Source organism: Protopterus annectens, chromosome 8.part0 (assembly GCF_019279795.1).
Source record: "Protopterus annectens isolate FY-2018-M chromosome 8.part0, PAN1.0, whole genome shotgun sequence".
NCBI classification, from domain to species: Eukaryota; Metazoa; Chordata; order Ceratodontiformes; family Protopteridae; genus Protopterus; species Protopterus annectens.
The window spans coordinates 568,251,982-568,324,070 of record NC_056741.1 but is presented as its reverse complement, the minus strand read 5'-3'; positions in this window follow the sequence as shown (position 1 = coordinate 568,324,070).

The window sequence follows — 72,089 nt, the reverse complement described above, 5'->3', positions numbered from 1 at the left end:
ACAATGCACATAGCAGCACTACTCACTCTGTCTGTAGGTCTGGAACTTCTTACGATTGTGTAGTTGCCCTGTGTCTGCAAGCCCCATTGTAATAGGTACTGCAACCTGCCGTCTGTAACACTGCTGCCCACATACAGGAAGGATGTCCTCCATACTGGAAAGGTAACGCCCACATGAGTAAGCAATTTATAGTACTGGGTTGCCATGACAACGGTTAAATGAATCACTACACAGCAGGCTGAACACAGTCAGCAACTGTTGCACACTGATTGCTACAGAGCCCATTACTTGATCATGTGCATCACCTACAAAAGCCATGCTGCAATCCATTCAAATCAACTTAATCACTCTACTGGAGAGGGAGAGGGACAAAGAGAAAGAGGTAAAAAAAAAAAAAGAAAGAAGAGATAAAATGAAACTCACACACAGTGGGAAACAAAAACCTACAAGCCAAAGCTGTGAAGGCGTCACACCCGTCCAAAAAATAAAAGGTATGTAAAACTTAACTGTATGTAATTTAATGTAGTATAGATTAATAAGATATATGATGTTGAATGTTTGATATGTGACATCTGTAGTTGTCCCTGTAATGATGTCCTGCTGAACAACTGCTCTGGACAATACTGTCTGTCCCTGTAAGCAGTGGGACATACCCAACTGTGCAGATCAGCAATGAATGACAAAGGTGTCAGCCATAATATCTGTGTATGTTATGTTAGTGTGGACAATAGCTGGTGGTGGAAGTACTGCCATCATGAAAGACACATGGGTGTCAGAGCACACCACTTGCAGGACATTCATGTTAATGTGTAATGTAGCATGCACAAATGCCATAGGTGTGTAATAGGCATACCAGCAATCTCACACCATATTTACCACCCAAATGTTAGTCTGTGTTCACATGTGGCACCTGTCTGTGTTGCAGCAAGGCAGAACAGTGCAGCTGTGAATGAAAGACAGTTACAGAATGCAGACCAGATGTCTGTATGCACTCCACATATCTGTGTGATACAGAATGTGATGTGTATGTGTACAGATACACAGACACTCATATAGACATAGGTATATCAACAACGTACCACATATATCTACACATATATGTACATAGATGTATATTTATACACACATATATATATAGTGGCACTGACAATGGCATGCAGGTGAAATAGTCTGTAACAGGACAGCAAAGTTAAGTGCCCCCACAGGGAGCATGGCTGCAAACACATAGCACAATGTGTGGCACATACACATAGCACAAAGCCTGGTACAATACAACATATGTCCCAATGGTAGGTAAGCAGCTGACATAGCAATTGCAGTCTGTGAACGGTTTGTTGTTGCTGATATGGTGGGGGGAGACAAATATGTGTATTAAGAACTATGGGAAACCCTGCTGTATTGGTGGCTCAGACCTGTTTCCATCTTTATGTCTTCCAGAAAACATGTCACATAGTCGTCTTCCCGCAAACAGCACTGCTGAGACAGAGATCATTATTGACCACCTGGTACAGCACTACGAACTACTGTTTGGGTAAACAGCCCATGACCAGCAGGAGAGGACTGCCCTGTGGAACGAGCTAGTCCACAGGGTCAATGATGTTGAACTGCATAACCGCAGCTATGAGCAGGTCCGGCATCATTGCACCGACCTGCTTCGCCATGTACGTTGGCATCCAGCTGTCATAAGGGGGGACCACCTCGCAATGGGGGGGCAACCCACCCATCCACCCATCACCCGTGTGGAGGAGCTTCTCAGCAGCCTTGTGACACCTGGCCGCCTGCAGCATCAACACCTGGCAGGGCACATCTTGGAGGTGGGTGCCAGTGACACGCCACCTGAGGAGCATGCAGGTAAGGTGCCAGGGCACATCGGTACCCCACTCTTGTGTATGCATCTGCATCTGTAAATGTACAGCATGCAAATCTGAGATTTCATATACATAGTCTGCTGCTGTGTAGTAGTAATAAACAGTTGTGTATAAGCTGTAATATTGTGTAATTCTACTGCTGATGTAACATAATGCTGCACTCACCTTTTATGAATGCCACAGCTATGGCCACTGACATCAACTTTCTTACACTCCTATGTAGGTCCCTCCAGGATATCACCATGGCAGCAGCCCGTAGCCAGTGAGTATGGTTTGTGTTCATGCATGATTATAAACTGGGCATGTAATAGCTATGGGATAAACCATGCACATGTCTAATACACCTTCCTATACTGCATGCTGTACACATTCATGTTTTGTTGCTGTGAAATGCATTGCATCACAATAGAGACCATGCTGGGGTATCGGAAGGGTACAACAGACACATGCAAGATAACTAACATCCTATCAATGTGCAATGTGTCCACAGGGATGTGAAATGTGGCAGGACACATGGCCTACAGTAGGGACATGTATGACTCAACACCGCCATGGCTGCAGCTGCACACAATCAGGTTAAGTAAACATTGCAGATGTAACCCTGATCCCACAGTACTCGTGACAGCAGTGTGTGCACTCGAAGGGATGTGCACATGAATAGACCTTGCAACCATGCAGAGGTCTGGGACATGTGTAGGGCACCCCCCACAGCCATGGTAAGGTCCGCTGGTTGTCAGTGTAATAGTCATGTACTGGTCATACATGTACTGCTGATGTTGTGATCTGTAGCACAGACACTATGCATCTACAACTGATAGCTGTTCACATATCATCCCAGGTATGAGTTGCTATAACACATAGGGAATGTGAGCATTGGAGCTGACATAACCGACACAGTACTAGAGATGCATCAGTGGTTTCTACACCTGCGAGGTATGGTGCACAGTACAAGGCAGGGTATGGAACAGGTCCACAGTAACACTTTGTACATGGGTGCATTGTTAACAGGTGGAAGGGTCATCAACTACCAACACAGCCCATGCCTCACACACATGTATACTGCCGCTAGCATGAAGTCACTATAGTTGCACTGCATGCTGTTGAGCATCATATGTAATGCATGTTGACAGAAGGGTAATGGGAGATTTGTGTGTACAAATGTTGCACAAATCCACATGTAGGAGTGTGGGGTGTGTGTCTCGATTGTGTTTGTAAGTGTAATCTAGTGGATGATGCATGTCTGAAATGTGTGTGTCTGTGTGTGGGGGGGGGATGTCCACATGGCAGTACTTCTCCTTGGGATTATGCTGTACATGGAGTGAGACATGGGATACCAGGACAACCTGTCAGGTATGTGAACACAGGGCAACTGATAGCATAACAAGGTCTGTAACATAGAGCATGCATTGGGAGATGAAGTACATACCAGGTATACACATCAGATTGCCAGCAGCAGATAGGTAAATGGCTACCCACATATGCAGCACTACAAATGCTATGGGGAATTACCACAGCACATCAGTGAGTGTATCCAGGTAGTACTGTTGTCCGCGTAATGGGTTGCTTGTACAGCAGATATGGCATGGACTGAGCAATACTGTAGTATGAGGCTCTGGTGTGTGACATATGCAATGAATGTAACAGTACCAACCATATAGTGGCCTCGTACACCATTACTGCCCATACACAGGGTAATACAGGGAGACAGCAGTGAGGCTATGTACAACCTACTCCACCCAAGTCAGGGAGGCGATGGAGTAACAGGTCAGGTGTTGTAACCACATGTGTAGGCATGGAGAGAAATGATAGGTTAATAGGCAGTAGTGATGCATGTATATTAGCAAGTGCCATGCAGGATGGAGAGCATATGTAACTGACTGTGGGACTGTCTGTAAACCCAGGGAAAGTGAGGTAGTAAGGTGACTGTCAGTGTGAGTGTGTGTGAGTGTGTGTACTGTTATGCAATGCTGTACAGGTCTTAATGTGGGTATGTGTTTCCCCCACAGGTGGTAAGGTGGGTCAGGGTCCCTCCTGCAAGCAAACTGAGGTAGATGTCCCTACAGACACCAATGATGATGATGGTACAGATGAGGCACAAGTGGGGTTGTCAGAGGCTGACACTGCACCAACATGTGTCATCACCCTCCTAGCCACCCCAAGCCTGCACACAGTTACAGTGCCCCTACAAACCCCATCACATGTGGCCATAGCAGAGGGACAGTTGGCAATTGGTGGCAATGACCAGTAAAGTGTGGTTTCAATGCCAACTGTGTTGGGTCACAGTCGGCATAACTGGATGTCCGGAAGGCCAACACATCAGCAGATGTACTGTGGTGCTCGTGGAGGACCACAGGTCATCATGCCCCTGACAGAGGCACCACAACTGGTACCACTTGGAGCATGTTTCAGGCCATAATGGAGGCACAGGCACATATGGAAATGCACACCAGACAGGGCCTGAGGCTGCAGAGGAATATTTTCACAGCTGTAAGTGGCAACCTCTATGAACTCACTGGTGACTTCTGTGAATATACCGAGATCATGGATAGACGGTGGGGTGAGATGGTTGGCCTCCTCGACCGTGGTATGTCTGTGCTAGAACATATGGTGGGAGTGGTGTGACAGCTGCGTGGACATAGGCCAGAGACACCAGCAGTTGGTGGTCATCGTGGACGTGCCAGAATTCCCAGCTGCTCCCATAGTGGCAGTACCAGCCCCAGCACCCCACTGGGGCTGCTGTCCTCACCACACCACAGCAGGCTTCATGCATGTGGCAATGGCCAGTCCCAGGTGTGACATGGTTCCAGCGGACATATGTCATCATCAGGGGAGAGTAGCACCTCAAGGTCTGTACCTGCACGTGCCCATGGAACCCCTGGCAGGCACAGTCAGTGTGTCTGTGGCCAGAGGCAGTGATCTGCACACTCTACCAGGTATGGTCTGCAGCTGTCCAACATCACCCGTATAGGGCAGCCACGTAGTGGAACTGTGTGCATGCATACCCACACACTATGCAACCACACCTAGGGCAACCCCATACCAGCACACACCACATCACCATGCCCCAATCAATGAACCACACCCCTCACCAACACACATGGTGACACATGTTTGGAACATCCCTGGCCTTTGGCACACCTGCAACATACCCTGTGCATATGATGATACCTGTGCCACATCCCTGTCATCCATAGCATCAATGCAGGGACAGGCTAACATGGTTCTGATGCACACAGTGACTGTGCTAGAGTGCCGCAATGTACTGCAGTGTAGAATGTAGTCACGGGTATTGTGTACTGCATACATGTCAGGTAGTGTAGCCATGCAGCTAAGATGACTTTCACACACCCTGTGCATATGATGATACCTCTGCCACATCCCTGTCATCCATAACATCAATGCAGGGACAGGCTAACATGGTTCTGATTCACACGGTGATTGTGATAGAGTGCCGCAATGTACTGCAGTGTAGAATGTCGTCAGGTGTATTGTGTACTGCATACATGTCAGGTAGTGTAGCCATGCAACTATTATGCATCTCAGCTGTTGTCAACACTAGTTGTTATCCCCATACTGTCATCCATATATGCTGTAGGCATACATGTGTCAGTAGGAGGATGGTCTGCAGTCATATTCCACAAGGGTATGTCAGTGTGGTGACACCATGGCTGTGACATATGTGGTGTACAGTTGCACACATGCCACAGGTATGTATAACAGTTAATGGCCATACAAAATTGGCTGGTGGCCTGCTGGTACAGGTATAATCTGCACCCTTATGTCAACCCATCCACATGCACACAAATCCTTACTTGGTGACACTGGGTCTAGACCCCTAACAAGGTATGTAGTGCTACTGAACTGTGTGTCTGTCATTGCACACACAACACCATCTGTAGGGTGAGGTGTTTACCAGGTCATGTGTTACATGCAGACCATCCACAGACACGTACACTATGGTAATGGGGGATATAATGTTTGTATATGGAAAATACATAGTGTGTCATACCATCATATACGCATTGACTGACACATAACAGGTAGACACACATCATAGAGACCTGATTGTATAGTTGATAACTAACTAGTCTGTGTGTCCAATATGTTACAGGTAGGCTGCACACAGCACATGTGTAACTGGGCTGTATCCTATCTGTTACCTGTATGGGTGATGGTGACATTGGCCACCTGAGAGTGGTATGTGGGCCATATACCAGGTGTACCATGGTGTAAAGACAGTGTACACAGCACCAACATCCCCCACTGGATATTGTACACACTGGAATCCATCTTGATACTCTGACATACCCACTATCACACATTGGCCATGACGCCAAAACAACTCATTGCATATCACAACAGTGGTACCACAGGGATATGCATGTGATTCACATCCCACAGGCATAGTAGGGTGTTGCATTGTGTTGCCTATGGGCAACAACAACAATATCCGTACTACTGTGTGGCAATGTGTATTGTAATATGACTATATGGACCCAGAATGGTGTACCTTACAGATATGCACACATGCACTCATACACACATGACAGACCTCAATGGGATTCCAATGCCTACCAACCCATCGGTACAACACTGTTGTGCTGGTACTGCAAGGCACATGTAGCTGTTAGGGAGAGGAGTGTAACAGGCTACATGTTACATTAATGAGGTTGAGAGACACCACACACTATACGAGTTGTACAAATAGGCATCCCCCCAGACAAACACATCTGCCCTGCAATACACTACCAGGTGTTGGAGATGCCATAACCAGGGCCAGTGACAACATGGGCACAGGATGTTACCTGTACTATATCCCACCAGTATGATGTCAGGTTGGTATTGGTAACATATGCAGTACAGTCTGGCTCCCATGGGTAATGTATTATGTGGAAGCCATCAACATTACCAGGCTACAGCTACACAGACACAGATATGCAGATACAGGTATACATATTTATAAATATATATTTATCTATATCTATATATATATGTATATATACATGTGACTACATATACACACACAGTTATATATGCAGTAAGATACATAAGTGGAAGGTGCACACAATATGGAACAGCCACTATGCCTACAGATGACCCCTGAATGACTGGGCACTGTATGTGACACCCATACAAATGACAATCATTGCCTGTAACATACACCCACAGAGAGGCCATAGGTAAAACAACACCCACAGGTTTGCAGACATGGAAACCTTTAATCGTGTACTATTACAATTCCACATGCTATGCCATATAGCTGCTCAGACACTGACTACTATATCAATGGAGTGATGCTACAGTGGACCAGTTACAGTCATACAGTAGTCTGGAAAGGTTCACAGCTGTTGCTGTCCAGGCCAAACCATTCACATTGTACAATAGGAGAGACACACTGGGCCACAGGATACCTAACAATCAACAGTATGTAATCCAGGTGTGTAGTTCAGCAGCCTCTGTCTACACACTGTACAAACACAGAAGGTTGTATAGACATCATATGACCCCATGGGCTGTAACTGCTACATAACATGGCATAGCTGACACCATCATGAGCACACCAACAAACAGAACAGTTTGTATGGCAGGGGGCAATAGTCCTGCATTACCTAGATCCATGTCAATAATGTGTATATAGGTGAAGTATATGGTACTGTACATCCAAATACCTTAAGGCAGCTCAGCCCTGATACCCCCACATTTTGTAGCAGCCTCGGTAATTTCTGGTGCTCCCCCCTAGACTCAATAATACAGGGCCATATGCAACTGTTACATACGCTGGGCTCTGCAGTGCATGAGGGCACACATGTATTGTGTAGGTGGTGCCCACACATATATGGCCCCAGCCCCACCATATGTGTAGGGGTTACAATGGCAGTGGACTGATGGCAGACATGGCTGTGTTATACTCTCATCACACTATGGATCAACCACTGACATCATGACATATGTGCAAAGCTTGGTATTTAGGTGATGAACAGAGGCTGGAATACAGGCACATATATGGACAACTGTTGCCATACACTATGCAAGGTGCAGGTGTTACAAGATAGTCTGTAACATACCCTTAGTCAGAGAATTAATAGTAGAGATAGTCATGGATGTAGCCGTGTGCCGGTAACACGCAACACACACACTGCCAGTGTATTATCTGATACAAGACCTGTGTGGTGGACAGACAAGACATGATAGGCACAGCTCCGTCCAGCATGAGGATAGGCCCACAGTTGTGTGCTATGCAGACGGACTGCATTCCATGGCAAACTAGTATGTACACCCACAACTTGTAACACCAGAACTGTACAAAGCATAACACAACTCTACTCGCAGTCTGTCTGTACTTCCTGATCCTCCTACAAATACATGGCTGCCCTTGAGTGTGCAGGGTCTCCTGTAAGGGGTATTGCTACATGCTGGTCACTAGCACTGCTACCCACACACAGGACAGATGCCCATCAGACAGGAGATGTAGGGGGACCATGCACACATGATGTGGGAATCTATAGTAGGTGGTTGCCATGACAGTGTTAATTGGGTGTAGTACACATGTGTAATCATGTATATCTGGCTATCTGGATAGGTATATATACATATATTCCCACCATATGTCCTGGACATGAAGTGTAGGCCAACCCCAGCCCGTATGTTCCCAATGTCGTAGTTGCAGGGAATGTCAGGTATGTATAGCAGGTATACTAGTAGACTATTGCTACTGTCATTGGGATTGTCTTCACAGACATGATGTAGGACACATCTGCTTATAACCTGTGCCATTGGTTACTGAAAGACATCCAAAGGACATCAGTGTACAGTACCGCTGCTAGCACGTAATGCCGCTGTGGACTGCAGCAGAGATATTGGCCAATATATGTGGAGGGTCTGACACAGTCTGTACAGTCCAGAGGTATGCACATAAGCCCTTAGTGCTACACATGTGTACCATGACTGACAATAGGGATGTGAACGGCCATGTAGATGGATATAACACATAACGACTGGTATATAATGTCCGCCATAGGTCATGCATTCACACACCCTTGCCTGGCCTGTAATGATATGACCACTAGTACAGGGGTGCCATGGCCACATACTACACAATAGGTATTGACATAGATCCACACTGCATCCCACTACCCTGTCTGACATACATGACTGTTAGGGGTAGGCCGACAGTGGGACATCTGGCTAGTATCTGCATATGACATCCCACTGGGTAGGTACATTCAACTGTTAGGCATGTCACAATACACTGTGCAGGCTGCAGACAGACTGGCTCAACACTTATACACTTATAGGCTTATACAGGCCTGCTATACAGTTTGGTCTGGTGTCTGTCTGTGGTATGGGACATGTGTGTTTATGGCCCTACAAACATGTACGCCACTACAGTACCATAAAGTGGGGCAGCATGTAACATCTGATAGTAGGGGAACTAGAACAATGTCATCTACCACAGTCTGTACACAGGCTAAGGTTCATATCAACACTACACACACTGTCAACATTCACCATAGGTACACAGACCTCAGTAATGTACGAACATCCACAGAATGTGCAGATAATGTCATGTAATGTAACCCCTACTGTACATAACATAGGTTCATAGGTTCATACTAGGCTATCTGCCCTAGGGCATTTATAAGCCTAGCCAGAGTGTGTTTGGCTTTTGCCACCCATTTTAAATTAATTTTGCTATGCCCTTTTTTGAGGTTAGTATACTGTGCCTCTGTCTAACAGTGACACAGAAGTGATACCCGGGGTAAACCTACGATCTCCCATCCACTATTTATGTGTAGCAGTCAAATTTATCAGTGGCTTGTTCTCAGATATGATGCCACAAAGTATGGTGTACAGCACATATGCACCTCTTCATGCACGACATATGTACAAAGGTTGACAGAGATGTGGCTAGGAGCACATACACAGGGCCAATATTGACATGTTGCTGTGATAACCCACATACATTACATAACAACTGTTGTTACAGGGTTGTTGCAACATTTGTCCTTTGAGGGATATGATGTCTGTGACTACCACAGCATTCTCCATGTACTAACTGTAATCCTCACACTACCTTCAGCAGCCAACAGCTAGATGTTCCGTGGGTGACACATGCAACCATGGACACAACACTTCCCAGGCTGCAGATGACCCTGCAGATAGAGATTCCCCATAAATATGGAACTGACATGGCAGGTATTGAGACATGTACAACAGCCATATCCACACAAACACTGTTAAAGCAACATTACTCCTAATGCAGTATAGTGGCACTTACAGTCTGTAGTCAGGTCAGGCACATCCACCTCCTGTTTGTTGCACTGTTTCCACAGTGTATGTTGTTAGAGGTACACCGCAATCCATCTGAGATGCTGTTTGCCACATGACAGATCTAGTTCCTGCTCACAGTGGGTAAAAAGGGCCAACGCCACAATGATGTTCCTAGGTATTGGAGTGTGTTTCCATACAGTTGGCTATGGGAATGTTACCACAGCTGCTTCACATGCAATCAGCTAGGGGAGGGCTGCGATTCGTGAAGAGGCCATCAGCTGATCTTGAGCATTACTTACAATACACATGCTGCTGCCTAAGCAAAGCAGGTGTAGGTCTCCACATCCACCAGAGAGGGGGTGGATGATACAGACAGCAGCAAATACGTGTCAGGGAGGGGTAGGAGGGTAAAACTGAAGCATGTTTGTGTCACACACCTAGCAGCACAGGGTATCAAACCCCTGACAACTATGTAGTGCTAGCACAGTTTGCTGCAATTCTTGAATGTACCACATGGGTTACCTGTTGTGGAGCACTCTGAACATATATGTGATGGTGAGTGACATCTGCAGCAGGGATTCAGTAGCTGTACAGTAGGTGACATACACATGCCTGTCAGCATGAACAGGTGCAAGCGTCAACACAGCCGCACTCTCACAAGGACACACACACACATTGACACACGTGGCAGGGCCAGGTGTATAACTCATCAGTTGTGGGATTGCCACATCACATCACTGTGGATGTATCCCATGCACCACACAGGTCATACAGGGGCTGTACGGGTGAAGGGTATGGGAAGGTGTCTGACATCAGACAGCATGCTGCAGTATGCCCATGGGGGTTGTAGGGAGTGTGGATGTGAACATCTGCAGCATGCAACACAGGCACAAAAACCCAGGGTGCGAGTATTGACATGCATGGGTGCATGTCTGCACAGATGTGTGGTGTTCAACTGCACCAGACAGCTGTCCAAGGCTAGGCAATGGGTAAACCTTAGCATCAGGCCACATAATGATGGTCTGCATTGTGACTCAGGGATGTAGTGTCTGCATTTGCCCACACAGGCAGATATTGCACCCCCCCATCTGGTCACCTGGGTGACTACTGTCTGTGGGCAATGCTGTGCATTGCTTGCTATGTCTGTGTTCCTTCGTCCAAGACATGGACTTCATCTGGGATGTGCACACCTCCCACATGCATGTACAGTGACATGTGGAACTGTATCTGGGGTGCCCAGCCCATGTTGTGAACACAGATTATCATCAGATGTGCCAGTCCTGCCCTTCTGAGGCGGAATCCGATAATGGCCAGCAGCTTTATCCTGCACCTACATGGAGTGCATGCTATCAGCATTCCTTGGTGTCAGTGGCATCTGTCCATATGGGCATGTCAGGCAAGGTATGTCCGTTGTGGGTCACATGTGATGGCACCACAGGTGGTGCAGGTGTCCGTTGGGGAACATGGGGGAGGTGTACTGTCTGCACGTATGTGGATATTGGACAGATGGACTGGGTGTCTTTCCCTCTGTGGCCCACCACTGTCACTCCATAGTTACTATCGGTGGACAATATGCAGTGTACTACCCACATATTGGCTGTTACCTAGCCATGTGTGTGTGCGTGTATGACACATGGGGTGAGAGTGTGCTCTGGGTAATACTGGGGTTGCTAACTGTGATTGCCTGGCCTTGATGTCACATGTCTGGGTATGGCTCTGCACCCCGGCCTCTCAGCCATATCAAATGTGTTATCCCTGTATGGTGGACATTGTGATGTATAGTATGGCCACCATATAAGAAATATGCAAAACCTGCTCCACATTGGCCACAGGTGTCACACAGTCACAACCACGTCTACACATGTTACAAACACACACTCACACCTGTCATTTTTGGGAGTAGAATCTCTACCTAATTAGTCTATTAAACTACAGCACAATGCAGTTATAGTACGCGCTATGGATATTACAATGAATGACATCAGCAGGACTGCCAAAGTAGGGCATTTGATATGACTGTGAGAGACTAGCCTAAAATGCATTGCTCTCTACACAGATAGTGACACACACAATACATCCAGAACTGCCATGTGTGGGGCTGGAACCCTACCATGCTTCTAATTCACAATACAGCAGTATGCAGTTACAGGATGTGCCACAGTGATTACTAGTCTATGACCTTCCCAGAGGTGTTTTTCTAGGTGTGTGACATTGGCAGCCTTGCCAAAGGTGGGTATGTGAAATGCCAGGTTTGGGGTTGGAACTCCTACCTAACTAGTTTATCACACTGCAGTGGTACGCAGTTACAGGATGCATTACAGAGATTACTGGGCTACAGCCTTCCCAGGGGTGTATTTCTAGGTGGGTGACATCAGCAGCCTTGCCAAAGGTGGGTATGTGAAATGTAAGGGGTGTGAGTTCCCTAAAAGCATTGCTCTCTACACAGTCAGACATGCATGCATACACACACAGTTGGCAGGTCGGGGGTTAGAACACCCAACTAATTCCTTAATCACACTATGGCCATATGATGTTACGGGATGTGCCATGGAGATTACTGGACTATGGTCATCCCAGAGGTGTATTTCAAGGTGCTTGACATCAGCAGCCTTGCCAAAGGTGGATATTTGACTTGTAAGGGGTGAGAGTAGCCTAGAAAGCATTGCTCTCTGCACAGTCAGACATGCACACAAACACAGACACACACTCGCACATGCAGTTGCCAGGTTTGGGGTTGGAATTCCTCCCTAACTAGTTTCTCACACTACAGCACTACACAGTTATGGGATGTGCTACGGAGTTTACTGGGCTACAGCCATCCCAGGGGTATATTTCTAGGTGGGTGACATCAGCAGCCTTGCCAAAGTTGGGTATGTGAAATGTAAGGGATGTGAGTACCCTAAAAGCATTGCTTTCTACACAGTCAGACATGCACGCATACACACACAGTTAGCAGGTCGGGGGTTAGCACTCCCAACTAACTCCTTATTCACACTATGGCCATATGATGTTATGGGAAGTGCTATGGACATTACTGGGCTATGATTGTCCCAGAGGTGTATTTCAAGGTGCGTGACATCAGCAGCCTTGCCAAAGGTGGGTATTTGACTTGTAAGGGGTGTGAGTAGCCTAAAAAGCATCGCTCTCTACACAGTCAGTGATAGATAGACACACACACACATACGCACACACAGACTCACACAAGCACAGTAGACATGTGTGGGGTTTGACCTCCTGCCTAACTACATTATTACACTACAGCATGAGCTACAGTGATTACTGAGCTACAGCTTTCCCAGGGGAGTATTTCTAGGTGGGTGACATCAGTAGCCTTGCCAACGGTGGGTATGTGAATAGCCTAAAAGACATAATTCTCTACACAGTCAGCGAGAGATAGACACAAACACTAATAGTGACATATACTCTCACACACAGTTACCATGCCTGGGGTTAGAACTCCTACCTAACTAGTCTATCACACTACAGCAGTACGCAGTTATGGGACGTACCACAGAGATTACTAGCCTACAGCTCTCCCAAAGGAGTAATTCACATTGGATAACCTCAGCAGGCTTGTCAGGGTACCGCTATATGGTGGCCAGTGTGTTCATGGCCCATACACCATTCATGTAGGGGTGACACACCACAAGTGGCCACACATGGGGTCATATGTCACAGGTACATGTATAGGGCAACTAGCTGATTACGTCCTTGTACAGCCATGTTGCACAGCTGGCATGTGAACCACATAGTCTGTGGTGCTGACAGTTACTGGTTGCTAGTAACTGCAGTGTGTGACATCTGCACCTGATGTGTTTGGGGCCCTTTGGCTGTGTGCTGGATGGGACAGGTGTGGATGGCTCCTTGTCATGGTCACCCTCTTCCACACATATATATCCATCTACCTTCAGCTTATTATGGTGTGTTGTCCTTACATATATGTCTGCATTCCTGTCCACTGTGTGCGCAAGGCATGAGTAGTGCATACTGACATGTGTCTGCACTAACAATTGCAACCGCTGGATGTGTCTGGTCCACTGGTGTTTGCATACATGGCCTTCATGTGTTTAAGTGTGTGATCATACCCAGTATTACCTTTCAATATGATGATGACTAACATTGCCTTCATTTGTCTGTGTGTGTGAGCATGCCCAGTAAAGCCGTCTGTTTTGCATGTGTGGATCATGTCCGGTGGTTTGTACTGCACAGCTGACCTTTGTGTTGTACACTGACAGGTAGCATACTGTGTCTGCAGGGTATCCACCGATCATTTGGCATTGACTGTTCAACATGTCTGCATAGCGGGGGGAACACCTGACTATTTCTATGTTTCTACACAGGATTGGGGGTGGGTGCACCTGACTGTTACCATATTTCTATGTGGGGTGGGAGGCACACCTGACAGTTGTACACATTTGCTAGGACTGTACTGGTATGTCCTGTAGTCCATTTCAGTCTGTAGTCTTAGCGATCGTGCTGGCTAAGCCATACCGGTGTACTACCGTTCTTATATTTTGATTGCATACACATTAGTTTCTGACTTCCTAGCCATCAAAGCTGACATCTCACTACCTGACCTGCTGTAGTCTGTCCATGTAGGCCTGGGTGGGGGTTGCCCATACCCCTCATTCAAAGGCCATAGTACGGCATTTGTTTGTGTTTGTCCACACGTGTCCTGCTGGCTGTGACTGTTGTTGGGTATGTGATCCCCCCCAACTGGCATGTGTGAGTCCCTTATCTTGTGGGTGTCCCAGTACTGAGGGTGGTGCTGCAGGGCTGCCTATGTCAGATGCACGTAGTACACTGTCTTTGCATGGTTAGGCACAGGTAGTGTAATGTTTGGCATCCCTTTTACTGTATTTGAGACTCAGAGAGAGGTGCTATTCCCTGGGTCCCTCCCATGTCAGTGTATGTGCTATGCATTGCCTCTTTGCTAGGGCCAGGGCTTACTGGGCATGCCTCCTTCTGCCTATGGGGCAGGCTCAGGTTGTTCATCCTCTGAGTCACTCTGTGCCTGTGTAGGCCTTGGCATTGGTGGGGGGGCTATGTGGCCCTAGCCCTTGCTGCTCCTGCTGCAGCTGTTTCTGCAGGATCATATTGTGTAGCATGGCACATACAAGGATGATTTGGGTACATGTAGTTGGTGAGTACTGCAAGGCTCCAAAGGATGGTTTCCAGGCAACGGAACCATGACTTGAGCATCCGAAACACATGCTCTATTATGATGCTTGTTTGTGCATGTGATTCATTATGGAGGTCTTGTTCGGGTGTGTGTGTGTTTCTGATGGGTGCCATCAGCCACGGCTCCAGTGCGTATCCAGCATCCCCCATTAGGTGACTGAGTGGGATGTCCCCATTGGCAAATTTCTGGCACAGTTATGTCAGATGCCATATGTGGGAGTCATGATAACTACCAAGGCAGCCAGCACACACATTCAGTATTATACCCTGGGCATCGTACACAACCTGGCAGTTGATGGAGGGGAAGCCCCTTGCGGTTGATGTACACCCTTCCCTGCTCACCGGGTGGTGCTTTGATGCATATGTGCATGCAGTCTATTGCACCATCTACCTCACGATATTCTGCTATTTGCTGGAAGAGGCGCATACTGCTGGCCAATGCCTCATGGGTGAGGGGGAAATATACATGCTCACCGACATGTGCTGCCATGACATCCTGGAACTAGTGGAGTACCCTGGATGCTTATGCCTGTGAGATCCCCATCATATCCCCAGCTGGCCTTTGGAAGGTACCTGTAGCTAGTATTCTTAGGCCTACACATACCTTCATTTCCATTGGGATGGATTCCCCTCTGTTAGTTCTGTTTGTCAGGTGTGGCTGGCACAGCTCAACAATCTGCTGTAGGAGGTCCCTGTCCACCCTATAGTGCTCCACTATCTCCAGCTCATGTAGCCCTTGGCAGGTTACCCTGAGTCTGTACACTCTTCTCCGTCTCCTCACTGTGGGTTGGTCGGCAGCATTCCCATCCTCACCACCCTCAGCCTCTTCCACAAGTTGTATGATAGCTATTGCAGCCCCTAACATTTTGCTGTTGTGAGTGTTAAAAGTTCCCCGCTTGTTTACACCGGTGGTGTAGGGTGTGGGAAAAAATGGAGGGGTAGGTTTTTGCATAGTTTATAGTAGCGTTCTGGGCTGGGCTGGTCTGCTGCCTGTGTAATTGTCTGGTTCCGATATATTTCACCTGGCAGCGAACCTAGTACCCCTTGATTAACTTCCTACTGCTGCTTTTCCTTCCCATTGCCCTTCAGTTTCATCCCGAGGGCACGCCACACAACCGGTGTACTTCAATGTGCACACTGCTGTTATTTACTGGGTTTACTTCCTTTATCTTCCTGAAGATCCCAATGCGCGGAGCGCACACCCGCTTACACTTTGTCACACGTGCTGGGCAGGTTTAGAAACACCGCGTGGCTTTGCTGTGCTAAGCTGGATGCAACCCCAAGCCACAGGGCTCCAATCCACTGACAGTATGCCTGACACTCTCACACATGATGGCACCTACCTCCTAGTCTTGCACTCAGCTATTCATACTCTTACACTGTTGGGACCTGTCTCACATGCTGGAGAATACTATCCTTTCCCTCATTTGCATAGGATTGCCTGCTAATGCATAGTTACATGTGTCACACTGTGTCTCCCCCCTTAGCAACCACTTTTCACTGGCCAGGCTGTCTTTTGCATGCCATTGACTTGCATGGTGGAATACTGATTTTAGTTAGACTGCTTTTTTTATTTTTATTTTCTTATTTCCCCACCGATCCTGTTTGTGCGCCACTGCCCTATGCTTCAACGGCCGTGATCGGCGGACATATCATAAAAGTTGTATTTTGTACATTTTGCATTGTTTGAAATACCAATGACCTTCTACTTGGCCATTGGCATGCTTCCTGAATGATATGCAGCTTTATTTGGTGCTGTCATAGCTCAGTTTTGGAGTTTGCAGTACCGTACTCGGTTACTAACTGAGTACATTTCTGCATATTATGTTAGTCCTGCATGCCCAGATTCCTGCTTCCTGGATGGCAGATTTACCTCATTTGCATGGTTTTCACCTGCAAATGGGGTAATTTGCATACGGGGGCTGGGAACATGAAGCACTAGAGCTAGAGCGCTCGCCCACGTCAAACATGCACGTACATGGATCGCTCGGCCGCCATATTGGCAAAATTTCTTCTTACACTAATGACGCACGCCGTGCAAGCTTTTAAGAATCCAGGGGTTTAACTTTTTTGTGCGCATATATTTATAAATTTCTTGATTATTTTTACTGATTTTTTTCTGATAGTCTAATCATTTAATATAATTTTTTATCCTTATACAGTAAACTCTCAGTTAACTGGAGCTCAAGCAACCAGAACTCTCAAGAAACCAGAACAACAAATCAAAGAAATAGAGTACAATTTTCATGTGTTGCACTTTCTGTTACCACACACACACACACACACACACACACACACACACACACACACACACACACACACACACACACACACACACACACACACACACACACACACACACACACACACACACACACACACACACACACACACACGCACACACACACACAAACATACCTTAAGTTTTTAGAGTTTTAGAGTTTTAAAAAGAAGGATAGGAATAAATTCCCTCTCTCCCCAACCTAAGGACAAGTCAAACCAAACAAATAGTATAGGCTATAGTATTGGTCAGGCCTATTTTTAATAGTAACTCTCAAGCAACCAGAAACTACCATTACCCGGCATCTACCAATCCCCATAGGTGCTGGTTAACTGAGAGTTCACTGTACAATGTTGACTGATATATCCTGTGTAAGTTTGTTATCTTGCATTGTAATGCTTGTTTTACAAAACAAACATTAATAAAATATGCTTCCTCAAAAAAGTGAACCTAAATTACATTATATGTTTCTTAAATGTATAGTAAAATAAAATAAAGTTGTTGTTGAGCTGCTGTCTAAACTGAGTGATGGTGCAACTTCTTTTGTATTGTACTTCTAGGCCAGTGATTCTGACATCAGTCTTTGATATGGTGCAGTGTGACAGATTACTGATTAATCAGAGACAGACACACGCACACACATCACACACACGCACACACGCACACACACGCACACGCATGTGCCCACGTATACACACACACACCACACTAACACGCACACACGCGCACATGCATGCGCACACGTATACACACACACACACACACACACACACACACACACACACACACACACACACACACATGTACCCTATCCCCTAACTATCTTCATATTGTGACTAAGAGTAATCAAATGGTTTAATCCAGTGGACTCTACAGTTCTGATCTGTTTGAAAACAACAATGACAATACTCTGTCACAAGTAACAAAACAATGATATCTAGGCTTCATTTGATCTCTCACTAACATTTTCCACACCAACAAGTTAGTAAAAAATTGCCCAACTTCAAATGTGTTACAAAATGACTCATTTTCCTTCACCCTTAGCCTGAACCTCCTTAACAATAAATGTCTACATAACAAAAATAGAATATGGGCTACCTTTACTCATGTTCTACTGCTGTAAAAAATCCACAGAAGATAAAAACAGCAATACAAATGTGCAGATTTATTTTACTGGCTTATAAATACACCCATCACTGTGAACTTTTGAAATGCATTTACTGATTGCCAACAAATAGTGGAAAAACACTACTTCTTAGCATACAAGTGTTTAAGATAGTCAGACATGGTTAATGCCTCCCATTAAAATGAAATTACACATCAAGTTTCATACCCATGACATCAGAGAGGATTTGAAAGAGTCCTTAACACTAATCAGGCCATGTTTTAAAACCTCTGTAGGCGATACAGCATTTTCCCAAAATAGTTTCTGCTATCCGCAATAATCTTCCCAGTGATATCTCAAAAGAACCAACCTGCAACTGATTAAAAGTCAATGGTTAAAAATTGAAAATGGATAATATTAACAAAAATTTGCCTCTTCATACACAAACCATAATGTAAAACTGATGTTTATATTAAAGATATAAATAACATAACACCCTCCATTCAACTCCAATTTCACATTAACTAGCAATTTCTGTTTTGGATAATGTTAATAACCTAGCCAATAAACTCTAAATACTGTGCATAATATATCGCCTGAATATATGGGGGGGGGGATATTATCATCTGCGCATGAACTACTGTAAATATCTGAATACTTAAAGATAAATGTTGCTATATACTGCATTGCATGGTCTCCGCTGCTTCATTGATATACTATTTGCTTATCACATCTGTCTCTTATTGAATTATTTCATTGTTGATAGATGTAAACTTCTTGCCATTTTGTCTAGGATCATGGCTGAAAAGTGTCTGTTGACCAGTCTAATTACTTGGTTAACAAAATGAAATAAATTATTAAAATATTAATTGTCCTTGTCTTCTTCCTTTCCATTATTAATTAGTCTAGCAGTTTGCTTGTTTTGAACTTAAAAAAATAACACCCAGCTACGTATATGCACAAAACAAAACCTATGGCCATCATTGTTTAGCAGAAGTAAGCATCTGGTCTCCTCAAAGGATGTGGACTGCTGAAAAAAGGATTAAAGATGTCTGCAAAGACCATTATGTGGTCAGAGAGACAGAGAGAGAGAGTTTAGCACTAATTTAGCTTCAGTCATTCCCAAAAATAAAGTGCTATTGATAGAAAAATAGTTAATGTGTAAAGCTATATCAGAATAAGAGCTAGGACAGTGAAGGTTTAACTTAGGATAAAATGCACTCCATAAATTCATCAAAGAAAATCTTTATTAGCTAGTGCATAAGTGGGATAACATTAAGGATGCATATTTCTTCCACTGACAGTTATACTATCAAGGGGTCTAAAATCACCAGAAAATCTCTTCTCACCAAAATTATGCAGCTGTTCCAGGGCAAAAGCAAAATTCTTCAAGGGTGAACATTTCTCATCACTTTCTCCCCAGTAATTCATTTGTATTGGACACCTTTCGGGACTGAGTACCCTACTCATTGCTCAGCTTCTTCTGCTGTTATGTTTTGCATCATTTTAACCTGGTTCATTTGAGGTCTCAATAAATATTACTGAATGCCCTCCTCCATTCTAGCTTCATGAGGGTCATTAATTAGCTTTTATCAAACTGAATCTGCAATTGGTCGTGCTGTGATCACAAAAAGCAAAATTTAAATAAAGATGTAAATAAGTGATACAGCTTATTAAGGCTGGAATTCCACCAAGATGGTTTATATTTTACCTTCCCTAATATATCTTGATCTAACTGGCGCAACTTGTTTTATACTACTTTTTTAGATGGAAGTAAAATTAATTGACATAAGTGACAGCTAAGGCTATGGGGGAGGGTTTAGAAACTGCATATGAATTTTGAGAACTTATCATATAGTTTTAATAGGTTTATCTTTTTGAAGTCTTAGAATTTAGAGATGCTTGTTTTGAAGAGTTCAGATGCCCTAAAAGGACAGATTATTGACTTGTGATCTAATTTGACCAGAGATTCGAGTACTGTAGGAGTAGTACAAATAGATGCAATGCCAGTGAGGATGGAGTCAACAAGATTTTAACCATTAGTGGACTCATTAACTTTTTGCACAAGGAAGTTAGCACTTACTAAATCTATGAATATTTGGGATAGTCACTAAGCTGCACTGAAATTACTCAGCGTAAAATAGCAATCTTGAGTGTATTCGTAGCTGAATATCTTGTGTTGTCTGCATGAATATTTTTTAAGAATTCTCAAAAGAAGAGTAGTAAGCAAATTGGCACTGGCATAATGGCTAAAGTGTTTACCTCACAGATACAAGATACAGAGTTTGATTCTTACCTGGGAAAGCATAGCTAACCTTAAAAAAGGCCCATGAGATCATTAGTCTAGTAGTTAAATGTTCTGCTCACCAGCAATTTTTTATACTTAAAATATAAGGGCTAGAAACTTAATGGGAATGTATATTTTTTGTACTTAAAATACAAGGGCTAAAAACTTACTGGGAATGTGTGGCTAGGCTTCTAAAGACCCACAAAGATTAGTAGCCTATTAAGTACCTGTGAATCTATATGGCATTTTAAGCATAGGTACAAAATAAAGGGGTGAACTAGGCTTTAACTGTTACAGTCTGATGTTTTTAATTAGATTTGATTTCCATTTGAAGTGTATGTAAGTTATACTTGGGTATAGACTACAGTAATAGTTGAGAATTAATATTTACTGAGTTCTCATTACATAATCAGAATACGTATTTCCTTTAGTTGCAATGTTATCATCAAATACCATGATTTGAGTAAAAAAGCAGTGTGGTTAAAATCACCATGGAGCTACAGCAAAATCCCTAACAGAAGAACAATAGTTATAGGTTTATTTTGAAGTTGGACATCCGGTTGTCAGTGCCTCTTGAGTTTGCAGTAAAATCTCATATATGACTGGCAGCATGTAGTATTTTATATGAAAGCACCATTTGTAGGGGTTTGTGGTCATTCACACATAGAAATTGACATTTTGCATTATACTCAGTTTCTGCTGGAGAGTTGTGTACAACTTCTGCTAAGTATATAGAATAAAGTACTGGTCCAAAATGCACAGTTACTAAGCTTTATTTGTGTCAGAAGTAAACATTCTATATATTTCTGCTGAAGAGGGAAGATTATGGTCACTGGAATTATCACACCCCCACCACTACCCAAATATAGACTCCTATAAAGCAAAGTACATTACATGAAAATAAAGTTATTTTTGAGTCTTTACACTAGAAAAAAGCAAACTGCATTGTGATGCCACTTTTGATGACATAAATATAATTCTAGGAAATTTGCTGTTTTTTTTTCATATGGGTTCAGAAACATGGTCCTATGCCTCTCTTTATCCTTAGTAGTCTTATAGAGTCACTCTGATACTCTGATTTGTGCCATTAGGTTCACAAAAGCATGTATACATAGCATTTCTTCAGGCCTGAATCACACCAGTGGTATATTCTTATGTGGTGAGAATGAAAATAATACTCTACTCAGAAAGCTGATATCATCTGTCATTTTAAATGGTATAGCAAAATATCAATATTTTACTTGTTTTGACAGGCATGCACATGTTTGAGATGCTGTTGTCTGCTGTTCATAAGTGTTACTAGCTCATTCAGTATTTAGTTTAAAACCAATCTTCAAGGTGCCTTTTCTTGAAAATTTAGAGTGTCTTGAAGTAACACAAAAATGCTGTCATTTCAAGACAAGACCAATTCCATGACAGAATGACTTTTAAAATTTTATAAACTGCAACATTTAAAAGACAGTTGAAACAAAAGTATAGCTTTCAATTACATTCAGAGTAAAAAAGATACATACATATATATATATATATATATATATATATATATATATATATATAGAGAGAGAGAGTCACTTCTTAATTTCGAAATACCAAAATCCCGAGGTTCAGAATATCGAATCCAGAACCTCAAGATCTTGGACTCTCGAAATTAAGAACCCCCCCCCAAAAAAGAAGTCAACACATCAAAAAACATGTTTTTGCAGGGGGCAAGCTCCCTGCACTCCCCACACCCCCACTACTTAAATATACCAAATCCGAGATCGCACTACAGCGAGGAAAAGGGAAATCTCCCATTCCGCACTATATGGTAATCTCCATTCAGGATTTCAAAGTTTTAAAACTTCGATCATATGATCTTCGATCATATGAATTTCAAAGTTTTCAGCTTTGAAATTCTGTAGGGGACCCATATATATATATATATATATATATATATATATATATATATATATATATATATATATACAGGAGTGCTACAAAATCCTAAAACCGAAAATCCTGAGACCAAAATCTTGAAAACTCAAAATACTGAAACTCATAATACTGAAAACACACAATATAGCAACACTTACTATAGTCCAGCACAAGTACATAAAGAAACAAATAAAAGACAAACCATATTACTCTTCTCCAAGTATAAGCAGGGGGGCAAGCACCACTGCACTCCCCTGCTACTTAAATATATCAACTCCAAGATTGCACTTAGTGTAGTGAAGTGCAATCTCAGAGAAGATCTATTTAAGTAGCTGGGGGTGTGGGGGGTTTGCCCCCCCCTTGCGTATAGTTGAAGGGTAATATGTATGTACTTGTGCTGGAATATTGTAAGTGTTGGTATCCTGTGTGTTTTCAGTGTTATGGTCCAACAAACTCTCACCCTTTCTCCACAACCCTACTGGAGTCCCCCAAGGCTCCATCCTGGGACCCCTACTCTTCAACATTTTCACAAACAGCCTTCATACTGCCTCTCACCCTGAGACCCTATTCAATATGCTGATGATTCCACCATAATCTGCACTGCTCAATCACTACCAGAACTACTCTCAAAAACTCAACAGTCCTTTACAGCTGTTGAATCCTGGCTAAGAAATGCCCAACTCTTTCTTAATCAAAAGAAGACAAAACTATTATTCGTTCTTCCCAAAAACACCTCCCTTGTCACTGATCATTTCAACATCCTTGCATCTGACAACTCTGGCATAGAAACAGTGCAGGAAACCAAACTTCTAGGTGTTATCATTGACAATAAACTTTCATTTGACCCCCATATACAGTAAAATATAAAGAAAACTCATCAAAAACTGAGACTCTTTATAGAAACAAACCTTTTTTTACTGCAGCAACTAAAACTACCCTTGCAAAAGCATTTTTACTTCCTCTCTTCTGTATGGTGCCCCTATCTTAACTAACTTACAAAATTCTACCCTATGCAAGTTGGAACAGTGCTACAACAAAGTTGCAAAGTTTGACACAAATTCTAAATATCACACACACCACTGTAAACCACTCCTAGAATTAAACTGGCTTGAACTACCCAACCAACTTGCCTTTATTCAGCTATCCACCTTGCACAACCTTATTTTCAAGCCTATTGCCTGCCCTGCACTAGCCAATCTACTCGCACCTTACACATCAAATTGATCCCTACAATCAGAAGACAAAAATCTCTTAGCTATCTCAAAACCCACAAGAAAACCTGGTCACTCTCTGTATTCATACTCTGCCTCTATACATTGTAATTCACTACCTCTAGCTACCAGGTTTATTCCTGGCCTAACCCATTTCAAAGCCTCTTTAAAAAAATAATCTCAAAAATACATGTCTCTGCTCCTGCATAAAGCCTGCCTAATGATCAGATCTTCCTCTTCTCTTACATTTCAATCCATCACAGACTGCAAGATCCTAAAGCTCTTCTAAGCCCTTCTCTGCTTCTATACCATATCCTTAAGCTGCTGCTCAGGCTTTATTCCTTCTATTCTTCTTAACTCTCTCTCGCTATATGGCTGCATCACTAACTTTCTGGCTGCTATTTCTACATCATGTATGATAAGAGTGACTATTATCGTCTGTAATGTTTTAACTGTATAGAACTGTTTAGATGTGTAGTAATATATTACAGCATCTTGTAGCTGTTTGTTCTTTCAACTTATTTTTTGTATAGTATTTCTAATGCAATCTTTATTGTATTGGATTATACTGTATTTGTATTGTACTGTATGTGGAGCTTTTCTCCCCAGGCCTCTGCTGAAAACGGGTTCTGTAGACCCAGTCAGACCACCCCGGTAAAGAAATGTCAAATAAACAAATAAATGAATTATACGATTTAGTATTTTGAGTTTTCAGTATTTTGAACTTTCAAGATTTTGGTTTCAGGACTTTGGGCTTTCAGGATTTTGTAGTGCTCCCATATAAACCTATATACGTGTATATAAAAAAAAAATATATATATATATATATATATATATATATATATATATATATATATATATACAGTATATATTTATTTAACATTTGTTTACCAGGAAAGTCCAAATGGGACAAAGCCCATTTTAGCAGAGGCCCAGGGAGAAACACTCTAGATGCATGTCTTTGGAATGTGGGAGGAAACCAGAGGAAACCCATGCAAATGCAGGGAGGACATAAAGACTCTACACAGAAGGCACCCTAGCCAAGAATCAAACTGGAGAACCTCTTACTGTGAGGTGACAATGTTAATCACTGCATATATATATATATATATATATATATATATATATATATATATATATATATATATAAAATGTGACTTTGGACATAAAAATCTTACATATTTTTGTACAAAACTTATAGTTTTTTTTTCCATTTTACATGCACACAACATCATGTGATATTAAAATGATTTTTGCTTGAAATTTTGGTTCAGAGCACAAACTATGGAGTTGTACAAGGAATTATACTACTAACATTTTCTTAAAATTTCATGAAAAAATATTGAATGATTTTGAGGTTCGGGCATTCATATACAGAGGACAAAAATAATCAAAACAGTCAGTAATTTAGGACAGGCCTCTGGAAAACAATCAACAGTAAAAGGATTAACCATGAATCCCCAATGTAGGGAATGGAAAGGAGCAAAACATGCATTCACTTGTGAAGGGATTGCTCATTAGCATATTGATATAAAGAAAGAAGGCAGAATCATTCCTACAAATGGGTGGAAAATCTGAAAATATAATGCTGAAATTGCAAAATAACACCTTTCCATGAAAGTGTCTGTCTACCCAATCACTAAAAATCTGGGAAAGCATATTTATTTCAGTAGCTGCAACATCCCAGACCCAAAACACAAAAAGCAGCACTTGCATAAGCCCACCCCAGATGCACCAGAGATCACTGCTATTTAGAATCCAGATTTTATCACCACAGTGTCCATCAGCAGTGAAGCACCCTACAGTAAACACAATAATCAGAGGTCTTATATTCCATGAAGTGCTCTTGGTGGCAGTAGAAGGTGCAATATATTATAATATTAATATTAAATATATTATATATTAATATTATATATTATATATATATGGTATATCATTAATATGTTATAACGTAGTATGTTAATACTATGCTAATTTATAACCTATACACAACATAATAGTGGTGTTAGATTTCAGAACAGGTTCTAGACAAGTCCATTCTCAATTCTTTATAGGAGATATGGTCCATTTTCTTTCATTACTCAAGTTTTCCTTCTATTTTAGTACGCAGTCCACAAAGAAGTGATCTAGGTCTGATAAATATAGGCTTGGCATCTTCATTAAAGTGCCTTTTCATCTTTAAATAGAATTTAAGTTTACATTTTTACTTTTTCTAAAGATTCAGTTTCAGAATATAAGCAGTTGGTTTCTCCCAATTTTAACTCAGTTTTATAAAGCCAGCTTCTGCTCAATAAACTTACTATTACACTTTTAACTATTACTAAAAATAATGCTTCCTTCTCTTTATGTTTAACTTTCAGATCAACTGCTCCTGCTATTTTTGTATTCCCTCCTCCTTAAGTGTTCAATACAATTTTGAATGGTTGCAAACCTGTCATTTATGCACTACTGAGAAGAAGTGCACCATAAATAAATAAATGAGCTTTCCTCTGTGACACTTAGTGGTACTAAGCAGGGATGTCGGTTTAGTCCTTTTGTGTTTGCTCTGCTTCTAGGCTCACTACAGAGATATTTGAATCAAGGTGTCATACAAAGTTTATTTGAATGATATGTTTTCATTTCCTGAGATATCAGTGATTTAGAATATAATTATTGCAATATAAATTAAGGAAGTTATGGTTCAAGCCATGCATTTGTGTGGAATTTGAAACTTATTCTCCTTAAACAAAAAATTGAAGATATGTGCTGTTGGAAGGGCGATCACTGCATTTTGGATGTACAGTAATCATACAAAGACAGACTACTCCTATACTGAATGACAAATGGTGACAGGAATTGAAGTGTCTCATTTTAGCTTCTACTCCTCTAGTAAAGGGAGCTGTACCACCACCCCCCCCTGTCCATATCACCTCACTTATTATAATTCACCGTGACTCAATGCATAGTGGGGAACAACAAATCCTTATTTGCAGGTGCTATTGGTGAGGGAAGCAGTTTTCACGCAATCATATTTAGTCCACTGTATGACTACTTAGCATATTAAGGTTGTTTCCATCGGACATGTTTGCTTGACAAGCTCATATTAACTATTGATATCTGGTATAGCTTCATTTTGCTTGGGCTGCATGAAGCCAAATTATCTTGTTGTTAAACCACAGTTATAACAATGCACTTTAGGAAAATATAATTCTTGGTTTAAGTGACAGATTACTTAACAAGGACAACCTTTTATCCTTCTGCAGATAACAAAACATTGTGCACTCTTCTTCCTTGGTCTGAAGCATGTGTCTGAATGCACTAAACATTTGGTGTTACAACTATCTGTATATGATGAACACTTAGATATGCTTAAAAGAATTTCCTTACAGTTGTCACTGTAATCCATATTTATAATGGCTACCCTATTGCTCTCAATCACTAATGTGTTGAGGTCATGCTTTGTTATTCTTTAAAATAAATTATAGTTTATTATATCTCTCTAACAGTTGTCAGCCTTTCCTTTAAGTTCAGCGGACTAAACAAACTTTGAAAATGTGCTGTATTGTTTTAATTACAACTAACTCTTTATTAAGTTTTTACTTAATTTCGATGGCTACTCTGCAATATGTTAACACATCAATAAGTCTGAAATCATTTTCTGAGTCAGACTGTCCTAACACTTGTGAACCCTGTTTACTGTTACAGTTACAATGTCTTTCTGTAAGTGCCATGGATCATTCAGGGAGTGATTCATTTCAACATGGTGCTTCAAAAGCAGCAGTGATTACAGACATAGTAAGAGGTCATGGCTAGTGAGAGTGTGAAAGGGATGCTATGGCAGGGAGCGATCACTGTTACATGCATGCCTTTCACTGCTTTAATGAACAATACTACATGAAACTGTGAATAATCTGTATTGGTAACTACACTATTACTGTATACTGAATGATTTAATCTACAGCAGGAAAAGCCAGGATCACATGACAATGAACGCAGTCTGAGGAGTCCAACTGCTTCTACTCTGGAGTTACCTCAAAAGAAATACCAAGTAGTAGATGAAGAAAAATTTCCCTTCAGAAAGAAGAGATGGTGTAAACAAGTGTGATGGTAAGCTGTACTCATGATTTCTTAGGTGAGGGAAAGAGACACAGAAATGTCTGGAAATTTAGTTCATGTTGCTAAGACTATGAGCTGCTAATTATCTTCATCCTGGGTTTGATTCACATAGGTTATACTTGCAAACAGACAGTGCACCAGCCCCCCCCCCCCCAAAAAAAGGGACATGGGTGTAGTCACTTACCTGCTAAATAAATAAATATAATAGTTCAAAAAACATCTTCACTGTTCAATCTTTTAAAATTTTCTTTTGTTAACTTTTGCCTAAAAATAATTATTCTGCTTTTCTCACTTCCATGACCAAAAAACAAGCTATTATTATCAAACTAGATAGAAAGCGAGGACATTCTTCCATTTATCCATCTGTTATTATAAGTCATATATTCATGTTCAGACAGCAAGCATGGTGCTCCTCAGGAATGGAGAGCTATTATGCTTTGAATATTTTTAGACTATCATGCTGTGTCTGATAAACTAATTCTTTGTCTGATGTGCCAGTCAATACTGTAGCTTATGCTGCAGAACAAGACGGAGCATACATTAAGTTCTGTAACAAATATACAGTTATGGGATTAAATAAGTTTGCAGTGTCTGCTTTTCAATATAATACAACAGACTAGCAATATTATTCTATATTCGTTTAAGTAATATATGCAAATGTATGGGTGTGGAGTTGCTATTATATAAAATGTAGAGCCAATCTGCATGCTTTCAGTTTTCAAAATGAAAGCATTTATCTATCAATCTACTGCATGTACAGCCTCTCTGTGCAGATGCTATTTACCTCTAGACTTTATATAACCTTGGACTTTGATTTAAAAGCTACAAAGAACTATGTTGAATGACTATAAAGTATTTTAAGTACTATTAAAGTTTCAATTTTTTCTTCACTTTTGATGCTATTAGCATGCTTTTTCTGAGAAGAGCACTTCTTAAAATATGCTACATAGTCAGAGCTCATTTGGTTACATTTTTCCTTGAGGGAGAAGAAAAGAGATTGTTCTAGTATGTTACATTATATTGATCACTGCTGTAGTACCTTAGCTTTAATATGGGCTATATCCTGCCAAGGATATAATCCATATAGCTAAGGCTACCGCAGCAGTGATCGTTTGAACCTCTACTGCTATGATAAGTTCAACTTACACAACTGTACTTTCTCCATGCATGCCTCTCATCTATTTAGAATTTTGCAGAAATTTGTCTTCATATTTATGACCTGCCTCTCATAATTTTGTTGATTTTCTGGTAAATTAGTAAGGATTACAGTCAGTAAATAATGCCAGACATTTGAGTTTCATACTTTTTATTACTCAGACATGCATGTTAATGCAAAACATGCTGTTCTATTAACGTTCTTAATTGAATGATAATAATATTTAAAAATTGTCCCTGTTTTTGTGTCTTTGTCCACCATTATATTTGCCTTTGTCTAGAATGCTTGAGCAAGATGTTGAAAGGCAGGCACTCTACATATAAATGTTAGCATGGCCTCCGCTAACCCTACAATCTCACTCCATATGAGCTTTATAACTTGAGCAGAAAAGCTCTTCAAGCTAAGCAATCAATAATTATCTGCTTTTACCTTACATGAAATCTTGTCTCCACTATTATTGTACAAACAACTGTGAAGTAAACAGGGAGCCATATTCATAAATACCTACACTAAGTGCAGCTATTGTGTTTGTTGCAAACCTCCCACACAATAGCAAACTATTGGGTTTTCATTAAATGGCTCAAAACAAGGGTAAATGACAGAATATACTAATGAAAGCACAAGTAGCTGAATTACATGCTCATTAACCAATCCAATATGGCAGAATTATTCAGCAACCTGCAAAGCAATCATGTACATCCAATGTAGCCATTTGCCCTGAAATCAAAAAGTCCTTGGATTACAGCCATGATTGCACTTAGAAAAAGTGTTGGGGGGGTGTTGTTGTCATCCTTAAATTGTATATGCAACAGGTGTTAAATCAAGGTGCTGCTGCTTCTGCTGCCAGAGCTCTGCCATGAAGAAGTCCATTTGACTTATTATGGACCACCTGACACAGAAATTGTAGTGCAATGCCAGGTAGAGAGGGAAACAGTAGAGGAAATATGCAACATCTGCCACCCTCACCTGAGGCCTAAGGTAAGTGTGGAACCTGTTTGAAAAAAAAAAGTTAGAGAACTGCTTAGTCCCATGTGTAAATAGTTCTAGGTTCCTAAGATGAGATAGCTTTCATGTGTACAGTGATGTGAGTAATAGAGTATGAGTGATGTCTGCAATATCCAGATATGGACTTTGCCCAATAATGTGCATCACACATTTCAGTTGCCCACACACATATATGCAACTGTAATTAAATAAAAAAAGGTGCAAAGGGTAGGGTACAGAGTCATCATCACAGGGTGGTGGAGGGGTACAAGAGGCCAAGCCTGACACCAAGGAAGTTAGTGTGAATTATTCAATTGTGTTGCTTACTTGGAAGTTCTGCAGTATACTCACTGGTGTTGTCCTCATTGTCAGAACTAACATCATAGATTCTGTATGAACCTTCTTCTGAAGTGCCTGGAATCTCTGATAGTAGACAAGACCTACTCAGTTTTAGTTAGTGGTGGTTCTTTATCAGGACCTCCACCAGTAGCTATATGTTCCATGCCAATTATACCTACCCTACATATCATGCAAGTTACCATGTCACTGGCCCTGTGTCAGATTTTCTGATATGTATGACCATGGCTTCCTACAATATTTACACAGTTGACCATCTGCTCCCAGATACGTCCGTGGAAGTACTTGTCACCTCTGCCTCTTTCTAAGAGGACGGAGCCATGTAGATATACTACCTGGATGATAACTTCATTCTCTGCATCACTGTATGGCATTTTAAGAGGTACAGAGAGTCTTGCATGCCACAGCCCTGTATGTGATGAAGCATAAAAGAAATGCAAAATAGACAATTAAGACACATGATTATTAACAAAACTAATATGTATCAAAATATGCATACATCATGCAGAAAATAATTTAAAAATTAAAGCTCCATATTATACACATAACTTAAACTTAATGCAGCCCCCTACACACACACACACACACACACACACACACACACACACACACACACACACACACACACACACATACACACACACACACACACACACACACACACACACACACACACACTAAAAAAAGGAAAGGAAAAGAAAAGCAAGTGTACTAGTTATGTAAGGATTGCAATAGGTGTGTAACTGTTTAGTAAATTGCAGCATTAGTGAAGGCAATGTACATTTTTACATTACAAATTGCTAAACTGTTGTTAGATGTCCAATTGTGTAGAGGGTAGGCAGGTATATATCACAGCCTTTAACACATTTTGTGGGCTACAAATGTAAACCTTCTGACCTTACTACTAGCAATACAGCACTCTTCTGCAACAACTGTTATCATAACCCAGAGAAAAGTTTCCATAATATCATGTTGCATTCTTTACAAACATTCATAATCGATAAAATAACTGACATATATGGCCATACCACTAGCAATGGACAAAGAATGCAGACAGTAAAGCAATGGATATATTGTGAAATGTAATCCATCACCAAACTAAAGTACAGCATTTTGTGAAAAAACAGCAACATACCATTGCATCAAGTCAGTTGTGAAATTAGAAACAAATTTTGCAAGCAAATAGCTTCTTGTAGCTATCTGGATCCAAGCAGTCTCCCCTGCCACTATGCAAGTTCCCTATCAACACAATTGCCTTGATATAGTGCAGATTCAACCCTTGGAGCACCATGAATATGCAAATGGGTTGGGAACTCATTAGTATTCATGAGTTTCTCAAGCTGCACTAAGTACAGGGAATGACAACATGGAGTATGGATCTACACTATTGCATGCACATGCCCTAACTCTGCAAGGACAAGCATTGATAAGTGTTACTTGCTAAGTGCTTGCAAGTGGGAATGATTACTATGACTGGAGGAACTATCGGTGTTTCACAGTATGACTTCTTTGATGTACAATTATGAAGGGTGTGTCAGGGAGAAGAGACTTAACTCTATCTTCCAAGATCACATTGACTGACTTAGGAGAGTAATATTCCTAACATTTTTATGAATTGTTTCTGAACACACTCTGTACCTCTGCTATTTTTTTTTATTTCCAAGAATGTACACTACTCATTAAAATACATATCAATAGCAATGTAACTGAGATAGCATTATTGTTGGAAAATCATAGATAAGGTATTGCTGCTCACAAAATAAAGAGAAGAAAACAGCTACAGCATTGCAAATATTTGTTTTATAGTCTGGCAAATTACAAAGGACAGCTTTCAGAGCTTGTTTCTGTTTTAATGTGAATTGATATAACCTCACATCTTCCTTACATGTAATCTACTTTTTCTTCTTTCTGTTATATGTATGTGGTAAACACTGAAAGTAATCTCAATTGTGTGATGTTAATTCACTGGTTTGAAGGTTCAAATCCAGAGAGGGTACTGTTAGTGTAAACATTCTGATGTTTAGTATAAGTTCATGTTGAAAGACAACAAAAGTGGAGGTGACATCAGAAATGTGTATTATATATATATATTTGTTTCATAATGTTTCCTTTATATATGTTTCTTTTTTTCTGCATCCTTTGTACAACATTTGGCATTGTGCACTCTTGACTGATAGTGGTCCCTAGCAGTGAACAAGAGTTCACTTCCAAAGGTAAAATGTGACAAAGGTAATTTTGTAATGCTATCAGTAACATAATTGAGACTGGTGGTGTGTTTTCATCAGCACCCTGGACAACAGTGAAGAGAAAAAAAATCCAAATGTCATCTAACTAGCTCTGTGGCGAAAGATACAAATAAAGTAAGTTTAGAGAAAGAGACCATGTGATGGTGTGTTCAAATCCAGTTCAGAGATGTTTTTTTATGACTATATTCAGTATAACTATTGACACACAAAGATGTACTGTATATGAAATGAGCAGGATAAAGTCTGTGGTACATGATAAAAAATCTTACCTGTAGTCCCTGTGAACTGATGTTACAAATGAATTATTGTTGTAAACTCACCTCTTTTCATTAATAGTAACAATATGTGCTATGGGTGTTACATGACATTTTATAAAGCGTGATACCACAAAAGCAGTAAGATGAGTACCGTGAAAATATGTGCCATATATGCTGGGGAACCTATCTATACCTCATAAGTATTCATCATGGCAGTAATATATTACAGTGTAAACTTTGGTGTCATGAGTAAGTGTATGTGCTATGGCAAGAATGGCCTCCTTTCATTCTTTTTCTGTCCCCTTTCAGAACAACTGTCATTACATGAAATCCTGATGACGTGTAACCTAAATGCTACTTGTGATGTCGCAAGTGGATATGAAATGGATAAGGATGAATGTGTCATGCTAATGCTATAACTGCTATGTTCCTTGCTGCATATCTCTTATTAAGTTTGTTACTCCAATCAAAAAACAAGCAGACCTCTGTATCCAGTGCATAAAGAACAAAAAGTAAAATAAAAAATGACTGGAAAGTTCTGAACTCACTCACAAAACTTTAATATGCAAAGTTAAAATCATGATTAAGCATTTTTGTTAGTGTTGACTTCTTCAAAATCATTGAACAACACAGGTCATCAAATCAGTGAATACAAACTGTAGTATAAATATACCACCATACTGTGGACCAATCAAAAGTAAAGAAAAAACTAAAGAGAACCAAAATGTCCAATCTAGTTACACTGACTGGACAAAATGGACCAACCAAATTGTAACTTTCTCCATCATTCACCCAGTAGGGTTTTTACAAGCTAGGCCATAGCTTGGTCGTTTTACCCCTGTTAACAAGCCAATAATATGTTAAGAAATCAAAATTTAACCAATAGTTATGTTCAGTAATTATAAATACAAAAGTACCCAGTACAAAATTCACAGTCATGCAGCACCATTTTTTTAACTACCTGACAATGATGATGGAGTCACTTCATCCATGCTATGTAATAGCATACAAGCATATTTTGCGTCTTTGATGAAGGGGCAAGTGATTTGTCTAATGTAGAAAATGTACATGATGTCAGTGAAACAAGTGAAGGCTTCTGTATGGGTTATGGCAAGTTATCTATGCCAAATCTGTCTAATACTAGTACATTTAAGCATCCAAAAAACTCTTTTGTGTTGATTAATTTTGAGAATGTTTTAAGTAAGAAAATTGAATAGTTGAAGTTTTTAAAATCAGATAAAATAAATAATTTGGATAAGCAGGAATGGTTAACTTTAAAACATATAACATAAAAAATACCCATTGGATATTGAACTTATAAAATGAGAACACAGCGACCAACCAAGTATTCCGAAACATTTTAATCCACACACTAAGCGCTTTCACCATCAAAACATGGCATCATCAGAGTGAATGGAATCAAATTGTTCCCTTGCTTTTATACATAATATTAAAACAATGCTCCAATTGGCCAACACCGTTAATTACCTTGTTCTTAAAGAAGCATGTGTCAAACAATTACATACAGCTTCTGTCTTAATACAAACAATGTTTGTGAAACATATGTGTTTATAAAAACTACATGCATATAAAAGTGTATATATATATATATATATATATATATATATATATATATATATATATATATCATTTAACAACATTTTATAAAATTGTATGCTAAAAATATACATTTTTTACCTATCTATATAACATTTGCCTTTTGTTTCAGTATTGGTTTTAAGGAGATGTGTTCGTTTAAACCAGGTGGCATAAAGGCTTTTAACAAAATCTGCCATTTATATTCCAAAAGTTCCACCTTTAATTTTTCATCTCCTCCTCTTTCACTGAACAACACCCTATCTATAACAAAAAATACAAATCTCCTAAAATTAATACACTTTGTACTGTGTGCATATAAGGCATTGTGTATACCATGACTCTTGATAGCCCTAAGGTGTTCACCTATCCTGTCTTTTAATCTCCTAATAGTCTTATTTGGCCACGTGTACCAATTGTTGTGCCTACTACTTAGGTAAGACTATTAGGAGATTAAAAGACAGGATAGGTGAACACCTTAGGGCTATCAAGAGTCATGATATACACAATGCCTTATATGCACACAGTACAAAGTGTATTAATTTTACGAGATTTGTATTTTTTGTTTATAGATAGGGTGTTGTTCAGTGAAAGAGGAGGAGATAAAAAATTAAAGGTGGAACTTTTGGAATATAAATGGCAAATTTTGTTAAAAGCCTTTATGTCACCTGGTTTAAACAAACACATTTCCTTAAAACCAATACTGAAACAAAAGGCAAATGTTATACAGATAGGTAAAAAATGTATATTTTTAGCATACGATTTTATAAAATGTTATATGATATGCACATATATATACACTTTTATATGTATGTATTTTTTATAAACACATATGTTTCACAAATATTGTTTGTATTAAGGCACGAGCTGTATTTAATTGTTTGATACATGCTTCTTTAAGAACAAGGTAATTAATGGTGTTGGCCAATTGGAGCATTGTTTTAATATTATGTATAAAAGCAAGGGAACAATTTGATTCCATTCACTCTGATGATTCCATGTTTTGATGGTGAAAGCGCTTAGTGTGTGGATTAAAATGTTTCGGAATACTTGGTTGGTCGTTGTGTTCTCATTTTAACTTTTAAACATCTTAGGAATGACAATGGTAAGTATGTATTTTTACAAGCTGATAAGGAAGGCAATTGGGTCATTATGTCCAAGCCACAATATCACAAAATGGTATATAACTTGTTATTCAATGAGGACGAGTATGTGAAATTGACTTATAACCCCTTACTGTAATATAATGTTGTTATTAGAGATTTTAGAATGGGGTGAGAGGTTAGGTTTCTTGCCCTCACAGGATGTCAAGAAGTTATTTATACCATTTCCTAGAGACCCTACTTTTTATACCATACCTAAGATTCATAAGAATGTAACTGAACCCCCAGGGTGACCTATTGTTTCTAGCTGTGGCTCTTTTCTTGAACATGTTGGAATTTGTGGGATAGCCATTTGAAAAGGTACTTTATCTAAAATTCCTTCACATATTAAAAACACAAATGAGTTTTGTGGAACGGTGAAAGGTATGAAGTGGGAAGCTAATTTTTATTGGGCTACAGTTGACATCAAGTCTCTGCATACTAATGTTCAGATCAGGTAGAGTTTAGAGGAAGTAGGGAAGCTGCCAGGTGAAGGGCCATGTACTCCTTTTTGGTAAAATTACTAGAGTTTACACTGACTTACAATTATTTTACTTTCAACAATAAGATTTTTCTGCAAAGTGAAGTTACAGCAATGGGGCAGATTTTGCCCTTTCATATGCTATTATTTTCATGTTCCATTTTGAAAACATTTGTATGTATTCTACAGACTTTTTTCCTAGGTCTGTTGTTAGATGTCAACATTGCATAGATGCTCTTATTTTCATTTGTAAGGGTGACATAAGAGAGTTTGAAGGGTTTATACAGGTATTGAATAATAACCCATTTGGGTTGGAATTCACTTTTGGTATTAGTAAACACTCAATACAATTTTGGATATAGAATTGTATGTGAATGTTGGCAATAAGGTATAATTCAAACCCTTCAGAAAGACCACGGCGGTTAATAATTTTTTACATGATAGTAGCTCTCATCCCCCACATTTGATGGAATCCCTGCCTTATGGGGAATTTAAGTGGATTTTTGAACACACGCCAGAAAGTCATTTGTTGGAAGAGGAATTTATGCATATGAAGGAGAGGTTGTTACAGAGAGGCTATTTGGAAGCCTCTATAGAGAAAGCTAAGAATAGAGTAAATACGGCAGTAGTGGTTGTTTTACAAATGCTGGAAATCATAACTATAGGCCATTTAAAGGTGATATAAACAAGGTTGATGGGGAAAGAATATGTTTTATTACTACATTTTCCCCTTTCTCATCTGTTATAAAGAAGTTAGTAGACAATTTTGGCCTGTTGTTTGTTGTGATGATGAGCTGGGGTGTCTATTCCCTAAGAATTCATGTTCTCTTATTGTAGGTATAGTAATTTAAAGGAAATTTTTAATTCCAAAGGAAAAGGGGTTAACACAAAACAAGTGGAGATGTATAAATGTGGTAAATGTAAAGTGTGTGTGAGGATCAGAAATATGTCTGACTCCAAAATCAATGGAAAAAGGTACATGGCTAGTGATCAGTTTAACTGTTGCTCTTGTGGAGTAGTAGTGGGTTATGGATGTTTTCCCACTAATGGTACATTGGTCGGACTAAGCAAATAGCTAAAGTTTGCATATTGGAACATTTGGGTGATGTTAAAAATAAGCAGATGGAGAGCCCAATTGCTGACCATTTTCATAAGGTACATGGGGGACATGATGAAAGTTTTTTTTTTAATGTACTGGCTAAACCACATTTGGTGGGTGGGAGCAATTTTGCACAGAAGTTAATAGAGTTGGAAAGTACATTTATATTAAATTATAAGACAATTATACCTAGAGGTTTAAATTTAAATTTGAATGTTTAACTTATTAATTTTTGCAAATGGATGTCTGTTTTTTTATCTTATTCATATGCATTTACTTGGATGATGATGGCATGCAGTTCTTTAATGGCTGTGTAATTAATTCATTTTCACTTACTGATTATTTAATTGCATGCATTGACAATTTGTATAAATAGACTGCTTGGTGTGTGAAAAGTTATTCCTCTGAGGGCATTTAGCTGAGTTACCAGAACGCCAGTAAATTCTTTGCACTATTTAGTAGCTCTGTTTTTTTATGTGTGGATTATACTGGATCTTAGTATAAGGCTGAGGCTTGGAATAGCTTATCCAAGGGTGTCTCCAGTGTAATTAGCATCCCATGCACTGGGGAACAATGTTGTCACCACTGCAGTTACTTGAAAGCAGGGCCTTCTGAGCTGATCGCAGTATGGATTTAAGACTGGAAACACACCTCGGTTCTGTATGTATAGCAACCCATCAAAAGTCTATGATATCACATTGATTAATCAGCCAAGACAGTTAATCATGATGCTATCATATCTTTTTTCTTTTCACTACTTACAGCTGCAGGGAAGATAGCAGAAAACCATGTGGCACATCATGATTGACTAACTCAACTTAGACAGGGATTGAGTAAATATGCATCCAGCCTGAATACAAGGCAGAGAACTATTTTCAGTCCATCCCTGTTGATCATCTTCAGCTGGCATACTTTAACTTTGATATTACGCATACATGTCTTCTCCAATGGCTCTTGGTTATTGCATTAGGTCATGAGTACATCAACTGATCCAGGTAACTGACACAGGAGACAGTAATGACAGTTCTAAAAGTGAGGACTAGATTCTTAATGTGCTCAAGCAGGGCATGTATGTGTCAAACAGCCAATGCCTTTAATACTTTCTTCACAGACACCATACAAACTCTAGCTAGTCAACTAGCTTCAGACAACTCAGATCTACCTAACTCCTCACCTCATACTCAGCCAACATTCCAACTACAACCCATCTCTACCTCTTACATCCAAAAACTTGTCCACAAACTTAAGCCTTGCACCCCCTCTGCCGATAAGTTACCATCTGAATACCTACAGCAAGCAGCTAAAGTAGTCACCTATCCTATATCCATCCTGATAAACCACACCATAACTGAAGGAACCATTCCAGATCTCTGGAAAATCTCCCACATTATTTCCTTACGCAAAGGAGGTAACTCTAATGACTATTCTAACTACAGGCCTATAGCTCTCCTTTCTCCATTGGCCAAGATTATGGAAAAATGTATTCACCATCAGCTAATGGACTACTTACTTCAACACAACATCCTATCAAACTGTCAGCATGGCTTCAGGCCTTTTCATAGTACCACCTCAGCTCTCCTTTCCTTCACCAACACCATTAATAATAACTGTAATAATAGCAACCTCTCATCAGCACTCTTCCTCGACCTGTCTAAAGCCTTTCATATGGTTAACCATCTCTTACTCATAAACACTCTGTCATCACTCTCTCTTGAAGCCAAAGCAATTCTTTGGTTCAAGTCTTACCTTAGTAATAGACAGCAAGCCATTCTTTGGGAGAATCAACTATCATCTCACCTTCCTATCTCCCTGGGAGTCCCTCAGGACTCCATTCTTGGTCCTCTTCTTTTCTCATTATTCATCAATGACCTTCAAATAGCTATTCCTCAAACCACCTGTATACAATATGCTGATGATTCGACTATCATATGCTCTGCCAACTCTATATCTGAACTTCAATCTTTAACCCAGACAGCTTTCAACACAGTAGAGGCATGGTTCCCAAAACGGTGCCTTCTTTTGAACACCAAAAAGACCAAGCTACTACTGTTTTCAACAAATAGTAAGTCCTCCCCCATAGATTTCTCCATTCAATCCAATAATGGCACCCTTATATCCCCCAACTCTTCCACCAAACTATTAGGAATTACAATTGATAACAACCTCACCTTTGGCATTCACATTAATAACACCATTAAAACTGTTAATAAAAAACTGGGCTCCCTATATAGGATAAAACCTTTCTTAACTCCAACAGCCAGAATGACTATTGCCCACTCCCATCTTATTTCAACTCTTCTGTATGCTGCATCCATATACACTAATCTAAAAAAAATTATCTTACCAAACTAGCCAACTCCTATAATAGTACTGCTAGATTTGCCACTGGAAACGTATACAGAACTCACCACTGTCTTAACCTTCACCAGCTAGACTGGTTCGAACTAAAAAAAAACCTTCTGATACTTTCCCAACTTGCCATTGTTCATAAGATTCTTTACCAACCTAACAACACACCAATACTCAACAACCTTATTGTACCCTATAGGAATCTTGATTCCTTACGCTCCTCCAATAAACTTCTAGCCAGTACCACCAAGGCTAACAACTTAGCTGGGGACTCACTGTTCTCCAATACCGCTGGAAAACAATGGAACCTCTTGCCATCCAACCTAACCTCACTTTCATCCCTTCCTCTCTTTAAACAAAGTCTTAAGAAACACCTTAAAACTCACTGGCTATGCCCTTGCTGTTACCCAGACTAATCCTCTGGATTTCTCTTTGTCATCTCTTTGTTATCTCTTGACTTCCTACTTTCCTCCACTCTTTTCCTGTTTACTCCTCTGAATTAGTAGCACCTATAAGTTATCTCTACTACTTAGGCACCAATTAGATATTTTTTCTACTAGGCTATGAATGTATCCTGAAGGTAGTATTCCTGCCATTTTCTTTATAGCTCTTCCTTTTTCTATTGTTACTGTCTAACCCTTTGGAAATAGTAACTGTCTGGAGTAAACTAGAATAACCAAGGATTTAAATGTATTCTAATAATGTCTTGGGATTGCCCCAGATATTCATACTATAAAATGATCTGTAGGTGTATATGTGCTATTGTAGTGTGTCACATACCCCCGGATTCACGAAACCTCCGTGTAAGACTTAATATGTCTTACTCGGAGGCTGCAGTTGAATGGTATGATGTCAGCATGCCATGAATATTCATGAGGGCACTCTGACTCATCCGTAACTCTTACACGGACTGAGTAGGAAAGCAGGGGGCATGTCCGACTGCCGAGCAGTCTAAAAGTCCATGCCCCCTGCAAGGTTTTAGAAAGCATAACGTCAACAGACAAGAGCAAGTTCGCTCAAATGTACTTGCACCCAACACCACACTCCCTGACACTGTAACCCCCCATCACAGTTATAAAACGTAAAATATTAATTTTATTTTTTTTAAATCCACAATATAGCTTCCCGTATTTGCTCTTGTTTGTGCGGGTGTGCCCATTGCTTAACCACAGTTAGCAATTGTGACATTGAAGAGCATATAAGAACTGCTTATGCAAATTAAGCCAAATAGCAATAGCGTAATGGTAGAACATATGCACAAAGAGGATGCATTCATGGTTCGAGTCCCACCACTCCCCTTCTTATTTATGTTTTAAATCAGTATTTGAAATAATACCAGACATATATGAATAAAATTTTATTAAAAGCAGTGACATGGCCAATGTATCAGTGAACAAAATATATATTCTTAAAGGACCCAGATATATAATAGGCTGCTGTTAAGCAACGCTTTACCCAGCAAAACACAGGTGCCCATAGTTTAATAGCACTTTACCCAGCTAAACACAGGTGCCCATAGTTTAATAGCGCTTTACCCAGCTAAACAGAGATGCCCATAGTTAAATAGTGCTTTACCCAGCTAAACAGAGTTGCCCATAGTTTAATAGTGCTTTACCCAGCTAAACAGAGGTGCCCATAGTTAAATAGTGCTTTACCCAGCTAAACAGAGTTGCCCATAGTTTAATAGCGATTTACCCAGCTAAACAGAGATTCCCATAGTTAAATAGTGCTTTACCCAGCTAAACAGAGTTGCCCATAGTTTAATAGCACCTTACCCAGTGCAATAGAGTTGCCCAAAGTTTAAAAGCGCTTTACCCAGTGCAATGTGTTTGCGCGGACGTGAGCGCCGTGCTAACCAGGGCACCTTAGGGCACCGGGGAGCAACGTAGAACTAAGTTGCTTAAACGCAGCCACACCCCCAAACCTGTCTAGACAGTATTAAAATAAAACAACGACAAGGTTCGAACCTAGGACCCTGTGCATCATAATCAAAGTACAGAACCACTAAGCCATGACAACATAAGGGAAGCAGCCACTATTAACATTCATATATTTACAAATGGTAGTTTAACCATTACTAAGCAGGTCTGCAGTCAGCCAAGAATTTTACAAAATGGCCAATCACAAAAAAGTGCGGGAAATGTGGCATATTTAAGCCCCATAGGCGGGAATACTCGCCATAACTGATTGTAGCTCACATTTGCAGTCAGAATGGCAGGTGCAGGAGAGGGTTCACACTTCTGAGCGCAACGTTGGGGCATCGAGGAGTCCAAATACATGGTTTGTCTCCTTGTCCACCGTCACGAGTCAAGACTCCTACAGGGCCAGTTCCAAGGGACGGAGTACAAGGCAGAGGCTTGGAACCGGTTAGCTTGTGACCTCACCAGTGCCACAGGTGTTCCCCGGACTGGTGAGCAGGTCCATCACCACCATGCAGACCTGAAGAGATGAAAGCAGGACCACCTGAATCAGTGGATACAGGAGGCCCGTGGGATGCAGAATGCCCCACAACTGAGTATGTAGCCATGGAATGCAGTATGTAAGAATTGATAATGGAGCATGTATAACGGATAGGTATGTCTCAATATCCCTTCATTTACTTTACAGCTGCAGGTGACCGTGCTACGAATCAGCAAGCCTATGCTGATAGGCTGCTATGACTGCGCCACCAGGCAGGTTAGTGATTATTCTGCATATATTGTTATATAAAATATGGGAGAGAGCATGAAAGAAAGTGTTGTAGTCCAATAAAACAGCCAGAGAATTGCCTGAATAAGACCTCTGCATGTACTGCCAGATAAAAACGTCAGAGAGGCAGAAAAAGAGTGTAGTAACCCATTAAGAAAGGTAACATATGTCTGGAATAATATCTCTGCAGGCACTGTCATATAACATAAGTGAGTGAGCCTGAAAAAAGATTGTTCTAACCTATCAATAAAGGTATAATATGTCTTGAACATGTCTGCCATAAACACCATTAAAACAAATAAAGGAGTGAGCCTGTGGAAAAGTGTGCAATGTCATTAATAAAGGTCTAAAACCCAGAGTGTGTCTGTGTCACAGAGTCTGAAATGTTGTTGCACCCTTGCATTATACAAACAGTACTGTTTGAAAATGTGCTGGCAACCCAGAGTTATGCAGTCCCATATAAAGTGGCTGATGGAAGTGCTAGTAGCTGTGAAACATATATACAGTCCACAATAGTCAGTTACTGGCTGGCATGAATAAGTAAACCTGGCACACATGTAGCATGTAATTATTCACCAGAAATGTGAGTGTGTGTTAAGAAATGCAGGGTTCTGTACAAATCAAAGTGAAAATGTCATGTGAAAACATCCCAGATATGTAGATAAAGAAATATAAATGCAAACAAGAAATATGTAGCAGTAACACCTGCATCCTGGACAGTTAGTATGTCAGATATACATCAGGCATATATTGAACTAGCCAAACCCATGACACAACCTAATGTATGGTGGCTAGTGTAATAATACAGGTAGGGGATATACACTTGCAGTCACTGGGAATGTAGTGTAGACTAAAAGGTCATTATAAGATGTTAACCGAGTTTTTTTCTACACCCTACCGTATGTGCATAAACCATGCAATTCCACACCTCAATGATTATGTGTAACCTTAAATATTTGTTGGGACATATGTCCTATTGTTTTATAAATATTTGCATTGATGTTGATGCATGTGCCCTGTTCAAACACCACGTTCATGGTGGCCTGTTGCTACCAAACATCCCTGCATGCTGTTGGAATATTCACTGTCGTTCAATATATGCATGTGTTATGCTTGCTGTTCAACTGTTGGAACCTTGGTGTGTTGGGTTAATGGGAATATTACTGCTTGCTGTTACACCTAATCTGGAATGCTGTTGTTTATGTTGTAATTAAACACACCTAATCACTGAACGTATAGGAAGGCTGGTCCCAGGGGACCCACCTGTCCCTCCTCAGTTGGTGAGTGCACCTGGCACCAGCAGCTCTGGTGCCCAGCCCGGGCTCCCCTCCTCCATTGGCTCTGTGCCACCTTCAGGTGGAAGCACTGCAGGGGATGGGGCTCATCCCCCCATGCAAGCATGGGTGGAAAAGGGCCACCTGTCACCCTTTGAAGGGTCCGGGCTGTGGTGCATAGGGAGATCCAGCGTTCAGTTGCTGATCCCCTACACCAGCTTGAGGCGAGAGTGGCGCGTCTCTCAGGTGAGCCTTCCCATCCTACTCAGCCCCCAGCACAGTCACCCTCAGGGCTGTGATGGTGCAGTGGTGACTGCCCATGGGTGGGGATCTCAGTTCCACTGTTACCATCTGTGGGCTCATGGGCTTGCGATTTCCAAACAACCTTCCCCGTCAATTATGTTCACCCACCCCATGTGTCAAACTCTGCCCCTGTATGCGTCTTGTTTGTCTTGTCTGTTTACCTCCCCAATCTACCTCCCCAAATATACCTACATCCTCTACCTTGCATTCCACTCTCACCTGAAAAAAAAAAGGGCAATCTGTTCCCACAAAAAAATTACGCCCCATACATAGCTGCCCAATTCGCACACATGTCTGCTGGACATGTAAACTGATAATTCTAATTGGCAGTTCAACATATTTTGTTGTCCTCACCCCTCTCTCAGGGGTGGAAGGTTTCAAATTTCACACCAAATTTCATACATATGCACAGCTGTTGCTGGTAAAGAAATGGGCAGCTCTGGACCTTCCCTACACCCATCCTGCACATCTCAAGCTGATTTCCCTACTGTCTTTCCCTCTTTGTGCCCCCTTTTTCACCACTTTCCTATCTCCCCATTTTCTTTTCTTTAAAAGAAATTAGCGAGGGGGTTAGCGGGAGTAAGCACTTTTAAGCAGTAGTTAGCGGGGGTGCACAGATGTGAGCTTGTGTGCACTTAGCTAAGCATTGCGAAGCATCGCGCAAACCCACTTACAACTGCTTAAAAGTGCCTTAGTCACTCTGTATGAAAAGGCCCTTGTACTGCTCAGCACCAAAATAAAATAACTTTCTTAGTCTCAAACCCCACACCTTGGGCTCACCAGTCTGCATGATGTACCACTGAGCCACAGCTGATATACAATAACTTGGTGCTGAAAGAAATATAACATGCATTACAAGGAGTGAATGTAAAGGGAAAATAGGAAAGCCATAGGAATACATTGCAATAAAGAAATATAACATGCATTACAAGGAGTGAATGTAAAGGGAACATAGGAAAGCCATATGAATACATTGCAATAAAGAAATATAACATGCATTACAAGGAGTGAATGTAAAGGGAAAATAGGAAAGCCATAGGAATACATTGCAATAAAGAAATATAACATGCATTACAAGGAGTGAATGTAAAGGGAAAATAGGAAAGCCATAGGAATACATTGCAATAACTACTGTTGTACGCCAGTTAATTCCCTAATTCCAAAAGAAAGTACATACTCTCATGTATCCAGTGTTAGCATTAGGAGGTGTGAGTAAACTTAAACACTGAGAAGAGTGTACTGGAAGAAGCAACAGTCAGGTTTTACTTCAACATGCATTTCACTGACTACAACCCAGCTTCAGATATGAGACATATACCAACCTTCTGACTGACACAACAATGTCCACAGCAAACAAGCATGGTCCCCACCTTGCAAAACTGAAAGGCCTATGCCTACCTAACCTATCATTTTATAGCAGTGTCCTGAAATCACAGTGAGAACTGCAATTACCACACAGCAGGCTGCATGCAATTACTAAATGGTGGGCACCAACTGGTGCAGAGGCCATCACATGCACATGTGCAGATACCTACAAAAGCAGCCTGTACTTGCTGTCCACACATGCAATAATATCATTGCAGCAACTGGAGAGAGAGAGAGAGTGAGAGAGACAGACAGACACAGACAGACAAACAAACAGAGGCAGTTGGAGACACCAAAAAAAAAACCACGTCAACAGGTACAACAGACAGAGGTGAGAAATACAAAGGTAAGGTATGTAACAGATATGTAATTGCGGGCATCCAAATGATGTGTCTGAAGGGTACTCTACATACTGTGAGCCCTCCATATGTGGTAGCAGTATGTATCTATATGTATAAGCAGATGTGCATAGGGCAAGGGACATACTGCAACTGTTAGTGAAGGGTGGATATATATATGTAGTTGAAGGTTGCTATGTGCACATATCTATGTAGGTTGTAGTGTGTGGCATTGAAAACAGCAAGCAGTGCAGGTATATGTCATGTGGTGGTTAAATGCTGTGGGACTGAGTTACGGCCAGTGAGGCCTGCTACAGCTATATGGCCTGAGGACAGCGAAATGCATTCTGCACAACACTGTGCAATATTATTACAACTGTTTCATAACTGATATTCCCACCATGAAAGGTGGGCAGTATATGTGCCTATATGTGCATGTATATGTACAGCAATGGATGTTTACAAGTATGTGTATATATATATATATATATATATATATATATATATATATATATATATATATATATATATATATATATATATATACATATATAGATATATATAGATATATAGATATGTAGATATATATTTATATACATATATAGATATATATAGATATATACATATATAGATATATATAGAGATATATAGATATATACATATATATATGGATATATATGGATATATATAGATATGTATGTATGTATATATATATATATATATATTCATATATGTATATATATATATATATATATATGTATATATATATATATATATATATATATATATATATATATATATATATATATATAGAGTGAGAGAGGGAGACATGGGGTCAGACATATTGCAACAGGTGCCTGGTGACCAAGGCATGGACTGGACACTAGTGTTGATACTGCAGTGCCATACCTCATTCCAAAACACTTTACCCACTAACTACCAGATAGGTGGTTGCCTGGCTAACACTGAAGGTGTCAGAAGGGAACATGGGACACAGGTGGACAGTAGCCTCCCCTTTGATATTCACAGTGCCACACTAGTCTTGTAATCTGTCTATGTGGTACGTGTCATCACAAACGTTGTGTCATGTATGGAAATATAGGTCAGTGTTCTCCTGTACTCATCACAATGCCCCATGTGGTATGTACCTCACATGACAACTACAGCAAGTGGAAAGGCCACAGACATACCTCACAAAGAGTAATACTGCCCTCAAACACATACCCTATGCAGACTGACTCACATAACCACAGCTACAGTGCATTGCATACCAGCCACCCAGAGGTTACCTCTGCCGAACATACTGAGGTATGTCACACCAATAGCAGTCAGACAACCACCATGTCAACACCTCACAATCCCACCGGGATACACGGCCTAGGTCCCTAATCCCTGCCACCTCACTAAACAGCACATGCTGGAGGGATAGGCTCCTATTGGCAAATATGCCTTACTCTGGAGTAAACCACCCAGCATTAACAAACAAGGCTCCTCAGTAGCAGATGTCATACATACCCCTGATGATTGTCTGGGGGATAGGTAACACGCCCTGGGAATCACCTCTGTGTATCCGGTTGACAGGAGCAAGTGAAATCAAATTACATGTCTGTCAAAGGCCAGGGTAGCATATGGCTAGGCTGCTGTAGGCCCTAGGGCCAATAGCGTATTGCCTACCTATGACACAATGCACACACACATGTACTCAGTGCAATACCTGCTATGTGAGGTGGAATGAGTGTGACAGTGAATGTGTGCAAGGTCTGTAATGGTGTGATAGCTTAGTGTGAGGTTGTTTCTGTCATGGTCGTTTGTGTCCTAGGTGTGAGGCCAGAGAAAGATGTGTCAGTTATTGGGATGCAGACATAGTAGGATGGCATATGTTGTGATGTAGTTCCTTGTGTACGACTGTGGTGTCCCATCGTAGGCTGAAGCAATACATGTATGCTCAGTAAGTGGTACTGCTGGTGAATCCAGCTGATATTTGAACTGTTGTATTACCTGAAGCTGTAGGCCTAAACAGCACAGTATGGTGTATGTTCACATTCCCTGGTAACACTGTCTTGTGTGTTTCCTGTAGTCTGCACAGATTACATACCTCAGGCATAGGTATCTGTAAGTAGGGGCACACAGTACTGTAAGGTACACAGGAAATGCTCATCTGTGTCAGCATACATGTGTGTGTTGTATGAATGTCTGATGTGTGTGTAATGATGCCTGTACCATGTCCGCAATCACATGTGTGTTGCAGGATTTCCATGTGTACCTAGCAACATGTATACTCTGTTACAGCATTATGCCAGCTATATTAACAACTGTGCACATATGTTAGGTAGGGGTATGGCATCAATGACTAGGGTGGGTTACTAGTAATACTGTAACTGTACTTCACATTCATTGCAATGGATGACATATTTCTTCATGCATTAGCTTGATATGTACCCCTGTGGCGAGGCTGTGCATTGGATCCCAAACAGTGTGCTGAGTACTGGTGTATACTGGTTTGTTATATGGAGCGTGGCAGGCACTGTCAGCCAGTTGTGGGCTGAGCACTGATATGTGGTATTGAATGTGTGTATCCTCTGACAGATGAACAGATGCTATATATGGCAGTTAACTGATATCTGTACTGTATAATGTTAAGTGTGCCACATGACTTGCTCACACATATCGTTTATTTGTCTTCCAGGCTTATGGCTCATCAAAGGAATCCCTCCTACACAGCCGCAGAAGAACAGGAAATCCACCACAGCCTGGTTCAGCACTATACCCTGCTGTTTTCCAGGGCCAGCCAGCACCAGCATGAGTGTACTGCACTGTGGCAAGATCTTGTTCATCGGGTAAATGACATAGGTATGCATAACCGGACATATGAGCAGGTATGCCTTCACTGCAGTGATTTAATTAGACATGTCCGGCGGCATGCATCTGATATCCATAGACAACAGCTTGCCACTGGTGGTGGGGTGGCCATACATCCCCCCCCTCACCAGAGTGGAAGAACTGCTCCTAAGTGTGGTGGCTCCTGGCCTACAGCAGCAACAACATCACACATGTGTCATCATGGAGGCAAGAGCCACCCAGCATGATGACATGGAGCGTGCAGGTAACATGCCCTAGCTGTAGACTACTGTTACCTGTATTGTTAGATTATGCATATGTGAGATGTGTACTGTGTTTAGCAGTTGTGCTGCCTATTGTGTGCAATAGTAATATTTTGAATAGTATCTGTACACCTATGCCTGTTGTTCTACTGTAGTTTAGCACACTCACATTAGCAATGCCACAGTTGTGGCCACTGACAAACTGTGTCATATTCTTGTAAGTCCCTCTGGTGTGACAGCAGGGCAGACAATACATGCTGGTGAGTGTAACACTTTAAAATTGGTATTGAAATGTGCATGTCATAGGTGAGGTGTAGGCCATGTACACATAACACACCTACGCATAATGCATGCTGTGCATGTTTGCTGTGAGACATTAAACATCTCAGTAAAGTCAGTAGCTGCCTCAATCACATGCGATGCACAGAGCATCAGACACAAATGTGGCAGCACTGTACTGCACATTGGATAGGCATAGTTGACACACATGTACACAACATAACACGTTTGCCATACGCAGTACACCTCCACATGCTACACATAGTGTAACCAGACACCCGCTGCCAGGTCACACTTCAGTATCCCACATGTCATCCACACACCACACATAATATACCTGAGGGGTAGGGGCCTAACATGGGGCTGAGCAACATTCTTCAACACATAACACAGTCATGTTAGGCAATGCTCCCTATTGGGCACCTCACACACCCTTGTGCAATGTGGCTGTGTAATTGTGAACTTAGCCATGGCACTGCAGTTCAGGTACAGCATGCTAGGCGGTGGTCTAGCACACTTTAGTGGCCTTGAGTGACCACATGATGCATGATGATGATGGCTAATGGTACTACACCTCATACAGTTACAGTGACCACAGTACTACACATAGCTGTCATTGCTTTGCACCTCCATGTTGTGTGTGTGCACACATATGCACCTATACACATTATGCATAGCATGTTGTGTGTGTGCAAACATATGCAACTATACACAATATGCATAGCAGTCGCATTCTGTACAAAGTGACACATATTTGACTTGGAATGCTATTGGGTATATAGGTCACATGACACACATTGGGTATGTGTGATGTTTAATGTTGCAGTCATGTACCATGCAATGTCATGGCTGGCACTGGCAGATCTGGAATATGACCCACACTCACCATATCCACTGTACAATGGCCATGTCCAGGATTGGTATTCCATCATGTATACATGCACCACTCATCCCGTGTGTGTACATAGCATGAATGTGCTATGCCTGTGTCCACAATTATCTGCTACAGACACAGACACTGCAATCAGACATGGAAATCCATGTGACACACAGATAACACATGCAGCCATGGTATGTATACCTGTGAGTGATGGTGCACAGTACATTGCAGAGCTTATAATACTTGCACAGAAATGTTGTGTCCTTGTACACATTGTGTTCCAGGGTGTAGGCAATCACTGAACATGTACACACATGCACCACAGCCATGTACATTGTCATTAACTATGGCTGTCTACACTCACACTGCATGGACTTGATCAACACTTATTCTGCATGCTGACACGTGTGACGTGACTGTTTGCCTTGTGATACTGTCACCCACCTTCAACCACTATTTAGTATGTTTTAGATTGCTGTTGTGTGTATGTATCTGCTGTAGTGAGGAGTGTGCATGTGTTCCTGTGTGCATGAGTGCATGTGTTCATGTGTGCATGTGTGCATGTGTTCCTGTGTGCATGTGTTCATGTGTGCATGTGTGCATGTGTTCATGTGTGCATGTATGCATGTGTTCCTGTGTTCATGTGTGCATGTGTGCATGTGTGCATGTGTTCATGTGTGCATGTGTGCATGTGTGCATGTGTGCATGTGTGATAACATCATGTACAGATTGTAAAGTGTGTTTCCTGTCTTACTCTCACAGGTGCAGAGGTTGGGTTGGCTGAATACAGCAGGGAACCTGAAGTCACTGCCACAATTAGTGGAGATGATGAGACATGTATTGTGGCACAGGCAGGTTTGACAGGGTCTGTTGTTGGTCCACCAATCGACAGTACACAGCTTTCAACCCCATCTATGCACACACTCATACTGCCAATATATCCCTCATCACCAATGGCCATAGCCGAGGGACAGCACACAGTTGGCATTGACCAGGAGAGTGTGGTATCCATGGCACATGCATCCCCTCACAGCAGCCATACCCAGATCTGTGGAATGGTACCACATAGGCAGATGTCCAGGGGTTCTCGTGGGAGCACCACTGGTTGTATTGCCCCTGGCAGACGTGCCCCCACAGGTCTTACCACCTCAAGCTATGTTTCCGTCTGTAATGCAGGCACAGGCATGGAACGGTACACCAGACAGGGACTAAGGGTGCAGAGGGCCCATAACACCGCTATCAATGACAGTATCCGTGACCTTGCTGGTGCCATACGTAATTACACAGAGGTCATTGATAGATGCTGGGGGGAGACATTAGATGCCCTCCAAAATGTGTTTTCCATGAGCCAGGACCATGTGGGATGGCTGAGATGTCGACACGGACGTATGCCAGCAACATCAGCAGCTGGCAGTCATCACGGACGACACACCGATCATAGCCACTCCCGTAGTGCCAGTACCAGCCCCAGCCCCAGCAATGCTGGGTCTGGCCTGTCCATCGACCATCCTAGTAGACCACGTGCACGTGGCTCTGGGCAGTCCCAGCAGGGACGTAGCTCCAGTCAACATACCTCTGCCTCTGATGATAGTACCCAGTCAGGCTTGGTACCCGATACTGTCTGTAGCACCCCTGCCAGGCACAGGTTCCGTGTCCATGCCCAGAGACAATGATCTGTACAGCCTGGCAGGTACAGTATGTGGCTGTCCCACAACCTCCCGTATATGGCAGCCACATGGTGGAGCTGTGTGCATGCAGACACACAAACATAAACCAAACACCTAGGGCTCACACAGACATGCATACATCACATCAGCATTGGCCCATGCTGTACTGTTGTCCCACACAAACACACACACACACACACATACACACACACACACACACACACACACACACACACACACACACACACACACACACACACACACACACAGACATGTTGATTGGATGGGTCAATGTCAGGCTCTGGCAAACCGGCAACACACCCTGTGCATATGATGAGACCTGTGCCACCTCCTGTCATCTGTAACACTGATGCAGGAACAGGCTAACACAGTGCTGATGCACAGGGTGACTTTGTAGCAGTGTAGCAATGTTACCAGATTGTTGACAGGAAAGTGTAATGATATCCTTGTAGGTATATCTGAGCAGGCATGGTGCATCGAAGCTATGATTGTCAATGTCGTATTGTGTACACCTGTGTTATGACTGAGTATGTCTTGTTTGCCCATGTGCCACATGGATACAGTGTGTAGTGTTGGCAGCATGTGTTAGTGAGTGGACAGTATGTGTGTGATGTGTGCAGTACAGATTTGCAGGTGTACATCTGTAAACATGGTGGGGGTGCACTGTCTGCATGTACACGCATACTGGACACATGGGATATGTGACATACCCTGTATTACACAGTGTTAACATCTCCGAGTATCTGTTGGTGGCCAGTATGCATGCTACTACAGATATATTCTAACATGGGTACACATGTGTGTGACATGGTTTGGCACTCTGCTGTGGGTGATACTGTTACTAACTGTCACTGTTTAGCATTCTGGTAGCATACACAACCTCGTCAGCCTGACTATAAACAATTATCAGATGATGTACAGACAAGTGACACACAGATGTAGTGACCTCAGTGACAGTTGTATCCTTCCGGTACTATACTATAACAGTAACCAATGGTATTGACCACCACCCATTCCTGGGCCCACACATGTTTGGCATATAGCCCCTTAGGTGCATGCAAACACACTAGGGATATGTCCATCCACATCTGAAAATGCATGCAGTGGCCTACAATGCATTCTCCAGATGGGACATATATCCTACACAAGGGTATCATACAGACAGATGCCTGTTGTCCAACACATGCTGCAGAGCTGTAAGCCTACTATAGCATTGTCATCCACATTTACTATACATAGTATCCTGACAGAATCTGTGCATCTTGGGGCAATGCAGCATTTGCCTCATGAACAAAGACAACCCTCTCCTCCTACCACCCAACACTACAACCTGTGAGAGATGCACTGATATAGCCAGACTGGAAGCAATCGTCTCTTCGCCCATGACTGGACTAGACAGTCAAGAGGTGATGGTAAACACTTGCACCACACCACACTCATCACATAGTCCCTCAAAACCTACACCACCAAAACACACACATAGAAACACAAAACACACACCTACATTTGCGGAGCCTCTCAGTAGAAACCCGCCCAAGCATCAGACACATCCGAAGCATAAACGCAAGCAAACTCCACCCCCCAACACAACCCAAATGACACATAGACCACTAACTCAGTGTGCTACCCAAACACAGCCCATAAGGCATAACAACGTACCCAACAGTCTAGTCATATGTGACTCTATAGTCAGGCACACTGATGTTTCACTCACTAGACTAAACAAGGAGAAAGTTACTGTCAGCTGCCTGTCAGATGCCAGGATCCGCTACATAATGCATGCACTCAGGTCGCTCCACAATAAGTACAGATATGACACTGTCATTGTCCATGTTGGTTTGAATTACCTGAGACGTACCTCCGTGGACTACATGAAAAGAGATATGGAGGAGCTCTCCAATATTGTATCCCAGCCAGATATGACCCTAACCTTGAGTAGCATCCTGTCATCACCCAGAATGATACCACAGTACAAGGACAAAATGATTGCCTTCAACAATTGGCTATGTTTCTGGTGTCATTCTAAGGGGATCCAGTATTTGTTTGCCTGGGACGACATGATCGACAGACGACAATACTTTGCCAGAGATGGCCTGCACCTGTCGCCCTTAGGATTACAATAACATTGTCATCTGTGCAGTGACAGGGACCTGGTTCAAAGCTCCTGAGAGCACCCCTGCATTACCAGGCCACAATTCATACCACACCTTTCGGCCACATAACCCTGAACGAAGCACTAAAGGCGGTGGCGTGTCCATATTCATTAAGGATATCCACACCTCCAGGCTAGTGACTGCTGATTCCTACACATATGCACTTTATAAGCACTTACATGAGTGCATGGAGCATGCTATCCCTAGTAGAACCAAGATGTTATCCTCCAAGAAAAGGGTAGACAATCTGGAGATCCTCTGCCATAAACAAACTCTACAATGGATGAAAGAAACTGTTACAAAAAAGAGTAGAACCCATGACTGGTGGAACTCCCTGGTCAACCTCAGTATGAAGCTGAGATCCCTCATAAAATCCTCCAAAGCTAGTTACGGAAACTAAATTGCCACTGACTCTGATGACAACCACAAAGCATTTTATAGCTATGTCATGAATCTAAATGGGAACACTCAGATCTGCTCTGAGTTACAGCACAATGGCACTAAATATACAGAACCAACTGATATTCCCAACATCCGAGCAGATAGGTTCAGTGCTAACTTTATCCCCCTCTCACCCCCTAGAGGGCACATCTGTATACCGGATGTATGCAAGGTTACTATAATCACGGCTGCACACGTGAAACACACACTTTCCAAAGCCAAGAACACAACATCCATGGGACCTGTCAATATCCCAGGCTGTGTTCTACATGGCCTACAGAATAAACCAGCACCCTACCTAAGTACTATGTTCAATCATAGCCTCACCTCAGGCTTTGTACCCACTGAATGGCGCTGTGCGACGATTATCCCACTCCACAAAGGTGGAGCCACGAAGAACCCCGGGAACTACCTGCCCAATAGCCTGATGAGCCTGGTCTGCAAGGCCATGGAACATATCATCGTGGAACTCACAAACAAAGACATTGGTAATCTCCAAACTCTGGACCCTAACCAGTATGGATTTGTAAAAGGCAGATCATGCCTCCTACACCTGACTGACTTATTTGAACCAGTCACCAAAGCCATACATGAGGGTAACATGGTTCACACAGCTTATCTAGATCTCGCCAAGGCTTTCAACACCATCCCCCACTCTGGAATTCTAGGTAAGGTCACTAAACTAGGTATAAACCCCTATGTCACAAGATGGGTTCCCAACTGGCTCACAGACAGCACCACACTGTGGATGTAGCGGATTCCAAATCCAACATCAGACCACTGACAAGTGAAGTACCACAGGGTTCAGTCCTGGGTCCTCACCTGTTTGGTATCTACTTCTCTGAAGTGCAGGCTAACACAGAAGGTCTTTGGCTAACAATGTTTGCAGATGACTGCAAACTAGGAGCCATAATCACAACTCCTAACAATGTGGACAAACTACAAAAGGGCCTCCCTGAGACAAATACCTGGTGTCAAAGCCATGTCCTGAAGCTCAATGTAGAAACTCTGTACCCAAGACCTACCACATAGCTGGTAGTCTACTTAATGCCAGAAATGTGTTAACAGACCCTGGGACACAGGTGGACAGTAGTCTCCCCTTTGATAATCACATCGCCACAGCGGTCAGGAAATCCATCTATATGGGTCATCTCATCACAAAAGGATTCTCACCCTGGAATAAAGAGGTCATTGTTCCACTCTACTCATCGCTCATTAGACACATTACAGAGTACAATGGCCCTTTTGTTATGTACCTCACAAGACATCTACAACAACTGGAAAGACCACAGAAGTACTTCACATAGAGGATTACTGGCCTCTAACAGATTCCCTACACAGACCGTCTCAGATAACTACAGCTTTACTCCATCGCATATCACCTACTCAGGGCCGATCTCTGCCTAACATACAAAGTTATGTCAAACCCAGATCTGTTGGACATGCTCCAGTTAAAGAAATCCCAATCCCTCCGAGCTACACACTCTTGAGACATAAACCTTGTCACCACAATAAACAGAACATGCTGGAGGGATAGATTCCTGTCCCAGATACTTCCCATACTCTGGAACAGACTACCTATGTCACACCGAGCACCTCATTAGCACTCTTCAAGACATATCTTGATGATTGGCTGGGAAGTGGTCAATTCGCCCCGGGAATCACTTCTGTGGCTCTGCTCGATGGGCACAGGAAAATACATTTCTTGGGTGGTGAAAGCCAGGGTACATTTTTGGATAGGCTTGTATGGGCCCTAGGGCTGATAGCCTAGTACCTACCTATGAACCTATGACAATACCACATAGCTGGTAGCCCCCGACATGTATGTTGGGTAGCAATGTGTACATACAGCCAAGTGTTATGTCTTCTGTCCTTTGGTATCCACATATACAAAGGTATTCTGAAATCCCTTTGTGTATCACATAAGCAACAAGGGGTCTGTATGCATATCCACAAGTCTGTAGTACACCTATAATGACTGTCCATTATTGCCAGACCTTGTTGTGTATGAACATGTCTGACATATACCCCAGACATGTACCCTCGCTCACAATAGTCTATACAAACCATCATGGGTGTGTGTGACACAGTTGACTATGGCCACAGATCACTACAGTGGCCGGCCTTGTCACATACATACCTCTGTGACCTATGATCTGAGAAGCAGCTGCACATTCTGTCACAGGTAAGAAATGTATTCATGTAGCATGCAGGCTACACACCTATGTACTACTTGAGGTCACATGTACATATATGTATTTGCCACACAGATACCTGATGTGTGCAATGCACATACTGTTTGTTCCCTGATATGTCATACCGTAGTAAAAGAGAAACACAGACCGCATTGACACACACACTCAGCAATTGCAGGATTCAAACCCCTCCCTAGTTATATTATTACATTAGTGACATCTGTATTAACACAAGGTGCTATATTCTTTACTCGAGTCTTCACTTCCACCACTATATTTGTAGGATGTTGACATCATCACACTTGGCAAAGAGCAATATACCTCATTGTAGGTATTTCCCTAGTCACCAAAAAGGACATTTTTTTAAAGGAAGTCACACAGACTCACCCCCACACACAACAATTGCAGGATTCAAACCCCTACCTAACTATGTCATGATACTAATGAAGTATGCATTAACACGACCCGCTATATGCTTTACTGAAATTTGTTATTTCCACTGCTATATTTGTAGGATGCTGACATCATCTGACTTGCCAAAGGGGAATATAACACTTGTCAGGCATTTTCCTACTCACCAAAAAGGGCACTTCTCTCTAAGGAAATCCCACAGACAGCAATTGCAGGATTCAAACCCTTACCTCACTATTATGATAGTGGTGAAGTATGCATTAACATGACACGCTATATGCTTTCCTGAGATTGGCTGTTTCCACTGCTATATTTGTAGGATGCTGACATCATCTGACTTGCCAAAGGGGAATATAACACTTGTCAGGCATTTTCCTACTCACCAAAAAGGGCACTTCTTTCTAAGGAAATCCCACAGACAGCAATTGCAGGATTCAGACCCCTACCTCACTATTATGATACTAGTGAAGTACGCATTAACATGATGCGCTATATGCTTTTCTGAGTTTTGTTGTTTCCACTGCTATATTTGTAGGATGCTGACATCATCTGACTTGCCAAAGGGGAATATAACACTTGTCAGGTGTTTTCCTACTCACCAAAAAGGGCACTTCTTTCTAAGGAAATCACACAGACACACACATTCCCCCACACACTCAGCAATTGCAGGATTCAAACCCCTATCTATGTTATGATACTAGTGAAGTACTTTTTAACACGACGCGCTACATGCTTTACTGGGATTTTTCATTTCCACTGCTACATTTGTCAGATGCTGACATCATCAGACTCTACCTGGTACTGTGTGCACTTTGTTGTATGCAATCCCAGGACTGCACCACGGGGGACATCAGGTGTTAACAGCTTGAAGAGGACACCACAATACTTGGCTTGTGTGATCTATCTCTGGACCAGTTGCCAATCCATCATGTGACAATACATATCTATGCACAGAGTGTTGACTATGTAGATACGACTTGTGTCTGGGATATTGGATATTGTTTATGACTTCACTCATGTAGGACCCCATGGCCTTGCAGATCAGATGTCATAGGCATATAACACTATAGTTCCCATAGTCTGTTGTGCACCAACACTTGTGGAGTGTGCCATATGTTGCTGTGATCAGTTCAACAGTTTCATATCCTGTAGAGAGGGTAAGGCTCATCAGACTGTTCAGGTGCAGGGTCTGTTTGTTCTGCAGTTCACATATGACACATATGGGATACATTGTAATCCACTTGATGCCATGTGTTCAGCTTTGGGAGTACCTGTATATCCAATCTACATGTGATATCCCCTGGTATGATGATAGGGCCTTTTGACACTGGGAGGTGGCTATGTATGTATGGCCTTGTGTGACAGGGGATGTTGGCATTGTCAGTCATTTACAGTTGGCCCTGACTCAGGGCATATATGAGTGCACATTGCTATGTATGACATAGCTGAAGGAAGTGCCATAGTTCTGTCTGGACTCCTTCACAAATAATCTTACCAAACACCAAGGAACATAGGCACTAAACCCATGTTATGCACTTTTACACACTTAACACCCTACTGATCCTTTTTGTTAAGTCAAATGAGTATTTCATCATAGTATCATGACATGTCCGCGGGTCGACTTTGTGTGTAGTCTCCAGTCCAGCTGGTGAATATGGGGATTGTCAGTAAATGTTACAACTGCCTTATGTACACAGACAACCCTCCCCTCCTCCAAACATACCTGGATATTTGTGAGAGATGCAACTCTATGGACAAACTGGAGGCTGAGCTCTCTAGACCCATGACTGGCACAGTCTATCAGGAGGAGACGGTAACCACACACACTACGACTCCAGTGTCACATAGACCTATAGCAACAGCAGACCAAACACATAAACACACAATCACATACTCGGAGGCTCTAGATAAACCTCTGCCTAAGCAGCAAAGACCTCCACAGCAGACACCCAGACACCTGCTTCCCCACCAGTATACCCGCATATCACAAAGTACACAATGTCACTGTGCCACACATTCAGTGCCCTTAAGGCTAAACAACACACCTAATACACCTGTGATAGGTGACTGTATTGTCAGGCACACTGATGTCCCACACACCAGGCTGACCAAGGTGAAGGTCACTGTAAGCTGTCTATGGGGTGCCGGGATGCACCACATAACACATGCACTCAGGTCACTCCAAAGCAGGTACAGATATGACTCCATTATTGTCCATGCTGGTGTGACTGTCCTGAGACATTCCTCCCTGGACTACATGAAATGAGACATACAGGAGCTCTATGATCATGTAGACCAGGCCGGTATGACCCTGTCCTTGTGTAGCATCTTATCCTCACCAAAAATGATGCCACAGTATAAAGACAACATGATCAATTTTAACAGTCAGCTAATGTATGTGTGTCATTCACAGGGGATCCAGTGTCTGTCGGCCTGGGATGACATGCTCATCATGCCACATTGCTTCACTAGGGACGCCTTGCACCTGACACCCCTGGCCTTTCGAATACTGGCTAAGGCACATGGCACACCCATAGTGCCTTTTTTAGTCAGGGCTCACATGACAAATCCCACTCCATAGACAATACCAGGTGAAATTAACGAAGGATAATGCTGCTCAATGCCAGAGGTGTACACCTCAAACTGCACGCACTCAAGGCTCTCTTCAGTATGGGGAATATAAATATCTGTACAGTAACAGTCACCTGGTTCGAGGCTCTCGATAGCACCCCAGCACTGCCAGGTTACACATCATACCATGGTTTTCTGACACAATAACCAGGCCACACCACATGGGGGGGGGGAGTATCCATATACGCCAGAAATGCACAAACCTCCAGGATAGTAGCACTGCACAAATCATTGAGGACCATCCATGTGTAAGTAACAGTGGCCTAAACTGCCTTTCAGGTAGTAGCCTGCTACAGACCACACTCCCAAACCCAGGGAACACACTTGGCTTTCATGAGAACAGAACACTGTAGAATATGTAGGTGTGTACAAACAACATTATATTTGATGACCTTTAGTAGCCAAACATTTACTGGGAATACTACTCAAGCCCTAAGACCCTCGCACAATGGTTCCTCATATATATCAAATCAAATGCTGTGGAACAAGTGGTCAACACCCCCACATGAGGGGTATATATATTGGACCTGGTCATCACCAACATGGGGACTCTATGTTCCACACCAGAGGTATACCCCTCATTGTTAAGGTCACACCATACAATTATGTCACCGGACATCCATATCCCGTCCCCACACCCAGCCAAGGTAATCTCGGTGAGGTACTTCTCAAAAGCAAACATCATACTTCTCAGAACAGAGGTGTTTTTCTTCAAAGCACCCAGGCCACTTGGAACTATGACTCATATCACAGTATCCTTTAGAAACCCATTGTATGGACACCTACAGGAATGCATGGATCATGCTATCCCACATGACTCCAAGACTCACTCCTCTAAAGGCAGGTGACCTATGTAGTGTACCCTGGACATAAATAAGCTATGCAACAAAAGGAGGAGGCTACTACATGATAGAGCAGTCTCCCACAAAGGGGAGGCATCGCTGATCAGTACTAGCAAGAAGCTACAATCAGTCATAACATCATGTAAGACCAGCGTCGACACTATGATTGCACATGACACTAAAGGCAATCACAAGCCCTTCTTTAGTTATGTCAGGAACCTGGGTGGCAACTCCCAGATATGCTCTGAGTTACTGCATAATGACAACGAAGGACACTTAGCCCACACTCATTGCCAAAATCCTGGCAGACAGGTTGAGTGCATATTCCTAACCCCGATCTCCCACACACACATGTCCCTGACAACAGAGTGTAGCCTCCCTGACATCACAGATGAACATGTGAGAGCTGCCCTCTCCAAAGCAATAACACAGCATGAACAGGTCCAGATGGTGTCCAGGCTGCATCCTACACATGCTTCATGAAGAACATAACACTCACATAATATCACTGTTCAATATCAGACTTACTACAGGATATGTACCCAAGGAATGGCATACAGCAACAGTGGTCCCGCTCCACCATGGTGGTTCCACAAGGGACCCTGGACACTATCAGCCTATAAGCCTGACTAGCCTGGTCTTCAAAGCTATGGAGAGTATCATCATGGGACACATTTACAGATGTTGACAACCTCCAGACACTGGATCCCACCCAATTCACCTTTGTTAAGGACAGATCTTGCCTCTTGCACCTGCCGACTTCTTTGAATCAGTTACCAGGGCCATACACATAGAGAAGGTAGTCCACACAGCCTACCTGGACCTCACAGACCCCTTTGGCACAATATCACATCGGACATCTTAGATGCACTCACCAGCTTACATATCAACACATATGTCCCAAGCTGGATTGCAAACTGGATCAGGGATAGCACCCACATGTTCAGACCTGCAGGTTCCATGTCAGACTCTACATCAGTTACATGCGGCATTCCACAAGGCTCAGTTCTGAGACCTGTCTTGTTCAGTATATATTCCTGCGAGGTACAGACTAACATGGGGGGAGTATGCCTGACCAGGTTCACAGATGACTGCAGACCGGGTGCCATAATCGACTCTCCAGCTGACACATATATCCTCCTACAGGGTCTCCCAGAGATGGATAAGTGGTGCCAGAGCCATAGCCTACAACTAACTGCCATACAATGCATACACATCCCCTTTGTGAATGACAAAGTGCACACAGATTAACACATAGGTGGCAATCCATTACATAGAGAAGGTGTACATATGGATTTGGGGTCCACAGTAGATACTCATCTCTCCTTTGAATGTCACATTGGCAAAGTGGTTAGGTAGACCTTCTATATAGCCCTCCTTATCCCAAAAGGTTACACATCTAAATCCAGAGAGATCATTGTGGACCTGTACTCATCACACCTATACTTGAGTACACTGTCCCATTTGGGATGTACCTTACCCGACACCTGCAGCAACTGTCATGACCCCTAAGGTACCTCAGGAAGTGGAACAGGAGACTCATACAGATGCCCTACACAGTTCAGCTACAGTAACACCAGCTGTACTCGGTTGCTTAACGCTTAGCCAGATGCAATCTGTGGCTGCTGTATGCAGCCATGTCCAGCCCAGACTTGTTGGACATGCTTCACCTCAGGATATCAGAATCCCTTACAGTTACACACTCCAGGACTTCTACCTCAGCACAGCATTAATAGGACATGCTGGAGGAACAGATTCATATCCCAGAAGCTCCCCTCACTCTGGGACGACATCCCAGTCCAAGTTAGGCAGAGCTGCTCACTGACCCTCTTCAAGGGAAATACTGACAAGTGGATGGGTGATCATACATTTACCCCTGGGATCTCTTCTGGGTCCCTGCTAGACAGAGGCACAGTACACTAACCATACTACGGCTATCGTGTGTGACCTATTATTCAAAGGCACAGGGTGGTGACAGCCATACACACTCTGGCTAGGCTTCTGCATGCCCTAGGGCTGATACCTAGATTCAACCTATGAACCTATGTACCTATGATAATATTTGGAATGCACATTGTTTATTGATGATACTGACTGCAGATTTGTTATCCTCTTTACTTTCCCACTTTCTATGTAAAACATATTTATCTGTTGTACATATTTGATTATGACAGGATTCCCAGATATTATATATGTGCCTGTTGTCTTATAACTGTGTGCGCAAGGCAGGATTGTTGGCTAGGGAGAGGTTTGTGAGTTAACAGGTGAACTGCCAGATATGTCTGGCCCACTGCTGCACTCAGACAAGGCCTAAGTGTGTGAGCATGCCCAGTTTGCACATTCACTGTTTTGTTGCCTGACATTTGATTCATTTCTTTAAGTGTGTGAGCATGCCCAGTGTGACCTTTCAGTATGTTGCTGTCTGGAGGCCAGTACATTTGTTACCATGTGTGAACATGCCCACTATTAACATGTGTACTATGTGTGTTTGAAATCAAGTTATATTTATACTGCAGGGCTCACCTTTGTGTCATAAGTTGACATGTATTATGCTGTGACTGCGGGGTTTCCATGACACACTTTGCATACACTTATCAGCATGTCTTCATACAAGCTGACCAGTGAAATACTGTCTTGGTTTGGTGGTTTGGTACTGTGACTATAGTGCACAGTATCCTGGGTTTGAGGCCTGTCACTGCTTTAAATTTTCATACTGGCCAGACCAGACTGCTTAAGGTCAACTAAAGCATATATGTGCATGTTTACCTGCTTTTGCTCAACTATGGGCAAGTTTGACCAGGCTTGACCAGCATTGCTCAACAGTTTTCAGCATTGCTGAACGTTGGCCAGTATTGCTCAGCATTGCCCAAAGTTGTGCTAGTTAGTGTGTATGCTTATGTTTACATATACTACGTAGTGGCAAAGCTGTTTAGCACTGCTTTATATTGCTTAACACAGGTCAATCATGCCTCAGGTGGTGCTGCAGGGCTGCCTATGTCGGATGCACATAGTACACTCCCTATACATGTTTGACAACAGGTAGTGTCAAGTTAGGCATCCCTTTTACTGTATGTGTGGGTCAGGGAGAGTTATAATTTCCAGGGTTCCTACTGAGCCAGTGTATGTGCTATGCGTTGCCTCTTTGCCAAGGCCAAAGCACACTGGGCATGCCTCTTTCTGCCTACTGGGGCAGGCTGAGGTTGTTCCTCCTCCGAGTCACCCTCCACCTGTGATGGCCTTGGCAATGGTGGGGGTGCTGTTTGGCCCAGGCCTATGCTGATCCTGCTGCAGCTGTTTTCGCAGGATCATATTATGTAGCATAACACATACCATGACAATTTGGGTACATGTAGTTGGTGAGTACTGCAAGGCTCCACCAGAGGTGTCCAGGCACCGGAACCGTGACTTGAGCAGCCCAAACACATGCTCAATTACATTTCGTGTTTGTGCATGTGCCTCATTATGGTGTTCCTGTTCCTGTGTGTGTGCATTTCTGATGGGTGTCATCAGCCACGGCTCCAGTGCATATCCAGCATCCCCCACTAGGTGACCATGAGGGATGTCCCCATTGGCAAATGTCTGGTACAGCTGCGTCAGATGCCAGATATGGGAATCGTGGTAGCTTCCAGGAGAGCCAGCACACACATTCATTATTATGCCCTGGGCATCACACATGACCCAGCAGTTGATGGAGGGGAAGCCCTTGCGGTTAATGTAGGCCCTACCCCGCTCACCAGCTGGTGCTTTGATGCATATGTGTGTGCAGTCTATTCCACCCACTACCTCAGGTTATTCTGCTATTTGCTGGAAGAGATGCATATTGCTGGCCAATACCTCACGGGAATTGGGGAAATATACATGATCACCGACATGTGCTGACATGGCATCCAGGAACTGGTGCAGTACCCTGGATGCTGATGCCTGTGATATCCCCATCATATCACCGGTTGGTCTCTGGAAGGTACCTGTTGCTAGTATTCGTAGGCCAACACATACCTTGGTTTCCACTGGAACGGGTTCCCCTCTGTTGGTTCTGTGTGTGAGGCGTGGCCTGCACAGCTCAACAATTTGATGCATGAGATCTCTGTCCACTCTATAGCGCTCCACTATCTCCAGCTCATGTAGCCCCTGGTAGGTTACCCTGGGCCTGTACACTCTTCTCCGTCTCCTCACTGTGGGTTGTCCAGCAGCATTTCCATTGTCACCACCCTCAGCATGTTGCATATGTCGCCTTATAACAGCAATGGCAGCCCCTAACATTTCTTTGTCTCAGTAAAGCTTTTTCAGTTTTCACTTCTATTAGCTTACTGCAGTGTCTGTTGTGAGAAACATACTGGACTGTTGTTTGCAGAGTTTTAAGTGCTAGGCTGGGCTGGGCTAGTGTACTGCCTATGTAATTGCCTGATTGTGATTGTTTTCACCTGCTAGCTCTGCTAGTACTCCCTGGTAGCTTCCTACTATTTGTTGTGCTTCCTTTTTCCTTTCTGTTTCCTCAGGGGGGGGGGAGCGCCACACACACACAAGCGCAAACATGCACACAGCAGCTAACACGAGCGCACACATGCTTACATGGAGTAAAACTTGCTTATTCGGGTTAAAATGCGTGCACACCAGTGCAAACGCACTTACAACTCTTTAAACAGCCTTATACACGCTTACTCTGGCTTAAACGCGTGCACTCACGCTTACACGCCCGCACTCTGTCTTACTCGGGTTTACACTCGTGCACACGCATGCATACCTGTTCAGCAAGAAACTTTGGTGTTATCCACGGCATACACCTTCCATTTCTTGGCTTTCCCTAGCCTACCTGTTGACACACCTCTTTCCATGATGTATAAATGACAGCTGACACATGCCACTCTGCTCCAATGAGCTTCACTTCTTTCATACATACCCCCCTCGTGATGTCACCTATCTTCTACTCTGTTACTCCCCATATCCTACTCCTACACTCCACTGACTGTGCTCATTTGCTATGTAAACTTGAGATTCATTATCCTAACACTCATTTACATAGGATTGCCTACTAATGCTTGGTTACATCTCTTAGACTGAGCTTCCCCCCTTAGCAACCTCTACTCGGTGGCCATGTTGTCTTCAGCCTGCCATTCCCTTGCATTGTACATTAACAATTTCAATAAAATCCACATTTGTGGGTTTTAATTTTTAGTATTCTGGGTTTTAGAGCGCAGCCCGTTTGCGCGGCACTGCGCTACTCTTAAACATTGGAAATCGGCAAAAAAAAATAAATATTTTTATTTTCATATTGCATCAGGAAACATTTCCAATGGCCGTATATTTGGCCATTGGCATGCTTCCTGCACTGGATACAACCTTTATTTGGAGCTGTCATGGCTCCGTTTTGCTATTTGCAGAATGGTACTCAGTTGTCAACTGAGTACATTTCTGCAAATAACACTGTCTTACTCGGACAGGTTCGGGTTTCCTGAATCGCAAATCTACCTCATTTGCATGCCTTTTGCCTGTAATTGAGGTAATTTGCATATCCCAGCCCTGTCCGTGTAAGAGCCGTTTTAGGAGCTCTCTTACATGCCCCCACAGGCTGTTCCTGGATCACTCGTCGGACATGATGGCTGCATGGAGTCTTACTCTACTCTATGACTCCGTGCAAGCCTTTGTGAATCCTGCCCATAGTCTTCCCATAATTTAAACGTTAATGCCTTTTTTGTTTATTATAAACATTTTTTTATGTGGTGGTGGTTGTTTATATGTGGAGCTTTTCTCCCCAGGCCTCTACTGAAAATGGAAATATATCCAGCTGGACCAGCCCGGTCAACAAATGTAAAATAAATAAAAATAAAATAAACTTAACTGTATGTGGGTTCAGTCCCCAGAAAAAGACATTAGATTCTTTCACAAGGCAGTATTTATAAAATATTAAATGTAGTACTACATGACATTAACAAATATATATATATATATATATATATATATATATATATATATATATATATATATATATATATATATATATATTGCAAATGCAACTATTAACTTTGAAAGCATATATCTGATATGGCATAGTCAAATGCATGTTTCTATTTGTCATATCATACCATTGTGATTGATTATATGACTCATTAATACCTTCATATCATATCTGGATGTGACAAAGGTGTATTTATTTCTCATATTGGTTTATGTATTGAAATATTAAAATAATGTGACATGCCATTGATCTAATTCGCTCTTTTTGTCTCCCCACCCTATCTCTCTCTCTCTCTCTCTCTCTCGCTCTATATACATATACATATATATATATATATATATATATATATATATATATATATATATATATATAAAGAGAGAGAGAGAGAAAAGAGATATAAATATGTCTATCTATATATAATTTTAATACATTGCTGCTGGGGGTTAGACCAATTATTGTGGTTCAGCCCAGCATACATCCACAGGTGGCTGCAGCAGCACCATCACAGGCAGCACAAACACCCAGAACATCTGGGTCACAATCTGTCAGTATTGCCTTCACAATCCTGCCCTACTTGCTCTACCTACATCAGGAAGCTCTGCTCTATTCTGACCATCAGGAGCAGTAGTAGTGGAATTAGCAATTTTGTCACCTGTCAGACATCGACAGGGCTGGTGGATGGCATAATGGAGAGGGGCCTTGGTGTATGAATTGGCAGGGTTGAAAAGTTCCTGTATCGCATTGCCAAAATGATGCCATGTCTGACACTGATCCAGGTAACTGACACACGAGACAGTAATGACAGTTCTAAAAGTGAGGACTATATTCTTAATGTGCTCAAGCAGGGCATGTATGTGCCTCCAATGCCCTCTACCTATCCCCAATCATGGTGTCCCCCAACCTTTTGTATCCATCCTCATCCCTTTCTTCTATGTCCTGTATGTCTGCTCCTACTACTTAACCTACCGCATCTACCTACCTGATCCTCTCATGCCTAAGCATCTTTCCCAACATTCCTCTCTCTCCAAAGAAAAAGATGTTATATCCCATACAAACTTTCCTCTTTGCCTATGTGTCATCCTTTCACACTTGAATTGCTCCAATTGACTATACAACATTATTCTGTTTTGTCAACCATCCCTGGAGTGATAATTCTCCAATGTCATGAATTTCTGCCTACAATTTCACATTTATGTTGTGATGAAATGAATACCTATGGTGCTCTTCCACACCAGCATCCTGCAAATTTCTGTATTCTTTCCAATGTGTCCTACACGCTACTTGCTCCCCCCATTTTCACCACTATTCTATAAACCCCCTTTTCACATGCTTAATCTGGTCAAAACATAGAATTGCACACAACACACAGCACATGACTCACATTAATCCTCAGAATTTGTGCAGATCTTGACATTGCATGCCAGTCCTGACTGACAGTGAATAGCGTTTATGATCATAGGATCATAGGATGTTACTAGGCTAATAGCCCTATGGCCCTTATAAGACTACCCAAGTTCTACCCTTGTTTCCATGATCAACACCTATTGCCCCTGAACAAGAGAGACACAGGTGGAACCCCTGGGGTGACTTTACAGTTACCTATCCAATAATCCAGACTGAGTTTGTAGAGAGCCAATAAGGTGCTCTGTTTGGCATGAAGTGGGAGTTCCAAAGGTGTAGTAACCTCTGGGAGACAAATCTGTCCCTCTAGCAGGATCCATTAATGTCACATACTAGGTTAAGGTGTTTAGAGTGAGTAACCCATGTGCCATTTGACTTGCGGATATACAGCATTTCCAATAAAGCAGAGATTGCCTTATTTGCAAGGCAGAGATTGCCTCTGAGTAGTCTGTATGAAACAGAATAAAGTGATAGTGATTTCAGCTGATCCACATAGAACAGATACTGAAGACATTGAATTTTACTTGTGAGGAACCTTTGTGGTCTGTCCAATTTCTGTAGGTACTTTGAAAGGTACATACCAAAAGGGGCATTGTACTCAATTATTGTCCGATGAGGGAAGAGTACAGGGAGGTTATAACTACTTTTTTTCTGGAGGCAATGCCCTTACTTATGAGATGAGCAATATAGAATGTCTTTCTTACCACTGTGGAGACATGTTGATCAAAAGTAAGGTTGCTGTCAACTTGTGTGTTGAGGTCTCTCAGCACTGAGTGCATACTTAGGGTGTTGCTATTGATGTGGTAGTTAGCAGGAACATCACTCTTACCAGAAGGGATGATAATACATTTTTGCACTGAGTTTAAAGCCATAACATTGGCACCAATCATTTGTTTGTGTAAGGCCCTCTTGTAGGATGTTGATATTTGGAGATTCTATGACCGCTCCCAGTTTGCAGTCATCAGCAAACTTTCTCAGCCACAGACCTTTAGTTTTGCTTGTACTTTGGAGAAATAGATTCTAAACAGTAGAGGTCCAAGAACTGATCACTGTGGAAAACCACTGGTTATGAGTCTGCTGTTTGAGGTGGATCCCCCTATTTTGATTATATGGGTTCTATCGGTGAGCCATTTAGCAACCTATCTAATGATATAAGGGTTGATACCTAGTTAGGCAAGTTTGTCAAGGATGCCTGAATAGGGGATAGTGTCAATAGCCTTGGGTAAATCTAGGTAGGCTTTATGCACAGATTTCCCCTCATCCAGGCCCTTGGTGACTGTCTCAAAGAAGTCCACCAGGTGTAATATGCATGATCTCCCTTTGACAAATCCAAACTGAGTAGGGTCAAGTGTTTGGAGATTACCTGTATCTTTGTTGATAAGGTCCATGATGATTCACTCCATAGCCTTGCAGATAAGACTAGTCAGGAAATAGATCTATAGGTCCCGGTGTCAGTGGAAGCACCACCTTTGTGCAAGGTGATTACAGGGCCATTTTTCATTCAGCTAGGATGAAGCCAGTGCTTAGACTATGATTGAAAAGAGTACCCAATGGTGTTGCTAATTCTTGTTGGAGCCCATGTAGGACGTAGCCTGGGATGTTATCAGGTGCTATAGATGCTATGTTTTTGGCCTTAGAGTGGGCATTTATGACCTGCTCTTTAGAGATATAAAGTAGAAGGCAGGTGGTAGGGATGTCATGGGGTACATGTGGCAGGGAGAAGGGAGTAAAGTTTTCACAGAACCTGTCAGCTATCAGGTTAGCTATGTCAACAGGCTCAGTATATGTGGTATCATTAACTACCAGTTTGGCACAAATCTGGGTCTTTCCTTTTAGGTTATGGATGTAACTAAAGAACACCTTATAGATGTCTTTAGTTGAGGAAGCTAATATGGATTCATAATTTGCTTTGGAGGACTTCACAAGAAGTCTTATTTGCTTGTTTAAGCTGAAAAGGGAGTGTTTCCAGTTTAGGGCTTGCTCTCTCTTACTCTTAGACAACAATTTCTTCCTGTTATTGTAAAGTCTGTTAATGGCAGTTGTCCATCAGGCAGATTTGCTCTTCCTTGAAGAGCTTGTTTTGGTCCTATCAGGTATGGATGAGTCAATGCAGTTATATAGGTGTTTGTATAAACCATTGATGTAAAACTTGGCATAGTTGCCAGTTCCCTCTGAGGGTGGAGGTGCAGTGAAGCTATTTATACCATCCTGTAAGAGGTTATAATCTGCTTTGAAGAAGTATTTTAGTCTAGTTGCAGCTAATGTGGAGTCAGGTGTGATGGTTACTTTGAATGAGACTGATTTGTGGTCAGATCTCACCATGAAAGACCTCACAGTGTGAATGCTACATCAGTCCCCCATATCGGTAAAGCACCAGATCCAGGATTTTGACACACCTTTTGGGGGTGTCAGTCAGCTGGTCCAGGGCATTGGCGTTTAACTCCCTATAGCAGAAAATCATGAGTTTTTGCCAATGCCTGCACTAGTCCAGTCACCTTCATACAAATGTGCTTAAATCTGCTGTGCCATGGGAACACAGAGTAAAGGCAGAGTAAAGGTGCTACTTTGAAACAGTTACACTGGATATATAGAAGTTCATACTTGGTGTGGTGAGATAATTCTCCTGTCTGTAGAATGATGTGCTTGTATGGTGCCAAGGATTGAATTATAGATGTATGTCAAATTTTGTGTCATTTTATATTCCTATCATATGCTTAACTCCAAACATCTGTATTAATCTCCAGTTACAACATTTCATTAGCATAGCATTTGAATAGTTTAGCAAGAAAGCATTTACAAAAACTTCCATCCCCAACAGGGAGACTTAGTAAACCACCCTTCTCCTGCTTATGTCTTAGTCTTGTGTCTACTCTCCAACCCTTCTTGCTCCCTGTAGCAAACACTTTATTGTATAGAGCATGACTGAGTAATAATGAGGAAACAGCTAAGAGTAACACAGTTAGTTGGTCCTAATTGTCCCTTAAATATAACTCTTTCTATGTCCCTCTCCAGGTGTCTCTCTCCACTCCTTCTGCTTCATTAAATTGTCATTGTCCTTTAATTGTGTTATTTAAAGTATGTGAACTAGGAGTTCCTTTGTGAAGTGCTGAGATAATGCTCACATCTAAACACTGATTTTTGCATACTTTCAAGGGTTCTAATCCAGACATATCTCAGACTGTTACTGGGTGCTTGTACTGCACTTTTTTAGTGCAATTGTTGCCTACAAATTGTTTTGAGCCTCCATTATCCATGCTTCTGTCATAATCTACCTGTTATCTGCCTCATTCTCCCCCTGTGTATGTCTCCTCCCCCTTCTGTGTCATCAGTCTGTCTCCCCAGCATTTGCACAATGCCTGACACCTGTAATTTAAGGGGAAAGGAAGTACACGGCTTATAACAAAATCTTGTGAGTTTTTTCTTCAGCTGCATTACTCTGGTGCCCTTCACTCTACCATGTTTAGCCTTACTGCACTATGTACAGTCAGGTTAATCTTCTCTTGAATAGGCTGAAAAGTTGAATGTACTTCATATAGGATGTTACAACTGCAAATATTAGGAAACATATGGAGTGATTATAATGTTGCTAGCTGGGATATACATCTTATGTAATGTTAAAATTGTCATTAGTAGAAAAAAAAGGAAAATTAATAAATCAACAAAACAAATAAGAAAAAAATGTAAATATTGTGATGAAGCCTGATGCCTACCTTCACCCTTGCCTCATTGTTTTGTGACTGTTCTCAAACCAGTAAACTTAAGGCTGTGAAGTAACATTTCCTGAGTGGTGTGGTGACATAATTCACATCTGTAAAAGTATGTTGGCATAGTGTCAGGGGTTCAAATCCAGATATATGTGAAAGTCATTTTTAATGTTTTATTTAAACTCCTATTATGTATGTAAGTGCCATTTTCCTGCTTATGTCTTAATTGTGTTTCTACTTTTTCATCCCTGCTGGCTCTCTATTGGAAACACTTGATTGTTCATAGCATGACAAATTACTTATCAGGAAAAGTTAACAGTCTGAAATGTGGGATACACAGTAGTTGGTGTTCCACATGCTGAAGTTTTAATACTTAGAAATGTGCATGTTCACATCATTAAAATCAGACTTCTCCTGTGGCGCTTGAGATTTATATTGTGTTCTCCAGCTTGTGTAACTAGTTATGTAGGTGGTTTGAATCTGACAGTGGTGAATTTGTGTGTGTGTGTGTGGGGGGGGTTCTAGTAACAAGTAAGTAAAGCAACAAGTGATGTGTCTACCA